Raw genomic sequence first — 72,089 nt, forward strand, 5'->3', positions numbered from 1 at the left:
CAGGAGGCTCCTGGAGTCCATCGATGATCACATTCTAGTTCAGGTACTGGACAGACTGACCAAGAGGCTAGTGTTGCTGGACTTGATGCCCACTAGTGCAGAAATCATTAAAGCCATTAAGATTGGAAGCAGCCTGGGCTGCAGCAACCACGCTCTGGTTGAGTTCATGACCTTGAGGAATGTGGGTCTGGCAAAGTGTGGAGTCAGGACACTGAACTTCAGGAGAGCAAAGTTCAGCTGTTTAAAGAATTGTTGGACAAGATCTCCTGGGAATTTGTCCTTAGAGACAAAGCTGGCTATTCTTTAAGGATGCTTTTATGAGAGCACAAGAGTTTTCCACCCCTCAGAATAAGAAGGATGAGAAAGCAGGCAGAGGCAGGAAACTGGCATGGCTTGACAAGAACCTGCTGGTCAAACTGATGGGAAAGAAAGGCATGTATTGACAGTGGAAACAAGGATGTGTAACCTGGGAAGAATACAGGGATGCTGTCTGGACATGGAGAGATAGGATTAGGAAACCCAAGGCACAAATGAAACTGAACTTGTCTAGGGATGTTATAAGCAACAAGAAGAGGTTCTATAGGTACATTCATGAGAAGAGACAGGCCAAAGAGAGCATACCTCCTCTCATAAATGAGAATGGAAAACTGACTACAACGGATATGGAGAAATCTGAGGTACTCAGTGAGTTTAACATGAGCCAGCAGTGTGTGCTTGCAGCCCAGAAAGCCAACATTCTGATGGGCTACACTCAAGCCAGAAGCAGTATCATGGATTGCAAGTGAGCCCTTCAGTTTTATCTGCTCTCGGGATATTTTTTCTTCATGCATCAGCCTGTCCAAACTGCTCCCCAGTCTCTCCCATCTGTGCATTCTGCAGGTGCTGCATGACAGCTGGACAGTCATCACAAGCACTTTTCACAGCAGTGATCCAGCACTGCTCCTGAATCTTTCCAGAGGAGATTGCTGATAATTACAAATCATGATCTAAAAAATGACCAAGAACTACAATAGTCCCCTTTGCATCCTCCAGTCTCAAGTAAAATGAGGTCTGCAGTCTTACAACTCTGCACACAAACAAAGGGAAGTGTGAGTGCGTAGCTGGCTCTTGCCTGCTTTAGGTCCTCTGTGGTATTCTGCACCCCAAGAATCTGCCACAGATCACTCAGCATTTCCATTCCTTGTAAATTCTGACATTTCAATAGCGTTGACTCCTCCTGCGTAAAAAACTTACTGCTTTGGTATACCATGCTCAAGGGAAGACCCTGATTTGTTTTTTTTTCCGCTTATGTCAGCAGCAGGATGGACCGTGGAAAACCTTGGTGGCTTGGTGACACCAGTGGCAGGACAGAGATCAAGTACCAGCCTCTTGTTAGCTGAGGCAAAGGCCATGTGTCCCATTTCCCAAACATAGCACTAAGCATCCTAGATCTCCATGGGTCAGTCAAATGGAAACAAAACAAAACAGATAAAAACCTTTTAAGTGACTAACTGAAAAGTATTCTCTTAACAAAAATATGGTATGTACTTGGTAGGTAGGAGGAGTCTTTCCAGACCAATGCTATGCATTCATCTCATTGTCAAATTGTCTTTTTCTTCTTTTTTAAACAATCTAGACAGTTTAAAAGAGGTTCTCCCATTGCAGGGCAGCATCTCAGAGAGGAGCTTCATCCTCAGCCTATCACTGATCTCAGCTGCATATCCTTGCAATTCTGTCATCAGTCATGGTGATGGTGACTACCTCACCAGCACCAGCACACTTGGCTCAACCCTCCTTCTGGCTCACAACGTGCTCTGCACTAACGTTTTCCTCTTGTTAATTCAAGGATCTTATTCATTATGCCAGGAAAGGTGTATTATTACAAGCTGAGTGTACCTCCCCTGCAGTGCCTACAGATCCAGCGGGGCTGTTTTAGAGAATGCCAACTGCTTTCAAGAGCACATGAATGCTTTCACTCAACAGTGTAAAAGCCAAGGTTACGCTTACTGGGGAGTAAATGTTTCTAGGCAGGGAGGAGGGGCCAGAAAGCAGCTTTTCTTGCACAAGTCAAGAAGCCACATTTTTCCTGGTGCAGATAGGCTGCAGGGCAGCAGGAAGCAGCGTGCTCCAAGTGGAGACCTCATTACCACACCCAAGACAGCTCTACAGGTGCCTTGCACAAAGGCATTCTGATGTACTCTTTGCTTCTGTTTTTAAAATCATGTTCACCTCTCACATTTTAACGTGGATGCCACTGAAGTCAGCATCACCACACTCGTGCCATACACAGCAAGGGACCCCTGCTACTTCTCTGCTATGTATAAATCTAAGTGATTTAGAAAGTACAGAAGACAAAACCTTGCAGGTGTACTGGTTCACCTTATTCTTGGCAAAGGAGCAAACAGGCTGCAGGAAAACATTACCACAGCAGTTTGATCCTTTAATTTAAATGCCCCAAATCTAAATCTAGGCATAAAGTGAAGTGAAAAGAACATATTATTCTAAAATGAGACAAGTTCTCTAGTTAAATCACAACAACATCCTAAAAAAAACCAGACAAACAAATAAATAAAAGCCCTGCTGCACTTCTGTGCTCAGGGTATGAGTATACCCATGGAATGCAACCCAGATATTACCCTCTTTTCAATGTAAGCCTTTCTGAAACACCAAAACTGGTGAAACGTGTAGATTATTTTCAGCCACCAATCTGTTAATTACAAATGAGTTTGTCTGGCTGAGTTGGGAAAGGAGACAGAGCAGTCACTTGTGCCAGTGAATGAAACAGATCCAACTAGTAGTTGTATTTGTCAATATTAATCTTCCATGCTTGATTTTAATAGAACCATAATTCTCCATCATCCCATCCAAGGAAGACTTACTCTGAAGTTAATTTGAGGAAGGTAACTTCTGCAAGCTTCTGACCAACGAGGCGCACACCAAAACCACAATTTACATCAGTTATTGGAGACAACCTGTTGCCAAAGAACTGCTGAGAAGGTGGTTAATCTGAAATCCAAATTCCAACACATTTTCCAGGTCTCACTTGTCTCCAGGCTCACAGATGTGGGCAAGCCAAGGAAAAGAAAGAGCCAGTGAAAATAATTACTGTCATTATTTCTCGGCAACAGCTTTAACATGTATACCACTTAATATATTTTTGTATTTTACATGTCTGTATATTAGAGGTATTACTGGTGTTTGGACATGTGGAAGCAAACCAGATGCTTTGGCTTGGCACTGCCTTAGGTTTTTTTTGCCAATTTGCCCACTTCCAGTAAAAGCTGTAACCAAATGGATGTTTGTGATTGTACTATCGCAAGAGAAGTAGACTACACTCTGAAGTGCAGAAATTCCCTTAGTATGATGTTCTCCACTGATCAAAACTGTATGGTGCTTTCCCTCAGCACTGCTTTTGACCCATTTCTCTGGTAGGATCAAACCCTTGGCAAAGGGACAGGAATACCTCCAAGCATGGACTCTTCCCCTATTCCTTCAGGGTGATGCAGTCAAGCTGAGGACTGCAAGTCCAGAGCCTTGCTTTTCAGTGCAAAATTGATCTTCAAGCTACTGAGCAACAGAGACACACACATTACTTCCCTATTTCCCCAGTTTTCCTTCCAAGCTTCCATCTGAGCCCTCTATTCCTCCAAAAAGCTTTTGACAGATTACAGTTCCTGCCAGAGGCTCTATTTTCTTTGGGAACACAAAGACCTATTAGTAACCCACAGAACAGATCAGGACTTTTTACTTCCAGGCCTTTGTTCCTGGACTTTGGGAAAGGAACATCCTTTTAGGCTGGTATTGCATAGCAAGATAACTTTTTGCCTCAAAGCACCACATCCTAATACATGCAATTACTACACAGTGAGGTGGGTTTTCAGTTTATTCTTGTTTGTTTATCGCCAAAGTCGAAAACCACACCACTTATGTGGTTTTGTTTCTCTCTCTCCTTTTTTTTTTCCCTCTTTTCTTTTTCGTAACAGTCACAGTAATAAGAACACAGCTTGGAAAACACTGAATTGGCATTTCTAAAGTCTCTTGGCTGCATCATTTTGCTCTAGAAGAACTATCTTTTTGGCACTGCCCTACAAAAACATAGTATGCGTTGCATCACATGCTAATAGCCAGAAGAGCAACATTTATACTTCTAAGTATGAATGAGACACAAAGAAAAATAAAATGTCTTATGGATAACTCAACAAGCTATTAATTTAACTGGGACTTAATTTATTTGATCTACAATAACAAAATATTTCCTCCTTTAATTTCATTCTTTAAATTTGACAGATGACAGCAGAATACTGTAAGCAGAAATTCTGCACTAGAAACCACATTCCAGTGGTATTGAGAAATCACTTTCTTGTGGTGCAACTAGAATCCTGCTCTTGGAGATGCAAGGATTTCTTTTTCTCTGCAATAGTTTTCAACGTGGTTGAGATGTAGCATACATTGCAGAACAGATCTTATTTTGGATTCCGATGAACTTCATGGGCAGTAAATCTTTTTTCTTAAGCAATTAAATTTCTGGCTTTAATCTTTCATTCCCTTGATAGAAGTGGTTTCTTGGATCAGGCTGAAAGCCAGAAAATAATCTGCAAAACAAAGATTCCCCCAGTTCCAAACTACATTCAATATTTCTCTTTCACTGCAATCTTCCCTGCTGTTTTCTTTTTAAATCTCTTTCTTTCTCCACTATATTGTAAGAGACTAACTCTCACAGCTGGGAAAAATGAGCAAGTTTTGGGGCACAGCATCTTCAAAGACGCAAAGCAGTTAGACTCCAAATCTTGCCCCTCCTATTATTATTCCTTAGGGAAAGTGCTGAACCTGGAAGGGATATTCACAGCTCTCATGACTTACTCTTGTCTTCAGAATCTTAATCACAACACCACCAAGCTAGAAGAAACAAATCCATCATTGTCTCTCCCTTCACACACAGATGGAGAAATCTCACTCAGTTCTGGCACAGTATCTGATCTCTGCTATCAGTAAATGAAAGAATACTAAAAATAAAAGCCCGAAAGGGTAGCAGTAACCTTTATGAAACGGAGAGTCCCAAGATATTTTACATAAGCAGTTAAATGAACTAGAAAACATTCATTAAGACACTTATCACTTTGCATTAACCCTATGCTTTCTGCTCTGTGCCCACACCAAAGAAAATCACATCGGCAGACACTGAGACTTATTGTACCAATGGTCTCACCTCTCCCAGAGAGGTCTCTTTCTGTCAGGAGCTTTCTGACCACAGGCCATCACCATCACCACAGGCCATATGTCACAGTAATCAGACTGACTTGAAACAACCCTAAGAAACACAAACCTGAAACCTCCTGCCAGACAGTTTGTGTGTTGGGTGGTATATCCAGCATCTGCACAGTTTTCTCTGTGCATCCTTTTTATTACCAGCGCTACCTGAGATAAAACAATTCTCAGACTACATTGCAGTTCTCAGTCTTCTAGATTTTTCTGTGTGGCTTCTAGTCCTTCATGTAATTTTTTTTATTCCAGATGTGATCCACTGAGCTGCTGAGTTTGTTTTCTTGTCTTTCTGCTTCAGTAGTACAGTAAGTTCAACTTAATTTCTGGATATCTAGCACTTCAGCAGTGTGTGGTGGTAGTACAAGGGGAAATGGCCACAAACTGGAGCATAGGAAGTTCCACACAAATGTGCATGGGAACTTCTTCACAGTGCAGTGACGGAGCAGAGGCACAGCTGCACAGAGAGGTGGTGGAGTCTCCTTCTCTGGAGACATTCCAGACCCACCTGGACGCCTACCTGTGCAACCTGGGCTAGGGAGCTGCTTTGGCAGGGGGTTGGACTCCATGATCTCTGGAGGTCCCTTCCAACCCCTACAATTCAGTGATTCTGTGTTTCTGTGATCCTACACACCTTTAAGTTCTTGTATGAATCTTTAACCTTTGTGATGTTAAAGCAAGATGCCTGGGATTTTTTTAGCCCATTTAAAATATCTGCATTTGCTCTTTATGGGCCCTTGCTCAATTGTACAAAATATGACACCATATTCCAAGCAGTATCATACAACAACTTCAAAGATAGATGGTCCCACATACTATGCAAGCTAACAAAAACCCTACAGAGTATTTCATACCAGTTAGAGACTTAAGCCCATGTGTTCAATGCCCTTTCCAGATTCTCCAGCATCAGTTGCTGTTATAGTGATTTTCTCTTCCAAGCATCAACCCCTGCAAAACATTTTCATGAAAGAAAACAACTAAGAAGATGCTGAAGTCATTTCCTAAATCGGAGCCAGGTAACATCCCTTCACACTTCGTCAGTAAAGTTACCTGCACAGCTGTTGAGTGGATTTGCTATTGAATGAGGTGACAAAATTGAGCCAGCAGCTTTTGTTTATCAAGAGGAATAGCTTACTGACTTCAAGAAGCTTGGCCACTGACAGTAGGATAATTACCTTATTTGCTTACTGACTTCAGGAAAATAGCTGTCTTCAGCTCTCTAGGATGTGAGAAACTGAGCAAGCACTGGCAGCCATCAGTTAGAGGAACTCTTCTCTAGCAAACACCATGCCTTGCACATTGCCAGCCTCCTAAAGGCAGGAGCCAGAAGCACAATGCAATACTTGAGTTTATCTATCAATTTGCTCAGCACAGAAGATGCTGAGAGGACAGTCAGAACTGCAGACCGTGTGCATTTTTAAGGGAAGCATGACTCTAAAGAGGTCAAAAAAGTAATTGAGTGGTAATAGAATTGTGTGAAATTCTATTAAAGCCTACAGTTATTCAGCTTATTACATTTTGCTGTAAGTCACTGAACCGATGATCTATCTAGGTTGAAGTTTATTTGGTTAAGTTTAGAAATGCGCAGAAAATGAACATTGCAGTGCCACCATTGGCTTCTCTTACTTAAGGCATTTGTCAGGATACTCTAGGGCAGATTTCAAAGCTATCTAGTCTGCAGGATGCACTAGGTACTTAGGTGCCCCAAAAGCCAAAGGAAGGGCTACTCCAGTTAAGCACTGGCTTCAATATAGACTCTTTCTACACATCCCTAAGATGACTGTTGTGTTTTTACAAAAGCACCCACTGTCTCAGGTTGCTGCTATGTTATGCTGCAGCAAGACTTCAGCCTACACTGCGTTTTCCTAGGGAGAAAATTAATTCCTACGGAAGCTCCACAAAAATCATCATCCAGCCCAAATCTAGATTGCTGCTGTCAAATTAGATATTTCAGCCTAAACGGCACAAGCAACCTGCTCTATTACTATTGTACAGCCTTTCCCTGAAGATGTAACTAGAGATTTATTTAGTATTTGGTGTTCATGCCGCTTAGTTATACCAAATATTCAACTTATTTCTGGGAGACCCAGCAAAAAGCAAATGCAAATTTTAACTCAATTTCACTGATCTCTCTGAAAGCTTACCATGAGATTAACCCAAATTTCCATTTTTGAACTAGCATCTACCAGTAATTTATTTACAGTTGCACATCAAAACCATATGTTCAGAAGGAAGCGTAAGATGAAGTATGAATTGTTTCAACTGAGCATGCTTTTGAGCCTTGCATTCACTGAAGATTAACAAAGTTAAATCGGTTGTTGACTATGAAGTTTACCTGGTAAGGACTGGAACACAAAGGAAAAGAGGATATAGTCATAACTGACTTTCTATGGGTTGGACACAGTTATTTCTTCTTAGACAGGAGTCTCACCTCAGAAAGTCTCTGCCCACATGATGAAAAGAACATTAGCTAGTCACCACCTGGAATGGCTTGTGCTATACGTGCCTGCCTTCAGCCCAGCACCCAGCTACGTGGAGCCATTTTACCCGACATAATGAGTTTAGCAAAATGCAGCAGGATAAGGTCTTCTAACTTTACAAGTCTCTCATCTCCAGCTATTCAGAAAAAGCTGGAAGACAGAGTTCTAGCCAGGAGTAGACCATCCTTATACTGTGCCACAGTTCCCTTTTCACAGTGAGGACCGAGTGAGCAGTGCAGAAGATACAGCAGCTCCCAGGCATCTCACTAGTCTGTCTTGCTGTAACAACAAGGGACTGTGAACTGCTCCACAAATACCCACTGCTTGGAGCAACCAACGCGTGTAATTAAAATATTTTCTCTCTTTTTCCAACCATACTATTTCATTTAGTCACACGGAGCCATGCATTAGCAAGTGTCCTGCTCATCTGCAGATGCTACTTCTCTTATTGCAGTGCTTCTCCTGGAAGATGAGTAATCAGAAATTGTTGCTACTTCAGATGAAGGGTATGAAGATGCACAAATCATTGCTGTGTATCTGGCAGAGTTACAATATTGTTTAGGAAATAAAGGCTGAAGAACATGCTCAGCACATTCACAGGCACACGTAATCAGCAGATACACATACAAAGAAGTAAACCAAACATCTCCGTGATGTCCTCTCTCATCAGTCAGGAGGGAGATGTGAAAACTTCACTCTTGATCTTTGCGACAACGATGACAAGAGCATTCACCTTTTGTCCTTAACCGGCAGTGATTTACAAGCCCAGAGCAGCAGCCATGTTACCGCACAGGGAGACAGGCTCAGCACTTCAGCTTGTGCCAGACCGAGCTCCAGCACTCCAGAGAGCTATCAGTTCCCTGCACAACGGGAGGTCAGAAACCAAACCAAGGCTGTTTCTGGCAAGATACCACAAAGCCATGCTGGGGAAACAGGTTAAAAATTTGATCTATGATTTTAAACATTCAATATTTTAAGTATGTTGTTCTTTCAACCTCAAGGTCAACCTGAAACAGGAGTACAAGCTGAGCAATGCTCTGCAAATAGCTTTGGGCTTCACAATGCAAGCTACCCAACCCCTGTCACCAAACCATCAACATTTAAGTTCTGGGAATAAGAGGCAGGCGAGAATCATGCAACTCAAGCCCTGCCTCACTTGTCTGCTGGCTTGAAGACAACGAGAAGCAAATGCAATTAACCCTCCTCAACTCCAACATTGCTACATAGAAGTGCACTATTAGTGAAGCTTTTACGCACGTGCTGCATACACACCACTACTGAAAAATAACAGCCTGTCTCTGGAAAGAGCTGTTGCTAAGGTAAGATCTCTTCTCTGAGGCCAGTCCCTCATTCGCCTCTCCCCAGAGAGCCAACTGTTTGGTGTGAAAACAAATTCTCCCAGCGTGGCCACAAACTGAGCTAACACAAGAAACATTTCCTCTTGCCCAGCTTCTGCAGATGATGGGACTTGGTCCCAGGCCTTTGTATTTAGTTTCAGTCTAGAGCTGCAGATCAGCCTGAGGCTGGGAATCCCACCCTCACCCTGGTATGAAGGAAACAGTGTTGAAAGGAAAGCATTTGGCTCCAAGAGCAGGGATTATTTTTAAGGACTAAACTTTTAGCTGTTTAGGGTATAAACTGTGTAGAGGAATTCAGCCAGAAGTAGCTATTAAACTAGAGGAATAGCACATAAATTCACTGAGTATATTTTAATTGCTTCTGTTAACAGAAGTTAAAGAAAAGTAGTAATTTAAGTGGTATTTCAAAATAATAATAATAATAATAGCAGCCCCATATTTTAACAGAGAAATGCGGATTTGATGAAGTGTATATGCATTTATTTACTTTCACGTGGGTACAAAACTCAAATCCATCTAAGCAGCTATCCTTCCAGATAGTTCTGCTGTGTAACACATAACATACACAGGCTCATGCTGAATTTACAAAATAGGCACCAGCCAGATATAAGCCATATTCAAGGAGGTTTAGTTTAACGGCCTTACTTCAAAACCAGACAGTGCCCAGGTAAAGACTGCCCATGTTGCAACGTGTGTTATCTGTGGCACTGCAATGCAGAGGCACATTCATACTTGATTTTTTTTTTTAACTCCCAATACACTACATGATGTTATGATGTGGAATATCAATAATACAACAAAAATCATAAAACCATAACAACATATTAAAGAAGAGTCCAAAATAAGGCCACAAGACCATTAAGGGCCTGGAGCACCTCTGCTACGGGAAGAGGCTGAGAGAGCTGAGCCTGTTCAACCTGGAGCAGAGAAGGCTCAGGGCCTTTTCATCAATGAATATTAATACCTGATGAGCAGCTGCACAAAGAACAGAACCAGGCCCTTTCCAGTGAGATGACAATAGGCAGTAGGCAGAAACAAGCACTGGAGGTTCCCTCTGAACACCAGAAAGAACTGTGCTGTGTAGGTACTGGAGCACCTTGAAGATCTCCAAGAGTGCCTGGACACGGTCCCTGGCATTCTGCAGTGAGTAGCCCTGCTTGAGCAGGGGTTGATCCAGATGGACCCAGAAGGGCCTCCCCACCTCAGCCATTCTGAGATTTATGGCCTTTTCATTTTAGAAGCAGGGCATACACTGAGTTTGAAGACTTATAGCCTTGGAAGACTTCGGGGGGACTTCAAAGCAACACAGCTGTAACACAGAAAGCTCCCAGATGACTTAAATACAGAATTTGTAGAGTATTAGGTGCCTAATGAGATATTCAGTGATGTCTGATTGTGTCATGCCTGTACTGCAGTCACTACTATAATTGCAACTCAGTACGAAGGTACTCTAATACAAAATTCGGATCAGTAACAAGATTTCAGCACATTTCTTCACTTAGATCAGACCTAATTTCTGGGTTGGCAGACTACAGTCCAAGTACAGCTACAGAGTACCTGAAATACAGCAGCAGTTATGTGAACATTACAAATAGCTCTCAAACCTCTTTCCATGAAGTTTTGAGGCCCATCTTAGAGATTCAACTAAGAGATGAGCTGGCTCAAATAGAAACGATTACTTCTCTGTGCTGAGTATTTAGCTGCTATGAAAGTGAACTATACAGGAATCCTGACAGCTGTACATGCTAAACTAGGAGAATAATGTTAGGATGTACCATACAACTTCAGAACCTATCTGTTTAGTAAAGCATTAGAAGGACTATAAGCAATATACACTAGGGAGGTCTACATTAAAAGTTTCTGAGAACCAGTCACCAAGCTGCATAATTCTTAGTTTTCCCTTGTGTTAAGAGCCAAGCAAACAAAGTACAGGCTGAAGGAATTACAACAGAACTTGTAATTTTGTTAAATCTGCACACACATACTTCTCTTCTTCCTCAGATAGTGAAGATTTCTGCTCCCAGTGTTCCGGGATGTGTGATGGGAGAAGCAGAACAAGTCGTTTCATATAATATATGAAATGCTGCCACCATACTCAGCACCCATACACACAGACTCACCGGACCAAAGCGAGAGGCCCTGCTCGTGCTGGGATCTGCAGGCAAAATCCTTCATCACTCATTCTCCTGGCACCAGCCAGGAGCCTACAGCTTCCAAAAGTTTATTATTCTTGCTCCCCAGTACACAGTGTCTCACGGATGTATTTAAACAGCCTCCAGCTCACAAAGAAAGCAGGCACATGCTTATCACTGCCAGGGCGTGATGTCAAACTAACACCAGTCAGCCCAGGCGGAAAGTCCACGCCTGCAAGAGCTGAGGGGAAGGAGCAAGAGAGCATCATGCAGCTCTCAGGGGAGGGAGCAGCCCAAACAGAGCTTGCTAAAGGCACATTTTATCTGCCGTTTCTGCTGAACCAATTATAACAACCTAAAGCATGGCTTTATCTGCTCTCCCTTTCCACATTGGTTCTGTTCAGTCTGAATGCTTACAGCATTTTCTAGCTGCACAAGGCACCATGGTGTGATGGCAGCTAGATGTCCAGGTGCCTGAGGAAGGCTTTCACAAGGCAAGTTCAAGCTTAGGATTGCTCCCTCAGTTCCTGCACTGAGCACTTCCCTGCCCAGCCTCAAAATTTGCTAGCTACACGTTGCTTTTTCCCTCCTTCCATTTCAGGAAAGCATTTACCCCCTCTCTCAGCATCCTCCGTCAGAGCCAATTGGTTTCCTGCTCATCTCACAGCCCCACCTGATGCCCACAGCCACACTGAGCCAAAGGACAGCACCCACCACAAAATGATGCCCAGCAGTCCTCCCCTCCCACTGCAATCCTCACACACCTGGCTGCCCCAGGCTCCCCACCTTCCTGCACAGTGCTACTGCTAGTTTTCTTGCAGGTTGAATTGATCAACTTACTCCCCAAGGATGGACAAGGGGACTCCTATCTGCTCATAGCTCTACCTCAGGCCATGCTGGCCCAACCGCTTCACCAACCCCAACTGCCACAACCCACGGTGAATCCAGCAATGCTAAATCCCTTGCTGCCAGCTGTCCAAAATGCACAGCTCCTGGCCTTCCTGCAGGCTCCTGCCAGGTCTGCTGATTTGTACCAGCTGTAGCTGGAACCCAGCTTTCACCCAGCTGGTGCTTTTTCCAAGTCATCTCATCCTGAGATAAGGGAGCTTAGTAGATACTATTTGTACTTTCAACTAGGACATTTCTTCCTATGAGGCAAAACATATGGTGTCAGCTTTCTTGAAGATTTTCCCTTGTTTACTGGCAGCTACTTGGCACTGCAGGATTTTTAGACTTTAGTTAGGGTTCCTTGAGTTAAAGGAACCAGAGCAATTCCTGTCCCAGGAATACACAGTGTCCCTCCTTACATGGAACAGAAAGGAAAGGCTCTTCCCAAAAGAACAGGTTTGACTTGTTAAACAAACGTGCAGAAACCAGAACGCAGGAAGATCCATACGAACACAAGCAAAACCTCTTCAGTCAGAACACTGAAGAGCAGGCTGCTCAGAGTGCTAGCACAGTCTCCTTCTCTGGAGATATTCAAGACCTGTTTGTATGCCTGCCTCTGCAATCTGCTGAAGGGAGCCTGCTTTAGCAGAGGATTTGGACTCAATGGTCTCCAGAGGTCCCTACAAACCCTACAAAATCCATCCCACATGAGAAAAACTGCTAAGCCTACACCAAAGGAGATGTCCATTCTCACTGAAGTCTACAGGATTGAAGTGTGCAAGTTTCTCTCAAGTGAACTGTTGAGTTCATAAACCAGTGGTAGAATTTGGATCTGTAAAGGAACAAATACACTTGGGTCAAAATTGGGTTAGAGCAAAAGGAAATCCCCAGAAGGGTTTCTCAGTAAGGGTCTGGATGAGTGAGATTTAATAATGGATGATTAGAAAAACAACAGCTAGATTAGTGCCACTGCATTCCCAGGAAGAGTCAATCAAATCTGCATGAACCAGCATTAAAAGAAAACCGTTTTCCTTAGTTAGGAATCATTCAAGTTACTTTCATGTACAGGATTAAGTTTTACATTTGCTATGGCAGACCGTGAATGATAAAAGAGCTGTTTTGTGCTAGGATCACAGTACTGAGAATTTAGTTTTCACCTATGTTTTTTTAATTATTGTGTTTATCCAAGAAAAAAGTATGGTTAGTCAAACACATTACTTAGTTGCAAAAATAATAAGGATTTTTGAAAATGACGATAAATGGATGTACTAAATTGACTCAAATTTATTTGACTTGAATTTTTTCCTCATATGGGAAAACAAATCAATATTTACATATTGTAAATTCAAGTGTCTAGCCACCAAAATAATGTCATCAAGAAGTCATCAGGAGAAAAAGGTTTAATTATTTGGATAGATTTTTTTTCCCTTCAACTCGAAACCTAAATAAACAGTAAGACTGCAGGCACATTCCACCTATTAGAGGTCTTGGGAGACTGTAAGCCCCAAAGTTCTCCTAGGTGAGAGGTATGAGAAGGAACACAGAGAATCAAGGGAGAGACTTCTCAACCCCAAACAATTACCTATTCAGTCTGATTAAGATGAGACACTGTGGGAAGACATATTTCCAGTCACCTCTGGCTGCAGCTGGAGAAGAATAAGCAGTCTTGTGTTCATGACCAAAAGGAATAGACACTCCACCTCTTGCCCTTATTCAAGGCATGCCATAAAAAATACATGGCTGGGCTGCAACTACAGCACGATGCTCATGATACCACCCAGGAGAAGCCCCTGACTAGCTATACCTTTGGCAAATCAGATACAACTGCATTTTTTTTCCTTCTGATTCAGGATTCAACCAGGTGATACCCACCATGACAGCAAAACCTTGCAGTGGCCCAGAGCAGTTTCCAGGTGAGAAGGAGCACGGCAACTTGGAGCTGCCATTGATTTTTATGTAAGACAAGGCTTGGGGATTGTAGGAAAAATGGCAATTGCTTTATTGAAATGTCTTCTTAATTAAAAAATTTCAATAGGAATTTTCCCTCCCAGTGTCAGCTAGATATAAACATTGTGAAACAAACCCTTCCAAACATCAAAGCAAGGGCAATCATTTCTCAGTTTCAGGCCAAGCTTGAAACAGGATCCAGACCAGTACTTAGACACATTTTCTTTCATTTTTAGGAGCTGTTACCCAATGTAATTCTCAAGGCCTCAAGTCTAGGTTCATATGAGCTTCATCTCCCATTTTCCTCCTGGTGGCCGGTCCATTGTTTGTGAACAACTCCAGCAAACTGTTGTAAATAATCTACATAGCCCTCAGCCACAGCAGAGATGGTACCACCATGTCCATGTGAATAGCCATCTTGAGTTAGATGGGTTACTCTGCACGTGATACAAAATGAAAAATAAAGCCATGAGCATTCCAGTCATACCAAGTACTCTCCCAGCAGTGCTTTAAAACAAATCTCCACTGTTCGGGGGACAGAGCAGAACTGGAGTCTGTCTGCTTCAATTTAAGTCTGCCCCTGAATGATGTCCATGAGTTAACAGGGAGAATTACAAGGGAAGGAACAAATAAACATTACAAAAAGAGAACCAGACTTTTAAACACTCAGAGGCCTGGACAGTTCCCAGGCTAGAATCCATGTATTAAATATATATATATATAAATATATAACTCAACATTACTCATGTGTTAGCTGTTCAGTCTGTGAATCAGATAGATTTACTGGGGGGCCAGAGAAGGCTAATCCTTGCCATGTTGCTATCAGCTGTGCCTTTCAGGGTACACAGTTTTCAGGTGACAGGAGACCGTTCCCTGTGGGCCCACAACCCCTCCTGTTAAGACTTCCATCTGTCAAGATGGGCAGTACCCATAGGTGTTTGGTCAAATGCAAAGAGCTTGAGCTACTGTATGTAAAGGAGAGGTCTATCCACTGCTGGTGTCTAGGAACATTTCTGTCCCTCCTTCACACAGCAGCAAGGCAAAGACAGCTAACTTTGTTCTTTATGTACCTCAGCTAAAGGCTTTTTGGTTTCAGGGGAACAGGCCCACAGTTCTCAGGCTGTGCCTATACTTATGCTACTGCAGGCCAAACAAACAAACAAACAAACAAAATATATATATATATATATATAGTTCCATATTCCTCTGTAAGAGACATTAGGATTCTAGGATTATAAACTCAGACAAGGAGCCACCAATCACTGGTTGACGTTAACATGCAACGCTGAAATACTGCAACTCTTCACGTAAGAGGTCATTTGAATGGTGTTTAGCTGCTTCCACAAAAAGCTATCTAGATTTTAATTTGGCCTAGATTTTGTATTTATGTGTTCAAATATATGCCCTACATTTACTTGCAGAAATTTTAGGTCTCTTTTTTTCCGTCTATACATCTAATAACTCTCTCAAAAATACTAGACAAAGCCAATAAAATGGAAAGCTTTCCTCTGTCTCTCTCCTAAACCTCCTCTTCAGCTTAACAAAATTTTCCAAGTCACTTAGAGGCCTTTAAACAAAATGAAATCCTAATGATGTTGCTGCCATGAATAATTAATTGTACTACTACAATCTCTCAAACAAAATCCATTTTCATTAGATTAGAGGTTTTCTCAAGACACACGAGTTCATTATAGCATTTTTACATCCTTCTTGTCTTTTACATTTCTTTGTCTTTCCTTATCTGTGTCTTTTCTTATTTGCATCTGAGATGTAGGACTCCATCACATCGCTAGCCTCCAAGCCAATATGCCAATGGCTGCAGAAGAGGTCTCCTGTACAACTGCAGGCACACAGTGGCAGGACTATGACAGCAATTGTCTGTAGCTTAAGAACAGCCTAACTGTGTAGGCAGTTCACTGGACATTCCTGTATCCAAAGTTTAAAAAATCTCGTTTTAAGAGGTTTACCCTCTGCTAAGAGCTCTAACTCTGAATAGGTTAGGGACCGTATTTCAAGCTTTGGGCAGAAATATTGTTAAAAGGATTTTCAGTGTTTCAAGTGATAGTGAGCTAAAGAGTATTGCCATACTGATATCAATAACCACATATCAGGTATTTTTAGACAACTTTGTATTTAGATTAAAAAGTATAGCAGGGGAGTTAAAGATGGAGTCAAATCTCCTGTGCGCAGGAACTGATTTGTCTACTGCCATTTTAGTAGGCAAAACTTCCAAGACACTCAGAGCTGTGTTTATCTAGAAATAAAATAAACTGCTTAAAAATGTAATACCAGTCATTCACGGTACTCTTAATAATAGGGCCCATCAGACACACACACACAAAAATCCATCCAGACACAATCCAACTTGAACTGCTGGGATCTAGTACTTTTTCCTATCCAGTGCCCATCCAAAATCTTCTTCTGACTGTAACAGTAGCATAATAAATGAGAGATCCCAGAAGACCCCAAAGCAACTGTTATTAACCTTTTTGGAAGGCGTGTAAAAATAAAATCCAGCTCACTGAGTATCTTCAAGATTCTCATTTGACTTTCCACATAAGCAAGTATTACTTCTGGTACTGAGGACAGATTCCAAGTCCGATAATCAAACTTCAGCTCTGTCTTGTGGGCCTAAAAACAAAACAGCGGCAACAAGCTGAAGGACAAAACTAATTTACTAAATATGATAGTGGAATGCAAGATAATGCAATATAATACAATACAATTGGAATTGTGGCTAATAAAACAAATAAAATGAGAGAGTCCAAAAATTGAAGGCCTTACTCTATTGCTGACGGTAAGATATTTAGGAACACACACCGCAAAAACAATCAGAAAAAGAAGGAGCAGTCTTGTGACTCCCAAGCAGTTTTTACCTTTCCCTCTGAACAGAAAACAGAAATGGAACAGTGAAGCCTTCTGGGACCTGTAGTTCTCTTCTGAGACAGCTATACCCAGAACTATCAACAATCCACGGAACTGGAGCAATAACTCATTAACTCCCAGTGCAATACATGATACAGAATACCGATAACAGAAATCATAAAACCATGACAGTTCTTTATACTAAAGAGCCATTTTCTCTGCCAGAGTTTTTCCCTTGACGTATTCACAGGCAACAAGTATGTCATTTCTCAACCTCCATCTTATTAGATGTCTCATTAGATGGGATTAGATTTCTCAACCTCCATCTTATTAGAAGCTTCGGAAGTCTCCCATGGATACTTCTCAAAATTCTCCTAGTCATTCAAGTGTCCTTTCCTCTGTACTCACTCCAGTTTTAAGATCACCTATGGTGAAAATGGATAAGTGAAACTGTACACATTGTTCTACATTAACAGCCTGAACAGTGGTGTTAATAAATTCTTCCCTTCTGCCAGTACCTCATCTGCAGTGTCTTATGATACTGAGATCACAGATTCTTTTTTCATAGTTACTTCACACCTGTGACTCCTTGTGAACCTCTGACCATCTAATAAATTCAGCATACTTTGCTGTTTCTAAGAAAAAAAAAAAAGATATGTTTTTGGCTTGTAAGAGTAATTCCCGAAATTAACCACGGATTTTTTTCATTCAACTCTGCATGGCTGTGTTTCATCCCATTTTAATTAGCTCAGTCCTCACTGAAGAGTAACACCAATTTTTTGATGTTGCTGATGATAACATCATCTTAGAAACAAATGTCTTTGTCATTCCAGAGTATGGCCATGGACATGTTCTGGTGAGAACAACCATAACTGCAATATATAACCTAGGGCAAAGGGAAATGGGTGTTATCCCCATCATTCTCTGACTACTCATGCTTATCTGTCCTTAAAGAAGCTGATTTTAATGCAAAATCATGACCTGAACTATTCAATACTATTCTTTTCCCTCAAGGCTATGTTTCAAAACATGTCTCCAGCCCTGAAATCACCCTGTCAACAAAACTTCCTGCTACCCCTTCTTTATCTAGCTTGTGGATCCCCCCGTCTTATCCATCTAAACTAATAAATTCTTTCAAAGTACGACAAAGTCTCCTCTTCTAGACATGACATTTCGCGTTCCTGTTGTCTCTGCAGCACTTTCCTATAAAGCTTTTGTCTTCAAAGTTGAGAGAGGTTCTGCACTTCTGCTGTCAACAGTTTCAAAACTCCCCTGCAGCCCAGCCCTTGGGCCCAGTAGTCCCCCTTACTCCACTCATTACTACCCATCATCTTGCAAAGTTTTTGTTTTTCTTTATCTGTTGTTTGATTTAAAGGGATTCCGTCAGTCCAAAGGAGTTTGGTCCAATTTGATGATCAGTTCTTTGGCAACATCCTTGCTGCTGAACATGAAAAGTTTTTTATACCACTGACTCCTAATAGGCCAATGCCTCCTTGTGGAAGAAATCTGGCCATTAAAGGACACAGGAATACCAATCCTAGCTACTGTATCTAGACTTTTCAGCTCAAATTTGATTAAAGAAATCTACCCATTTTTAAATCCAAGTCTGGGGATCTATCATATTCCCAACACTACACCAGTAGGTTTTTACTTTAATCATTCTTGGCATAATGTAATGCAAAGCTGGTCTCCTTAACCAGTATTACACTTCTTTGGCCACAATCACTAGCTTAGTTCTGCTGCTCACTAGTACCTCCTCCTGCTGTCCCTAACAGCAGCACCACAGATGCAGATCTGCAGTGGTGGCCATTACTCACAGAGTCTACGAAAGCTTTCCCACAGACAAGTACTCCCACACACACACATATCACTGGGCCACCAGCAACAACACCAGCTTGCTTTGCTTACCCATTCCTCTAGAGTCACACACACATGCTGCAGACCACCAGTGCTATAATTTATTGCCATTTTATCTATCTGTCACTCACCTTGGTCCATTTCACCGAGGAATGGACATTAAAAGGTATCTGCAAATGTTGAGTGCTCACTACCTCATCCAACCCATGCGTGAACTACACCGTTACGCCCAGCTACACTTACAGGCCACCAGTTGTCTACCAACTCAAACAACACTTGACATACAAACAACTTTTTAAAAAGGGCAACACCCTCACACCAACTTCATGGTTCTAGTTGCCGGGCTCCCCTGATTTGTAATGATTTGGGTTGTTTGCTGAGGTCGGCTCCATATCTTCATTGAAAACCAGCAACTGATGGTTCGTTTACTGCAACTGAGGCAGAAAATCCCCCATCTGCTTCTATACAAAACAACAACAAAACAGCCCAACGGAAACATGTCACAGCAGATTCTGCTAATGTATGTGGGTAGATGATACTGAAGTAAGCAGTAGCTCCTTAAGATACACATGTAATTGAATGTGAGTGAGTGCATGTGTGTCTATGTGACTATACAGAGTGAGTCAGTCTGTTATCCCTACAAGGAAGGTCACCGTAGCTATTAAATTACAACAGGGAGAAACATTAATGTAGCCATTAAAATCAAAACCAAATTGATTTTAGAGATGATCGTTACCCACATTTGCAATTACAATTTTTCCTCTTAAAAATGGAAAAATTCTCCACAGGAAGATGTAGTGAAATAAACAGGACCTTCTCTGTTGAACTTAAAAAAAAAAAAAAGTAATAAAAAATTCAAGATAATTCACCCTTAATGTTCCTTGACCTAATTTCTTTGTTTTTTTCACATCACAAAAGCCAGATAATGTTAAGTAGTATCATCAGTGATGTGGGTACCAAGGAAACAGGCTCTCAGATTAAGGACAAAGTAAAATTCCCTGTACTTCTAGAGAGTCAACACAGCTCTCCAGAACTTGTTTCAACAACACTACTTCTTGCTCTCAAATACCAGATTTAAAAACCTACTTCTATCTGTGATCTTGTTGTTCTTGGGACTGTTGGGACACTACAGACCTTCAGTGATGGATAATTACACCACGGAAAATAAAATATCCCCCCCAAGAACCACAGACATGGAGTTTGACCTGATATCTTATGGAAAGTGCTTTCTCAATCTCCATCACAGTCAGTGGCATTTCATATTGCCAAACTCTTCACAATAGCCACGACACAATTTAAAGTCATTTGTAAGCTCAGATCTTCAGCTGACACAGAATTGCCAGGAGAGGAGAGAAGGGCAGAAGGAGAAGCACAGACTTTCCCAAGAGATCGTTCAGTGCCCTCATACATCACAAGAGCCAACTCCCAACTTTTCAGCAGCAGCTTCGAATGCACAAATGCCAGGATCTGTCTACATTAAAAGAGGACTTAACAGCAGCATAAAGAACCGCACTACCCAAAGAGAAATTGCCCTAGATATGTGCAATGGAATAGACAAACAAGGAAAAAAGACTGCTAATTTCTTATTTACCATGAAAAAATTCACTGCTCTCATTGCCTGGGGCCACCTGATCCAGTGGGTGGCAATCCTGCCCACACGTTGGGGTTGGAACTGGATGGGCTTTAAGGTTCCTTCCAACTCAAGCCATTCTCTGGTTCTGTGATGATTTTCTTATAACAGTTTACCATGTAAGTTTTTCAGTTTGGTTCACACACACACAAAACAAACAAAAAAACCCAATCTGATGTTATTTTGCTTCAACAGATATTACAGTCCTACTTCTTAAATAGGGATTAGACATCTAAGAACACTTGAAAACACATAGCAAAGCAATCCTGTCAAGAAAGGGTTCTTCCTCACAACATATTCTTGCAGCTCAGATATCTTGAAACTTTTTCACGGCTGCCCAGTTTCATGCTGTACCAGTCTAATTAAGACAGAAATCCAAGAACAAGGAAAACAAACCTTAACCATATAGTCGTTACTATGCCTTGCATTTCACATGTGGAAACGTCCCTGAACTGCAGTCAGAAGAGGGAGATCAAGCCAATGCAGAGGGAGACAGAAAGAAATTGAGACCTATTCCTCATCAGAATTCTTTCAAGTGGTTATAGTCACCTGTAGGAGGACACGAAAACAGTCCAAGGTAGAAAGAAACTGAAGGATATACAGTATTATATATTTCACGTACATCTTAAGGTATTTCTGCTGCTGAGTGGTGTTCATGCCATGCTACCCCCTCCATTAGAATAGAAGATCTGCTGTGTCCATGCTGGGAATTGGATCAGGTGACTGACTCAACTTCTTAAGCACCATAAAAATGGCAGCATCTACAGAACTCAGCCCCTGCTGGTGCCACGCTGTAGGACAGCATACATCACCAGTATTCATACTACAGAACTGCATCACCTACAAGGAGCTGTTACCTCACTTCACGATGGACCTCAAATGCTCTGACTGAATTCCATCCCTCAGCAAAGAAATGCAATTGCCAAAACATCAAAAAGGTGTCAGTTGTCCTCCACCAGCTGCAGTTTATTTAGAGGGAAAGCTATTTGAATTACTTGAGAGGAATGTTCACTTCAGCAATTAAATATTAGTTGCTCTGAAGTGTCATATATCATCATAGCTGTTCTCTAAAAAGACACATGCCATCTTTTGCATTATAATTAAGATGTAGGAAGTGTAACTGAAGACAAATCAAGACCAAGTCTTGCATAATCATCCTAATTAATGACATTCATGCTACAACTTATGTTCTACCTATCCCTGTAGCAAGAAGAAAAAAAATCAACAGTATTATGAAAAGCATACAAACCAGTAAGCCAAGGATCCCACATTCCCCAGAGCCAGCTCTGTGTCACAATCTGGAAGCTGTTTTTCTTTCTCAGCCAGATGAAGACAGCAGGGTGCCCAACTTGTTGCAGCAATACTTGACCAAGCGGGAGCATTACCACATGCATCTGAATGGGAAAGCCTAAGTGCTACAAGTAGGACTGTTCAGACACCTCTTGACTATGAAGCCCTGAAGCCAGAAAGGAGATAAAACAATGGGAACAATTTCACAGCTCCCTCACAATGCTTCATGCACTAATCTCAAGTAGGACTTGAGACCAAGAAGGGTTTGGTTGGTGGGTCTTTTGTCAAGGGAAAGCTCCCCAGCCTTGCCTCCAAGCACCAGCTACCTCAGGAAGATACTTACAGGATACTTACTATAACGAGGGACTCCCTGATGAGTGCAAACACTCCTTAATAACTTAAGATTGAGTTTTAACTGTGTAGAATGAATAGCTGCTTCTCAGGTTTTACTCTTGAGATCTGACTTGCGCATATTGGACGCTCACAGAAAGGAACTGCTGCGGGTGCCTGTAGAACTTGCACACAAATCAAGCAGCGGTTAGTTCTCAAAGCTGTCACTGCCGATCTTTAAATGGAATAAATCACTTAACAGGCTTTCCACCCAAGTCCAAGCTCAGGTTGCCATGCCGTGCCTTCCTGCTGCCAAGAGCGCCACTTGCACAGGCTGAGGTCTTTTTCCTTAAGAGAAAATTAAAGAATACTGGAAAAAAAAAGCCTTCTACGGACCAGGCTGGTCTGGTAGCAGGCAGCTGCAGTAGCCGGGGCTGTGCTGTGCCACCATCTAGTGGGGAATTTCAGAAGCACTGCTGTCTTCCATCAGCGCACCCTCATCTCAACCACATTTCTTCTGTAAGGTTTTGTTGCATGAAACCAAAAAAGAATGGGTTGACCTTAAAACTCCCTCAGAAGAGGCTCATGAGAATTACTCCATCGCACGTAACGTGTTTTCTTAGTTTGCCTATTACTCATTTCCCTAATTACCATGGGTTAATTAGAACCTCAAGCTTGCACTGCCTAGACAAATTGTTCACGTATTTTTACGGCGACATATTTCACATTAATGTGGTTATTTTATCACTACAATTTAACCCTGCACCCAGTTACTAAGCAAAGCATTTCAGGAAGGCTCTCTGCTCCACAAATGACTGCTGCTTCTGCATTTTTTCTCCAAGGACAGCTAAAATTAAGTGAGGGTAAGAACAGTTAACATCGTTAATTCATGAAAAACCATCAAAAACAACACCTGGGATTATAATCCCTCCTTCCACAGACATGAAAACAATTCATTCCAGGTTCACAGGCCAGAAGACTAAACAAAAGTTCAAACAAAGGTCAGCAGAATGACCTTAGCTTTCTCAGCCCAGGTCCTAACAATAATTCTATAGTGAAATTACATCAGTATCACAAATATGGTTTCTTTACATTAAAGAAACAAATAAAAGAACACTGCACATTCTGCCACAGGACCTTGCTTGCCTCTTTAATTTTTAAGGGGAATAACATGTTAATCAGCTCGAGCTACTTTTATTTGTCCCTATGGATAGCTCTTCCAGGTCCAGTTTGTGAGTCCCCTTTCTCCAACAAGCACTACTGAGCAAACTGTCTTTCAAGTACACGTGAACTGCTAACACTCAGATTAGTCCCCCTCTCTAAACCAAAGCCTTCTGTAATCAGCAACCAGTGAATAAAAGCAGCTGACAACGCAAAGCTGCCTCCCACATCACAGGCACAGGCTGAATCTTGAGGAGTTTTCTGTAGCTCAAAAACCATTCTCTTTAAGCTGTTTTGTTTAAAAATCATGGTTCACACTTATTCCCCACCCCCAAATAGAATTCTACAAGGCCTAGAAAATCTTACAAATGTTTAAAGAATATTAAACCAAACAAGACGCAAGTCCAAATCTTCACTGCACAACTTCAGTAGTTTGTCACGAGCAAGGAGAAAACAAAGCCTCAGTTGTTCAGACCTATTTAAGAGCCTTGCTCCATAACTGTACATTAGAAATCCGGTTTAATTTTGGTCACAACTTAACAGGATCTCAGCAGCCATTCTGAAGTTAGGTAAGACACGACAGCTTCAGAATTAAGGACAAAAATAAGGAAAGCTTCTCAACGGACAAAAATCTGAAGAAAACTGACAGCAGCTACAGTCCCCCATGTAAAACTGTCATTTTTTTTCAGTTTTATTTTAGAAAGAACGCAGAGAGAATGCAGACATGGTGACACTGAGCTCCTGTCTGTAGTAGTACAGCACTGCTACAAACATCATTGTAGACAGTATCAGGAATGCCACTGTGATTAGCTTTATTCCACTCTCAATCATATCCTCCTCAACAATGCACTGTTTAGTTGTCTGCATCCAAATACGTATATAAACATCCAAAAGAGTTGCCATAATAGTTTTTATTAAAAAAAACCTAATTTACATGTTTTCCCCCAGTACAGCTACGTTTTTTTAAAAAGGACTGTATGTATCAAACATTTAAGGTTCGTCCCATCACTTTTGATTCTCTTTGAAGAGCTGTCAGCCATGTCTAAATTTAAAGAACTTCACTGCAGTCTCAATAAAAAGCTGTCAGCTTTCTAAAGACATGAAAAGAGGATTTACTAGCAAGTAAACTTTGTGTTCACAGCATTCTTCTGGGTCCAAATCCCAATTCATACCTGCACGGAACTAACTCAAAGATATTCAGACAGCATTTAGGAAGGTCAGTCAACATTCATGATTTTTAACAGCTCTTTAAAGAGGTAACGGTGGAGATTAAGTACAAGCTTTTTGCCTCAGTGTAATACACATCTGAAATTAAAATAAAACATGGAAGACCAATATCTTTACATTTCATTCTTCAGAAAAAGAAGAATCTTAGAGAAAGCGTTTAGTAGTCCACTTGTGCTTAAAATACATAATGCATGAGAAAGCCAAAAGAAAAAAATTACACATTTTTTTGTACACCATGTTCAAAAAGATAACATAATAAATTTCGTGAAATTGCACTGTGTTTAAAACACTCTAGAATCTGCTCCACTTCTATGTATGGCTACAGAGACTGTCTGATGCAGTTCCTCTTTCATTTTAATTGCCAAATTGTGGAGGCCCTTCAGGGATGAGCGATGTGAAGAAGGTTGTGATAAAGGACCAAGCAGAAGCCATGAATCCAGGCTGCTGCTCTATATTGGCATCTTCACCTCCATCTTCTCCACTGTCTTCATCAATCCCATCATCCATAAGTCGTTCCTTTCAGAATGGAAATTAAAGCAATTCAGCTACTTCTGTGCAGAGCTTCGACAAAAGCTAACAGCAATATTGTACTGCATTAAGTAAGCGAAGGCATGCGACTTGACTAGAGACAGTCAGTCTGGAAGGATACATTTAAGCATCTCCGACAGTACTTTCATCTTACTCATCCCAAATTCAAGATAGTTTTTTCATATTATTAACAGGTAGTTGCATATACTTTAAAATGTAACACCTGGAAGCCTTCTAAGACACAAATGCTCCTACTCACCATCTCCTCAAGGTCAGGATTATTTGCATTCTGCCGATCACGGTTCCCTTCCACATTATTGGCTGCTTGTTGCTGGCCACCCTCTTGCCTAAAAGGGAACCATCCAGCCTGGTGTCTACGTAAGAAAATGGAACAGCTGAGAATCTCTTTGAAAAAGAAGGAAAGTTTTCTCGTAACCACTGCATTAATTTGTACAAAAAGTGCTTTCAAATGAAAGTGGCATGCACTTGTCCACAGGTCTTACTTCCAGGTGGAACAGCTATTCCTTGATGTCTGGGTTAAGAAAGGTCTTGCTAGGTTCGCAGCCACCTGAGCCAGAAGACGTGCTTTCCTCCAGCAAGGGTACTGACAACAGTACTGATACATCTTAAAGTGGGCAAGATACTGGTCTCTATGATACACTGTACAAGAAAATGCTTCCCTGCAATTCCACCAGATAGTTTCCACTTCCATAACAAGCCCTTATCTCTGACTACATAAATTTCACACATTTTTGATCTATAAATGAGCTTAGCTTCGCAGTTCTCTTTTCACATACAAGCAGTAAAGTTTTTAAATTTACACAAGAATACATCTGTTATTACACGAGCTTCCCTCCCCAACACCTGCTTCCTTAATTTTCATCCCCAAATTCTACATTTCTACAGTCCCACTCAGTCAGTATCATTGGTCCTTAAAAGCAGTGTGCTTCAAGTATTAAGAGGCATCCAATCTACAGTAAAAACATTTCGTGAATGCCTTCCAATTGGCTCCTCTCCCTGATCTGAAATTTGAATGTGAACACGCCTTACAATGAAGAAGCAGTATCTAAACCTCTGTATTCGAATCGTTACTCACAGTTTAAAGACTGTACACTAGCACTATATTCCCTATATCTGATCTGTGGTTGAACTTCAGTCTTATACTTACAAGTAAACCAGCAGCATGGCTCCCATCACCATGACAAACCGACTGAAGGAAGAATAGAAGTATACAATGCTCAGAAGAATAGCTGCTCTGGAGAACATGTACATCCAGTCCAGCCAATCACGGTTGAAGTCCTCCTCGTTCACCACGGGGCCTCCCTGGGCATTCATCTGAACGTTAGGGTTCACAGGCCTGTTGTCCTGGATGGCTACGTTTGGCACTGCTGCAGGCTCGTTTGCAGGAGCACGTTGTGAATTTACAGCCTGGGCAACCGTAGACCTCACTGGTTCAGTGCTGGAAGTCACTTGGGCCGAAACAGCAGCTTGGCTAACGATTCAAATACAAAACTTCTGTCAAAGAGCATGAAACAGCTTCTAAGCCTACTTTTGTCTTCTTCCCTGCACTACTGAAACCAAAATTTCAGATGCAACATAGGTCAAAACATTCTTCCCTTAAATCCTCACTTATTAACCATTTAATTCCAACCCTGGACTTTCTAATTTTGTGGACAAAGCTTGTCCTTGTAAAAACAGCACATCCAGATAAAGCAAGCACAAACATTTTGATCCCACAAATAGTATTTAAGATCCTCATTCCAATAGTGTTACACAGCACTACCTAGTACAACGCAAACTTACTATTGCATGTAGTACTGACGTGCATACATTTGTTGCCACCATATCATCTGTAAGGGACTGAATGCAGGATACACAGGAAATCCAGCAGGAATAGCCTGCCCTGGAAACTGGTTGCCTATATTGCTGTGGAAGGATTAAAAGGAAAATATTCAGTTTTGTATTTCCTCATTTATAAAATGCCCCAGTTCCAAAAAACAGTTAAAGAAACACTTCTCGTTTCATTTGTCCTTCAATGCACTGAAATAACACTGAAATATGGCAAGATCATTCAGACTATTCTAAAAGAGCTCCTCATTTTCATACAGTAAAGTAGTGAGTTAAGAAAGAAAGAAGATTGGCTTTTCTGTACTTATATTTCTGCCACTAACCTCATCTCTGGGACAAAAAAAAAGAAGCAACAAGTTGTCAATTTGTTAAAATTTTGAGCATAACTGCAGAAATTGATCCACTGAATTTCTTTCAAGTTCTGATGCCTTAGAGGCATTGTGGGAAACATAAGACTTACAAGCTTCTGTAGCTTTCCTTTAGAAGTAATAGTGCTATGATCACCGACAAAGGACTGAACATAAGCAAAGAGAGCAAAACCAATTTCAAAGCAAATTTCAGAGCAAAATTCCATAGTAAAGCTTTCAGATACAGAGTCCATACACCACAACTGTTTCCCCTCAATACCTAGCAGGGTAAAGGATTCTCCTCCCTACAGGCTTTTAACTCTGATTCACATGCAAGAGATAAAAAAGAAAGATCACTCAGATTGCAGGCAAAGCTGAGACTGCTACAATGGCTCCATGAACTATACCAGTTCCCTAATTAAGGCACCTTTGCAAAGATATCAGCAAGAGACTGCCGTAGTGTACCAGGCATCCAGCTATACAAAACACACCCAGAAAGGAAGGTGGGAGGAAGGTATCTAAACCTTTTTCCATCTTATGCATGAAAAAAATTTTCACAGTCTGAGATTTAGCAGAGTTGTGTGGCTGTTTGCTGCTTTTGGATTTAGTCATTTCTTACTTTTGATAGAAGTCTTTATCACTTCACATCACTGCCAATAACTGCATTTGCTTAAGAACCTTGACCCACACAGGCATCTCATTTGCTCTTAATTTCATATGAAACTGGGATATCAAGTGCTATTTCAATATCCTCCACTGTTTACTTGCTACTTTAAGACAAATGCTACTGATGAAGCAAAGCTGGTATCTGCATGCTGGAACATTCTGTTTGCTGTCTGTATGTCATTCTGCTGCCTGCTTTCAAACATTAAGCACGTATACAATGCAGATACATTTCTTTAGGTGGGCTGCCCACACTTGACAAATAATCCCACCACCTTCATGTTTCTCATCACTTCCAAATACTCTCCAATCTGAAATGCAAGCCGTTTCAGGACTGAATCCATCTGTTCCACTTGTACCCACACAGTACAGCAGGGCCCTGAACAAAGCCCATAGCAGCAGACAATGCTGTTCTTGCTCTCCACAACAGAAGACTGACTTGGTAGACAAGCATGCTACGTGTCCAGTCCTATCTCAACTCTAGATTTTTGGTCAATGTAATTTATAAAAACTTTAAAGCAAGAGGAAAGTGTTGAAATATTATAGAGAACAGAATTAAAAAATCTGACAGCTGTTTTCTCAAACAGGATTTGCTTTATATGCTGAAGTTTTGTGCCAGGAATTGGAAAAAAAAACAGCAAAACCAGCACTTAATTGCCAAATATTAGTATTAGTTAGTTGTACTAATTTTTTTTACTAATGAAAACGTTGCAAAATGCCCAAGGAAATGGACTCCCATGACTGCAGACTCATCATAGAGTCTATAATTCATCACGCAGTTAGAACAGAGCTCTGTTTGGTCATGAAATGACACTAAAAGTCCACAAAGCAACCTAAGTTTTGGCTACAAATCTCCACCTATTGTAACAAGTCCCTGCCTATATAAGAATTACATCCATGCTAGATTTTATTGCCCCAGATGACGTTTAAGAGAATATCTAAAACTACAGAAGGTATCTCTTCTTGCTGGAACACAGGTAGCAGATGCATCTGTTTTTGATTCAGCACACTAATTGAGAAGACTGCTGACAGAACTAAAAGGTGTTTCAAGAACACATGACTACAAATGACACTGGCACAGACCAGTATTACAGTAGAGCAAAGCCAGTGCCTAGCAGCCCAAAGAAAGAAAGCTCTATTTTTCATACCATTCCATTAATTCAGTCTTACAAAAATACCTACAACTTTTTAAGATAATTTATTCTGGTATTTTTGCTCAGATCAGGACTGTACTCTCTAAGCAAATCACCTCAGTTATTTCTTCTTACTATTTTTTTAACTGCGTCAAGGAATGCTACTGAATCACCACACAGATTTCTTCCGAGTTTCACTGAATTGAAAGATATGCTTCAGTTGCACTGCTAATGCACTTGGGCAACAAATATGCACCCATGCTTGCTCGTCATATTAGATGTAATCCAAATAAGACAGAAAGCCCTGAAATATATGCAGTGTTAATGCGAAGTTCTCACTACCTCTTCCAGTCTACAAATCCACTCCCCTCAATCCACGTTATTTGCAAACTACAGATTCAGACTTAGAATAACTTAAATAAAAGGCCCCTTTAGAACAGATCTAAAATTTTTAAGTTCTTTGACATCCGTTTTCCCAGTGACAGAAGTAATCATCACTGGCAAATTCATAGGTTGTTTTGCAGGCCTTTCACATATGAAAATAAGATACTGCAGGTTCAGAAGCACATAATCACCTCATTTCTAAAACTGAATCCAGTATGAACATGTGAAGAGTTGAATCTCATGCGTCAAAAATCAAGAATCATCATATTCTGGTAAAAATTTGGTCTTTTTGATCACAATAAAGGGGTAGAAAGAGCAACCAGACAACAATTTGGTCAATTGCATCCACTAACTACAACCATCAGATAAATTCTACACTTGTTCCTATCAACAGGTCAAGAGCAGAAAGCACAAAGCAAAGAACAGCCTGAAGGGGAGCACCAAAAACACTTAACTCTTCAAATGACTCATGGCTTAAAAACAGTAATGCTCATACAAAAAAAAATGCTTCCATATGTGACATAGGCTTTAAGACGAAACACCGAAATCACTTTGAAGACTGCTAAAAAAACATAATTGTAACAGAGTATTTAAGAGTGTTTTTTAAAGAGTATAAAGTAATCCTTAGCCCTTCCAATCTCACTTACCCCTGCATTAAATAAGGAAACTGGTGGCTTGGTGTGGGATCGCTTTGTGCTTGTGGGAGATTACGATGTCTCACTCCATCTGCACTAGTGTTCAAAGATGTAGATGAAGCTTCTTGGTTATTGGGTGAGGCAGCAGTTGATCCAGAACTGTCCAAACTCTTCAAAAGAAATAAAACTGAGGTTGGAGATAATTTTACCACCATAAAAAAGGTTACAACTATGTCCTACAAAAATTACTTGCTTTAATGTTTTGGTTTATAACTGTTTTATTGTGTCTATAGGCACCAAGCAAGACTACTGGGGTTTTATCTATTCTGGCAAGGTTTTGTATTAAAAACAAATAAACAAAAAAAAAAAAAACAAACAAAAAAAAAACCCCACAAAATCAAAAGTGCACTCAGTTGCACATAAAAGTGAAGTTTTCAGAAGCACACATTTGACAGCTCCAAGGGAAATCCATAAATCACTGGGAAACAAGTTTTCGAAAAGCTGAAACACAGAAGTTAAATTAAAAAAAAACAACTTAGCAGCAACAAATTCTAGAGGCTACTGTTAACACATCGTTAACAGATGCAATTATAAACTCAGGTTATGGCTCTACATTCAGAGATGAGAGGTGTTGCTATACAATAAAATACCCTTCTCCTCTGTCCCTGTCTTCAGCTTCCCATTCTACTCTTCTGACCATCACACTCTCCAACCTGACAGTCACCCAACCCAAATCACCACACCAACTGCTAGGAGCTGAGGAAGAGAATAACAAGAAGGTACCTAGGAACTATGCAGGCTGACAGGAATACACCTACACAGGGTCTCAGGCCTTCAATTAATTCCAGGACAAATACTTAACCCTGGAAGCAGGACAACAGCTGGCTCTCCTAGACCATTTGTCGCCACAACAAGACTGTAACTTGGTCACCAAGATGCATTATTTTACTTTTATTGTGTCTCCAGTTCCCCTTGCTAAGTACTACTGTGATGTTTACTCAAAAGCTGCAATTATTTAAGACATCTTTATCATATTTGCCCTACAAAGGAAAATGAGAAAAATTTACCACTACACAGCAGGGAAAACAAATGGAAGAACGAAGGCCATTCAAGCCTTGGAACTGGTTTCCTTCCTTCCAAATATCATAAATTCAACACCACAGACACTGACTGCTTTAAGTAGTCATTAATATACTTATTAACAATACTTGTAACTAATCTATGTAGTAATAAAACAAAAGACCCCTTTGTACTTACATTGCTATTTACAAAGAAAACAGTCTTTGGAAAGACATTGCAATGACTATTCACTCTTCCACCATGGAAACTGTCACTTTTTATGTCACATCGCAGTCAGAAACAGTACACCATCAATAAAAGAACCAAGACAGAAAGCTTATTACAGAAAGGGTATTTCACGTGTTGATAATCAACACACCACAGATGAAGAGTAACAGTTTTGTATACTCCCCTTTCTGACTAACCTTCGTGGATCACTTCATGATACCACCAGCTCTGGAAAAGCCAAGAAAATGACAGTAACAACAGGAACATCATCAATAGAAACGTTACTTTCCCTTCTGTTAAAACTGAGTACAACTAAAGAACAACATCACTTCCAGTGTAGGAGCTGGGAAAGGTGAAGGACAGAACTCAAAATGCACCAAACAGGAAAAAAAATATTCTGTGAACAACTTACTAATGCAACATTATAAATGCTTTTTATTCTTTATCTTCTTGCAGTCTAACACCACCACTGATTGCTTTGGAACTGCCTAAGTATAGGCCAGTTCTCATCAGGCAGAATGAATACTGGCCACGTTCCACCATACTCTAAAGGAAGGCTCTAATTTAACCTCACACAAAAGGTATTCACAAAACTAATCTGAGCTGCAAAGATACAAGAAGATGGAAAGAAAGGAACACACACTGTTCCATAAGGAAAAAGTGGATAAGAGATAATAGGTTAGAGAAAGTAGTGCTCGATCATCTAATAAACATGATAAGTTACAGTTTAATTTAAGTGACACCTTTAAATAATCAAATATAAATCTATGCATTCATAAGATACCTCTGCTTTTACAGTGAAATTTTAGAAATGAGAAGATAACTTGCTGGAAAACTTCCTCAGTGTAGAAGAAATTTATGTTCACTATATTGGGAAAAAAAACCAAACAAACTCACTGAGCTACTGCTGGAGGCTGAAGCTCCATGACCACCTCTACTGGTGCTCGGTTTTGGAGAACTTGGGGGTGTCCGGGAAGTGCACACCAGATGGACCATATGATACTCATCTTGCTAAAAATTAAAGAGATGGAAGAGCTGAAGCAACAACATTTGCAAAATTTACAAAAAAAAAAAAGGCAGACTGTTTAAAAATGCATTCAAAATTTCCTTTTTAATCAGTAAAAACATCCTACAAAATAGAGATCACGAAACTAAAAATCGAGCCTAGAACAAGAGATTGTTGTGTCAAACTAGCATTTTCTTCATAGCTGTCCTCAATCACATACTAAGCATTCACTTACCCACAGTTTCCCCTAAAGCTGCAGTCTTGCAGAACCAAATATCACACAAGGGTAATATAAGGAAGCACAGGTTAGGCTTTCACTTTTATTTTGGAAAAAAAAAATCTTACTCTTTACAATGTTCTATTTCCCAAACGTCCACGTTTGTGTTAAGATTTAACGAACAGAGTTATTCAGTAACAGGGAAAACAAAGAATGGAGCTAGAATTCCATGAGCAGGACAAGATAAGAAAAATACACTAGGCACTGCAGTTTAACTCAAGCCTACCCTGTAGACACCACACACTCTGAAAACGCTATTCAAAGCACCAAACCAGATTTGAGCATTCCTAAATACTTCTAAGTGAGGAAGTGAACCAATAGGATCACTCAAAGCCGTGTCAGCAATAAAAGTAATCAGCTTACACCAGTTCTTTGCGAATACGCTCCCCTACAAAACATGGACGTCATAACAAACTTCAATCTGAATCTGTTTTACCATTCCAAATGGAAACATTTGGCCACAGCAACAAAAATAGCTCTTCATATTTAAATTGCACACTACAGCTTCCTTCTAATCAAATTTTATATACAAATATTACTAGAAAAAGAGCTATCACCTAGTTAGACTAGACTAACACCTATGGGCTGTGGTTTATATGACTACAGACTGCACCTACCAATGCAGTGCAGTCGGGCTACAGTAAATAATGTGATGACATTTAGAAATACAAGAATTAAAAATATTTACTTATTTTTCAGCTTTGACCTTTAGGAATACCACTGTGCATTCTGGCTAGCACAGTCTCCCTCTATGCACACTCACTGCAACTCCTCTGCATACAACAGTTTCCAGTCTGCATTTCAGTTTCCAGCACAGCCTCACTGCCACTTCCTACTAGCTGGTGACAATGAGCAATAATGAGACAGCTCTGAACACAAATGATCAGCATTCTGGCCAAGTCAAAAGCCATGACCCTAACTACTTACTTTCTTTCTACAAAATAACTTAAGTGACTTAGAGAGGCAAAGGCAGGCAGAAAGGGACTGTTTATATATGAATAATATGTTGTAATAACTCATTGAAAAATCACTATGCTCCCAGCCATTCAGCCTCCAGGTATTTCTTATCAGCAAAATGACACTGCTCAGTATCAAAAAAGCAAGTATCACAGAGCTAATCTGAAAGACTCAGGAAATCCTCTCAGAATAACAGGAATTTATAGTTAAATGAATAAGAAGAATACCGAATGAAACTGAAATAAAGAGCTAACACATCTTTCTTTCAAAAGCTCAAGCCCGAAGTACACAACTTTCTTCTCTTCCTCACCCTTTAAAGCCTGTGTACTTACATCTGATGGATATTTTTCTAAGTTCAGTCAGTTTTTATAACTGAACCTAAGGCCTATACCAATTAAAACACTCTTAAGAATATCCCTCTTATACTGAGGGAAGACAGCTTCTCTATCAGATTAACAAGGCGTGACACAGTTTGTATTTACTGCCAAGGACTTTGCTGCAGGCAGACCAAGTAAATTTAAGGGATACAGACTTGATTTTGCCCATCACAATATTTGTTTTGAGCAAAATCTCATTCATACTTCTACAAACCTTTAAGATGTACAGCATACCAGCTGGCAATAGTTCAGTTCTGTAATAAACTTAACACACAGTAAATATAACCACATTTTTTGTAAGCAGGTAAATCCAACTTTGTAAGGTTTCTTTCAGAATCAAGAGTGTAAAGAACAACAGCATCAGCCTACTTCAGCAATACTCAAAATACTTAATCAGTTTCTCCTTATTTGACATGGAAGCCGTTACTCACTTTTACTAAAAAAATATTCTCCTTTGGAGGAGACTTCACTCTGTATAAAACAGAAAAGCATAACTCAACTCTGCAGTTTTCATACTGATTATAACTTCAGCACTTCACTAAAAGGCACCATTACAAATGCTCATGAGCTCTATTACAGATCTTACATATTTAATGAATACAAGATGTAACAACTGTTTAGTGACTTGAAACATTTCCTAAATACAGCTATTGGTGCAGCCAGGTCTGTTTAATGGAAGTTTAAAGAACAGTCAACAGTGCTCTAGATTATCTGTTAGCACCAGAACCAAAACAGAGAAAGCTCTTGATACTCTGCCCTAAAAACATATTTCTTTTTCTATACATTAGGAACATTACTAACATGATGAAGTCTCAATTATTCAGCAGCATTCACTTAAGCTATGCAATTCAATCTGAGAACCAAGCGCACACATTTCAAGATTTTCTACATCAGATGCCATGGGTATTCAGGATTTGGATTTAGACTTCATGCTGCCTAAGGAGCACAAAGTCAGACAAGCCAGCAAAATAAATTTGTTGGTTCTTGCATTGCTTTAAAACATCAGGAATAGCTGATACCTGAAGAATAAAGCCAGGACAACAGACACCTCTCCCAGCAAAACCATCTGTGAATTTAAAAGTCTTTACTTGCACATAAAACGTTAGCCTTAACTTGCTCACAAGTCCCTTTTGGATTTTGTTGTTGGATTTAAGTCCAGGAAATGAAACTATGACCCAAACTTTAACAGAGTTCTGTTAAATAATCCTGCTTGAGTCAAAGCAGGAAGTGTCGTATCACTGGTTTGGGCTTTAGGCAAGCTAAATCTCATCCATCAGAAACACCCCTCAATCCACAAGCATTACAGTCACACAAACGAGGGACAATTGAAAATACATTTTCCAGAATACATCAACGTTAGATAGTTGGTCACATGCTGTAGCTTATTATTAAAACTTGAAGTTAAAACAGTGCAAATCTAAATTCCTATTTCCTAAAACGTGTTTTTGCTCAGAAATCATAGGGTGTTGATATAAAGCTTACTTTTCTGAGAACATCTTTCAGCTGCAGGTGATCAGGAAGCAGTCTGCCAGAATACACCAGTCTCTGATCCTTTGTGGACTAGGAGATGGGACAAAGAAAGGAATTTAGCTTTTTCCAGCTGTAGGGACATACAGCTGGTGATAACATATGCAGATGAGAAAAAACCTCTTAGCATTTCAACAAATAGACAGTCTTTAAAACATTTCAGAGGCCTTCCAAGTCCAGCTGACTATTTAGTTCTGAAAAACTGTTCTGCTATTAAGCACTCACCAAGAGCACCCTAACATTTAACATCGCTTAACTGATAAGTGCTGCTCAAGACAACCATTAAGCACATTCGGAAAATCCCTTCATTTCAAGGAGTTTCACTCTTCACCCTGCTCCCATTCCCCACATGCTTGCTGGCAAAGCAGATGGAGAAGTGGCTGGAGCAAGGGAAAAAAAATAGTATAATGATGGAATGGTCATTAAAATATACAGGAAAATGGCAAGCTTCAATTTTTTTCTGTAAGGAATTCCTGTTATTAGTCTATCTATCCGCTACCATCCCTATCTCCCACCACCCATCATCCCTCCAAAGAAAATATGAAACACACAAGAAGAAACAAGAAGAGGGAGGTATTAAAAGCACATTCAGAAGCAAAAGGTCTTTCTTTTTTATAAGGAGCCTTCAAACTCAAATAAGCTTATTTGTCTGTTCTTACTACTTCCACACTTTAGAGCTGTTTAATAATAAAGATTTCTTTAAAAATACACGGTGCTCAATTTATAAGGCAGTAACTTTTAAATACTCCCAGCTGAGGAGATCATGATGACTGTATTTGTGGTACCTAACAACAGTAAGATGTCTAGTACAGTAAATCATAACACTAAGCTGCCATAACTTAGTGAACAAACAGCTCCTTTCATGAGAAAAGCTTCTAAACGTTCACCCATACAGAAACAAGTGTTTTGTTTTTTAAGAGAACCCAACTGCTACCTACTTCAATTTAGATATCCGCTTGTACCATAAGTTAATCCAACAGCTCTTATCACTGGGAAGAATGCTAACCTAACCAAATGCTAGATGAGGAAATGTAGCCTAACACCAGTGGAACTGACACGCATTATCAGCACGATATATTTGAAGAATCTTCCCACCATGCAAACAGCCAGCCTTACACCACTTCAATCCCTCTTTCTCCCCTCCCCCAACCCCCTCAAGTTGCTTTCGCTGCAAGCACAGTAACACTAAGACCCAAACAGCTGAAATTCACACAAACAAGGTAAAGCTTTCTCAGAAGCCCTGACAATCTCTTCCCTGGTAATGACCTTTTTGTGATGTCCAGCAACTTGGGAGAAAACAGAAGAGTTAACTGAAGAACTTAATTCTTCCCCTAAATAATCTATAGTCATAGAATTTAAAATTCTTGGCTTAAAGTATCCATAAGTATGCATCATATCTGAGAAGTTTCTGCTTTAAAAAAAATATATATATAATAATCTAAAGTCATGCTAGTTGTACATGATTAAGTACACGGGTTTGAACTACAAGTGGCTAACCTGCCATATGTAATACAGAACTGCTTCTATTGTGTAACACTGGAAGAAATATTTTCTATATTATTTTCATCCTATATTTTAAATTGGTGACACAGCAAATCACAGAACTAGAGGACAACGGGAAATGGCCACAAACTGAAGCATAGAAAGCTTGTGGGAACTTCTCTGCAGCGAGAGTAATGCAGCACCGGCACAGCTGCACAGAGAGGTTGTGGAGACTCCTTCTCTGGAGACATTCAGGACCCGCCTGGACGCCTACCTGTGCAACCTGGGCTAGGGAGCTGCTTTGGCAGGGGGTTGGACTCAGTGATCTCTGGAGGTCCTTTCCGACCTCTACAATTCTGTGATGCTGTGATTAACTTCCAGCTCCAATGACGAAATAGTGCAATGAACTGAAAGTCATTACTGCACTATTTCTACTGATTATTTTCTTTTAAAGAGCAACAACAAGAAGTCAGTCTCTCAAATCCAACTAAATTATTTCGAATCACGCTATTTTGTTGTCAGCTTGTTTCAGTCAGCAATAGGCTGCTAACAGGATACAAGTTTTCTTGCATTGTATACCAGGGAAAGGCCTTCTCAGAGCAACTGCAAATCACAGCACAGCAACAAGACTGCAGAAAACTTTCAAATCATTAGCAGAACCAGGGAAAAGTCTCAGAAACCATGCTTCAGGGTCCTGAGACAAACTCAGTTAAAAAAAACAAAGAGAAGCCCTAAGCTAAGAATTTTGTACCACCATCGAACAGCAGCACATGGATGTGGTATTTTGCCAGTAACACTATTTCCTACATGGTTCAATTCAGCCTGTTTCCTTCAGTATCATAATTGCATACTTTCCCAGTCCCTCATATAATGACAAGTTATTTAATAAATAAAAACTTTACTGATAAGAAACAGATTAAACCTCTCTGATCTGACTGCTATAGCAGTAATGCATTCCAACTCAGTGGAAAATAAAAAAAATAAAATTAAAAAAAACCCACCACAAAATAAATTCTTATAGCTTAACTTAACAAAAACTGAATACTGTTAAACATATTAGGCCAGGGACATTAATGCAGGAATCACAGAATTGTAGGGGATGGAAGGGACCTCTAGAGATCATCTAGTCCAACCCCCCTGCCAAAGCAGCCAGAATTCTTGAATTTCATACTCCTCCCTACATAGCTGCAATATCTAACTGTGCACTACAGAAATTATCCCTCGTAATTCTCAGGGTTAAACCCATCCTACAATCCTGAAACCTGAGAGGTTTTCTTTTTAAATAAATAAATGGGGATGGAAGAAAGCAATAAACATGAAAACAAAGTTAATTCACATATATGCCAAAGCAAATTGAACTGGCATTCAACTCACCCTGTGTCACAGAGGACTGAACACCACAGCTCCTGCCTCAAAGAACATGCTCGCTGCTGGACCAAACATCCAGCTGCAATGGAAAGACTCCAAAAATCCTAACTAGTAGCCCCAATTTGAGAAGTAAATTCACAACTCAAGATAAAACAACTCAAGGACTCAAAAGCTAAAGCTCAAACTTGGGATGGAAAAGACAGTTTTCTGATCGTAATCCAGAAGCTATGAATTTTAAATTAGCAGTTAATCAGCTTTTTTCCCTTCCATTTTTCAAGCAAGACTCCTACAGTGCTCGGTTCAAGTTAAATATGCCAAGAACATTTCCAAAACCACTAAAGCGAACATGATAAAGTAACATCTTCTAGGAACATCCATCCTCTGACCTATCCTCAGCTTCAGTTGCAAGACATCTGGTTTTCAAGTCATTCAGCCTCTCTGCCACTCATCTGTAGGAAATAAAACCCCAAAGAACTACATCTGGTTAGAACTGTGGGAAGAAATACATGCTAGGTGACAGGTAGTACAGGAAATGAGAAACAGGAGTTTTAAATTAACAATTATGGGTGTAACTGATAACAGCAATTAACACACAGAACGCAAGATCCACCAAGGTTTGAGATGTACAGGTTGCTTCTTTAAGTTCTCTTTTCTTCAATAAGCATTCATTTTAGGGAAGTTATAACTGGAGTACTGTAAAAACAATGAGGCCAGTTGGAAAAAAACTGACATACTGAACCTTAGTATGGACCCACAAACTAATTTAATGCTGATTTAAACCACTAGCTTATTCAGTGACTTATTAAAGTACGAATTCCAGCTTTAACAGCAGCTAACTCAATTTATATCTACGCTGTACTTGGAATTTATACATACTTACATAAGTAATCCACACAAATTTATCTAGGAAAGTCACAATGACACTGCCTCAAAGCCCAGCCTGTCACCTGCCTATTTCAACAATCACATTTTCTGAAGACATGCCCTCAATGGACAGTTACTGTAAGGGCTGTTATTGAATTAAACAGAAAAAAAAACAGATATATACAGGAGAATAAGGCACAAGTCACATGTGGAAACTTGCAAGATTCTTCTGCAGTGATAGCAGCTGATTCTTACTTTGCATCCTTCAATTTGAGAACATTGCAATACTTGCACGAAGTATCTGTGTTCTGATGTACCCTTGCACTTTTAAAATAGCATGGAGAAGTTAGATCCAGGACATATCAATCCATGGAATGCAGACATTTTACTGACACATTTTTGATGCTTCTCTGTTTAAAAAATAAAAAATAAAGAGAAAGAGGGCCTTAAAAGCACAAATGTGTAAATAAAGCTTAAATTAAAAACAAACAAAACAAAGCAGCAAGACTACATCAAAAGCAGCCAAAAGATAAACTTCTCCATCTGATCACACAGAGGAGATCCTTCTCTTACATTCCCATGTTATTACTATATAGAACCTTTCAAATTAATAATACTGAGTTTAATTACAAATAAGTTAGTACATACATTAAAGCCAAATTAAATTGAAATACTGAGGTAATTTTCACTAAAGAAACTGCCATCACCTAACCCAGAACAGTTTCGAGGATTCTGAACTGCTCGTTTTAATACTGTGCAGTTAATTCTGAATTACATTTTAATAAGGCAAGGTACACTGAGGCATCAATTTTTAACAGGAGACAGACGCTTCAGGCAACTGCTACATAACATTATAATACTGGTTAACACAACACAACATAAAAACCTCTGGCTCATTAAGGATTCTTCCTAGAAGCCCATTCCAGCTAGCTCATAGGGTGAATGAGAAAATAAATGCTTGAATACAAATACCCCACAAGAGGATATTCTAGCAATCAGCTGAAGCGGTGTTATTTGTCCTTTTTGCAGTGGGTAGCCTCTCAGAAGGGACCTAATGACAGCAATAACTAAATCCACAAGTTCTCAAATACAATGCATCAGTAACTCAACTTCTGACTGCTCTTCCCCTGCTTTCTCCTGCAGGAGAAATCCCTTTCAGACACAATGCTACTATTTCAGTCATGTTCCCCCCTCCAAAAAAAAAAAAAAGTTTCAATAATTATATTATTGAGTTAGGTGAATACTAATCATCCACAATATAAAGGCAACCTTAGCTGGACATTTTGCACAGCGAAGCCCAGGCCCTACATGCCACTGCAGCATAGAGACAAAGCCAATCACTGTGTCTGTACAGTTTTCTGGAACAGGTTTTCAGAAGAATCAAATATGCTGTTCTACTTGACGGCCATTCTAAGCAGGTGTTACACTTCCATTAGTGGGATGTTTTTTTCATAACCTCTGTCATTTGTCAAATTCAGAGCTGAGGAAAGATCTACATATCCTTTATTGAACAGAAATCCGTACAGTTTCACATTAACAGCTGCAAAATACAGCTGCTGCCATCACACAAGCCTGCAAAGCAGCTGATGGTAGTTCCCAGCCCCACCTCAAAACATGGCAACCCAAAAGACAAGAGGAATGAACTCCCAAGGGGTCGCTCAATCCCACGTTTCAGAGGGCACTATGAGTACTCACCTGCCTGTTCCACCTCTGAGCCCACCAGACAGCGGAAGTTTGTCTCTATGAGTACCCCGACCGCCGCAGACAGAACGCTTAGGTTTACAGAAATAAGCCTGACATGTGATGAATAGATATCAACACGGCGCTGGGAAAGTTAAGTGGAGCATGCTGAGCTGCCATCTCACTGAAGCACACAGAAGAGCAGCTGTTTATGCTTGGACCCCGCCGGAAGCAGAGAGCCAATCCCTACACGTACAGCCCCGGGGAAAGCAGGGCTCTTCCTTGTTTATTTCGCGCAGCACCCAGCGCAGGGCCTCCCCACGTCAGAAGCCACAGAGGCCAGCGACACGAAACACGGGGGCTGCCCGACAACTCACCGGCTTGCTGGGGTAGACGTCGGACAGGTGCGACTTCAGCCTGCCCACGGTCCAGTCCAAAAAGCAGCTGATGGTCTGGTCGGTGTACTTCTGGTTGGGCGCCTTGATGATGAGGGTCACCGGGTGTCCTGCCGCGCCCTGCTCCATGCTGCCGGGCTCTGCCCCTCCTCCCCCCCCCGCCCGGCACACGGAGCCGCTCGGAGCCGCGCGCGCTCAGAACGCGCTCAACGCTCGGGGCGGAACTTCCGCAGGCAGCGGGGGGCGCCCATCCCTGCGGGGGGCGGTTCTGCACGGCACACGCGGCCACCTTCGGAAGGCCGGCCACGCCCACGAGAGAGCACAAGCTAAGCCGCACCGCCTCAACCTGCGGTCCGCTGCTGTTTGTGTAAAATGGAGGCCGGAAGCGCGGCCTCCCTCGTCCACCTCCTCCTCCGCAACCCGATCTATGCGCTAGGGGGCGCACGCAGGCTTCGCGGGAGGCTGGCATCGCGCATGCGCGCTGCGACTCTCCTCCGGGTGTGTGTGACATATTGTGACGTAACGAGAGGGTGTGTGAAGGCGCGGAGCCAGCGCGCCGGACCAATTTACTCCGTCATGCCTGGGCTGTGGGGACGCCGTGGTGTAACTCTCCCCGAGACGTCACACTGCCGTTTTACGAGCAGAATGGCGCGGGGAGAGATCTGCCTGGTGTCCCACGAGGGACGTGTGAAATGATAAAACAAGTCTCAGGGGTCCCGCCATTAGCCTGTTCAGGCTATGGTTGACAGAGTTTTCAGTTTCTGAGGAGAAAGCGCCGTTAAGGGTTGCTTTCTGATACACAAAATAAGGGTGAGGAAAGAAAAAGATCACTTGGTGTTATTCCTAATGAACATCCCTACAGTAAAGCTCATTCCCACTTCAAAAAAACCTATTGCAGGGAAAGAAAAAAAAAAAAAGGAAAAAACAGTGCTTTCCTTGTACTTCTTTCAATTACAACTTGCTGTCGTTAGCAGGGAGTGCAACTTCAATTCCCAGTTATTTCCAAGAATAGAATTTCCAAGCAGTGGTGAAATTTCGCACATATGGTGATGCACCAAAATGGGTCAGCTAGAGAAGCAATTGCGAGGATTGATGGGCAAAAATCAAGGTAAACTGTAAGTTGACAACTTTGCAGCTAGGATGGGCTGCAATTTCATTGCCTGGCAATTCACATAGCGATCCTGTAACGCACAAAGGCTACTATAAAACATTCCAGACTTGGGGTGACCAAGAAATATCCTAAGTCATGACCTAAGATCTCTTATATGGTGTCATTTTAGAAACCTCGTGGTATGCCAGCTCAGAGAGCATATCTTTGTACTGTGCACAGGGCCTTGGGATCAGAAATATTCTTGTTGTGATCTCATTACAGGAATAAAACTTTAAACTAAGTTAAGGAAAAAAAGAAAAAAAAAAAGTCTGACATTAGTTTACATTCCAGAAAGCATTTTATGAATATACATTGCATGGTATTATCAGTGAATGTTTTTAATAAAGGAATTCATATGTTGAAATGATATGAGAGGCTGAGGGACTGTAAGTCCTAACAGCGGCATGTGATTTGAGAGTTTAGGCTTCTCATACAGCCATTAGACTACACAAAAGGCAACTCAGAGCATCTAAGATCCTGTATCTCTAGGCATTTAAATTAAGTTAGGCATAGAAGTTAGACTGCATGTATAATCCATGTTGATATCCATTTGTCAAGTTGGAATACATCAAAACCCCAGGTTGTTGCCAGCAAAGTATAGTCCCAATTCCTTTATATATATGAATTATATATTATTATTATTATTTTCTGATAGGATTGAGAGTATGCAATCTGAAAACTCTGGACTGACTTTTTTTCCTTCATTACCTTACACAAACCAGCAGGGTTCAGTCTAGGAGCTGTAACATCATAGCAGCTACAAGCTGCTATGTAGCTAACAAATTCAGCCTCTTCTGCTATTTATACTAATAGCTGGGGTCATGTGAAATGACTGACCTGCAGGCGGGATCACAACCAGAACAAACTTGAGAATCTGAATGCTCAGAAACACTAGTTTCTGCCAAGACACTTTTTAAACCTCTGCTTTGCCATGAAAAATTCCCCACATTTCTCTCTTTTGCACAAGCAGATTTGAGAAAATCATTATTTCTGACCCTTCCAGGGCTTTCTGTTGTAAATCAGATTTCACATTTGTTTAATTGTCTGGAAAACCCAAGGTACAAGGAGGAAAGAGTGGGTTTGCCCTGTTTTTGTTCCTTTCACTTGTATACATGAAGCCAGAGAGGTTTTTTCCTGAAGAAAACTAAGGGAAAGGTCACGTTCACATGGGTTTTGTCACTCTGGAAGTGTATAGCAGCTCCTCTGAATGAGAAATTTTGCTAATTCCCAACAACACTGTAGGAATTTCCATAATGGATTTCCACGAGCAAAAACGTCTCTGGAAATCCTGTAGCCATATTAGCAGCACTGATGGACAGGTTTGACTACATGCCTGAGTCTTTCAGTAAGGGGCATGTGATTTGTCAGTCCTGACATTTCTGAAAGTAAACAAGCTGAAATGTATGTGTATTTAAATATAATAATGGGTTCTCGGTTGTTTGTCAGGACTTACAGAATGATCCTCTCTATGTGCACTACTCAGTCCTCCCACTAACTTTTGAGCCTGGTGACTGTCTTCATTAAATTTCACAAGGGTTAGCAGCTGAAGCCAGTACCGTACAGAAGGTCTTGAGGACTTAGCGGCTAGTAAGAGAATAAGAGACCTTACGAACTCTCTGACGATGAGAAAGTTAATGAGCTTTCTCTTTTCTAGCGACCGAAGAATTCAAGTGGAGCAAGCTGAGAGGGAAATAGGGAGCTTCCCTCTTTCACATGCAAATCACCTGTAGAGAACAGGACACGTTAAGGCCCCACTAACCTGCAAGCGGTTGCTTGTGGATGGAATACAACACGGATGTGGACTTCAATGAATCCAGCCTAGCTGTAGTTTAAACAACAAGCTTAGGGAGGAAAGTGTTGCAAGACCAATTACCTGGTTTCCAGCAGAGGTATGAAGTGATTGTCACTGACTAATCCTGAAAACACATATTACTGGGTGCAGTGGTCCTAGCACAGGTGGTTCACTTGGCAACAAATGAATAAGGAATAACTTCTTGAAATGGTGAAATGAAAACGTGATTCATTGGTGGATATTTCTGCTCTGGTAACAGCTTCAAGATTTGAAGAAGAGTAGCAGTTATCTATAGTTTTTCCCTCACTCTTGCTCATGAGGAGCTTCAGAAGGCACATACAGGTGAGAAAATATCTTGGCATTTTATTGTTTCAAGGAAAATCAAACAGAAAAATTCTGGCTAAACATAAGGGTTAGAAAAGGTTTGAGTGAGCAGTAGCTTCCTGGTACAGAGCTTGAATGGACCCTTCTTTATATTCTAGTGCTGCCGAATGAAGGAGCTAGACCACCATGGTATATCTTCTCAGACCAGGTCTATAATTGCATCTCAGACACACACTGTGGTGTAGAATGGCTTTTTGCTTACAGATCTGTTAGGGAGTTTTATTTGTGTTGGGTGTTTTTGTCTGGTTTTTTTTTTTTCCTATTATTTCTTCCTACTGCGTGTGTTCAAATTACACCTGTTTTTCAATCACTTCTCATCCATTCTAAACATGAGAACCATTGAAGTGATGTAGTACACAAATTGTTTCATTGTAGGATGCTGAAGAAACACTATTTCAAACATTTTAATTGAAAACAAATTGTTACAATAGCTATGGAGCAAAATGAGGCACTTCCACGAATTGTTTCAAAAGAGCATTTGTCTTTGCAAGAAAAAAAAATACCATTTATGTTTACAAATTATTTGTCTTTTTAAATTCCAATTACTCAGAGCCACTCCCGAGAAAAACTGGAGACAAAACAGCATGGGTACAAAGGATGAGTTCTTCTGCAGGGCAGTGAATTAAAAATAAAAATAAATAAAATAAAATAAAACAGTCTAGTTATATACTTAATTTTTAACTTTAAAAAAGCCTTTGACCTTATTGCCCAAAAGAGGCTTCTCGGGAGATTATCACTCTGATCCAACATCTTCTTTCATCTTCCTCAGCTTTCTTTATTCATGTGATTCCCCATTAACTTTAAGGGACCCAGCAGGCTGCCCACATGAAAGCAATTGCAGTCAGTTGCTATGCAGATACTGATAGGGTAATATACGATAAAGTGATACTGAAACCTGGAATACTACTCCCAGCTCTGATTGATTCCTTGTTCTCTGATATTTGCTGGACTTTCCTGTGAGGTTATAATCCCTCTGGGGCAGAGACTTCTCTGCACAGTGCCTAGGTGTAGGCTAGGTGCCTAACTCATTGTGCTCTACAGGCAGGGATGAAATGAGGTGGATGTACAACAGTCTGCAGATGGGGATTTACTTGTGAAACTTGTTAGCTCAAGATACTGCCAAGCACCAGTGCTGGGGCAATGTAAGAAAGAAATCAGTTAGGGAAGGGCACAGCTTATGGGGGAATGACATGAAACAAATTCTCCCCCGTTTAAGAACAGCCCTGTGGAAAAGACGCCAGTTTCAAGGAAGGAAAATAAGTGATTTGATGGCAGCCAGAACTTTTCATGCTCCAAGGAAAAACTCTGCAACTTGTATATCGAGTCACTGATGTACATTACAAGCTCTCTGTCATGTGTTCTAAAAGCTTTTTATCTTATCTTGCATAAAGTTTGTGCTAGTGTGTCTGATTTTGGCCGCGGACAACAGGGAAAAACACAAATACAGGCATCTGCTGGCACAAACTCAGATAACTAGCATCTGTGCAGGAAGTGTGACATGCTACAGATACCTCAGATTTACATTCATTTTAAGTACAGCTGATCAGTGTATGAGCACTGGCTACTTATCAAGACAGGCACTATTTGATCTGCACTACTGCAGATCCAGTCAGCCTGTTAGCTGCACAAAAATCCCAGACATGGGTCAAAATTCCTGTTTTTCAGTTTGAGCAAGATTTAGAGGGTGAGAGCAAAAAAGGACATGCATGGAAAGAATTAAGACATGTAAGTGGATACTCAGCATTTTATTACAGGAAGGTTTGCTCTTCCAAGAACTGCTGCAGCACTGTTTGTCCCCAGGAGCCTCCCCATCTCCTGAGATGTGGCATCAAGGAAACAGAGAGGGCAGAACAGAGCAGCATTGCTCCTATGCTCCACGCACAACACGGCAGTATCCCTCTCAGCTCTGCTCTTTGCATTTCTTTCTCCTGTGCTACTTGATGCCATGTGTCAGTGCTCTACAGGTTGAAAACAGTCCCTTAAAAAAATCACAAATTGCTGAGAAAACATGCAAAGTTGAGAAGGTGGCTCAGTGAGGGGAAGAGGAACAACTTTTAAGAACTTCCAGCCCAATGATTGCAAAATGCCTTCTCTTTTCTCAACCTCTGCTTAATAGCTTTATGTACGTGGCTCATCACTTACATACAAGGCACATTATTTACAGCAGAAATGGCAAGTGCATGCTAAGTGCTATGTGGACCATAGGAAAGGAACCATTACTCTTCAGAGGAATTCCTCATTTTTGGAGTTCCCATCTTACAAGTTTGCAGATGTCAGTGCACAGGACTGGAGTCTTGCAGACTCAAACAAGTAATGTTATGCACGACAATCCCAGGAAACTCAGTACATCCACTCATGCATTAAGTATCTACAAAGTCAAGACCCAGTTGTTTTGGAAACTCATATATTTTGTACATTTAGAATGTGTTCTGTCTGAGCCATTGTCTCATATGTGATGTGATAACATTCTCAATTATTTTTGAGTGGAAACAAGCTGTTTTAGGTTTTGCTTCCAAATGCTTCCAAATACTTAGTTTCCAAATGCTTCTCTTTGCTCGTCTGTCTTTTTAGGCATCATCCTGACATCAATCCTCTGGAAAGTACAACTTTCTCTGTCTGAAATGCTAATCTTGTAGCTAGAAGATTTTATAATAGCATGATATTTATCTCTGTCTATTAAGCACCACCCCCTTATTTAAAGAAAGTTCTCTCAAGTTCTTCAGAATCATAGGGAAAGTCTCATGTTTCAGTTTAAAATCTCAAATACTTGCTATTTGTATGCACGGAGCTTTGCACTGTGCTCTGAGAGTCTGTAGTAATATATCATCTGCAATTGCAAGACACAATAAATAACCTAAAAGTGATTTTTTGGCTGTTGTTCTTGCTGCCTTAGCTTCTGGTTGGTCTAGAAATTGCAAAAGGGGATTTCAGCTTATATGTTGTGTAAGCAACAGGAATTAAACATGGTTAAATTTTCCATATAGTGACACTTCAAAGAGAAGTGTTAGTCGCATAAATCTGGATGCTCCAGTTCTAGCAAGGGCAGGAGCCACACGTGCTATGTAGGTCAGCTAGCTCCAACAGCTGCAATCAGCCTTCTGCCTACAGAGTGCTGAGAGCTTGCACAGCAGCACTGCAGCTCCTAAGTGTAAGGATCACTATGGGGCTTCATTCACCATTTGGAAGAAGCGTGAAACATGTTCTATAAACTGCTGTGAGTTTCGTTCTGCAGGCTTGGGGCAGTCTTGATCCCAGCAGTCATTTCATTGCAATGTAGGACTGTTGTTAAATTTACACATAGTATGTTGTCTCACCATGTTTTCCTGAGTGGCTTTTGGACTGCTCAATCAGCTACTCATGCACCAAGTATGCCAGGTATTTTTTTCCAGTTTGCTGACACAGACACTGTTCCTGCTGAGCCTTACACAACTGTATACCAAAACTTCATTTTCCTTTAAAGATTGGAAAAATCTTCTGGGGAAGGAGAACTTCCTGACATCCATCCAGGATCTAGATATAATACAAACCGTCACTGAAAGTAGAATTTCATCCACTTACATTGTTTTCATTTTTGTGTCTTTCATTACTTCTGTGTGAACTCAAAATGCTCTGCAATAGTTGTTTGTTTTAATGAGAATCTGTGGCAACACATGGACTTCCTGCAAGTTTTCAATGTCTTAGCACATTAGAAGCCCCATGACAAGTAGCATAAAGGCTCAAACACCTGCACCATCAGGCAGCGTACGACCAGCTATCAGAGAAACACTGTTAAATATCATGCATAATTCCTGACTCGAACGCTCCCACCACCTTACCAGGTGCTCCATCAACAAGAAGTCAACCCTTCTCAGTCACCAGCATCCAGAGAATTTATTTGATGTATGCAGAGGGATCAGTGTTCAGCAAAATCATCCTGTGGTGTCAAAAGGGGAACTGGGTAGACCCAGACATCAGGGAGTCATGTCTCATCCTTCCCTGGAAGGTTCTGGTTTTCTCTTAGCACTACAGAGCAGTGGAGATAGTGGCAAGAACGTCGTTGCATGTCAGCTGCATGATAATGCCATCTTAGGCTTAACAGAGGTGCCTATGCACGCAGCTACCTAACCAGATGTCAAAGCAATGAGTAATAAGGAGGGCCAGCAAGTTACTAATTAGCTTTTAACTGTGTGCTTCAGTAATTAGCTTCTACTGAAAACCAGTTTTCCACAGGCCACAATTTTGAGATGAAAATAAGAGGCCGAGTTAAAAGACGAGCACATAAACATGCTGTGGTTAACCGTGTCAGTCAGTAGATGGCTGTATTGCTTCTAGCCATCTTCAGGGAAGAAATTCCACTTCCATGGCCAGGAAAGAGGGCCTTTTCCCAGAGATTTAAGGAGCTTGCAGATTTCTGCACTTTGTTGCTGGAAAATGGTTTAACTTGCACAGGATATTGTTCCCCTGTTTTTATCTAATTACCTGTTAGTTGCACAAAGTCTTTTGAATGTTCTGATGGAGCAGTCTGTGTGTTGCTGCTCTACATGCCCTAGCTGAAGTAATTATGATCTGCTCTCGACATTCCACAGCAGCAGGTTGTGAAATCATAAATTGGCCCTTATGGAGGAACTGGGTATTTCAACTGTTTGAAAACGGGCTGCAAGGTTCTTCAGCTATGTTGTGCGTTCAGGTCTGGCCCGTGTTCATAGGCACTGTTCTGGATCCTTCTACTTTTCACCTGCTGGCTTACTGATACAACATTCAAGTGGTTTCCTTGCAGTTTAAATGCACAGCCGGTGCTCAGAGCACCCAAAGCACAATTGTTTCATTGATTAGCCTCAGCAATGAGAGAGAATAGCACAGAGTTCTAGCTATTTTTTCCTTCCAAAAAAGCAGCCGCACCAAATTGGAATTGCAGGAGACTGCCAAGGCAGCAGGAGGAAGCTTGCAGTGTTAGGCTGTCTCTATTCTGCAGATAAAAACAGCATTTCAGTTACCAAGAAAGTCTATTCATGAGTTTTCTCATGCATTAAATGACCACACAAAAAAGTTTCCTCTCTGCCCAAAAAAATGTAAGCCAGCATGATGCCAGAAGAGCTCAGTGGCAGAGGAATTCGCAACAAGCACAAAGAGATTGGATTTGCCACAATTGAAAGAAAGGAAAAAAAGAGACACATTTATTCTTCGGCAATTGTGAGTATCAGCAGATGTGAAAAGATGAAGAAAGGAAAAAAAACAATTGCAGATGCAGGTGGATTTACATTCAGAAGATGGTGGCATTACTGGAGTTGTTGGGGTGCTGCCATGGCAAAACAGAAGGCATCACACGAGATGGACCCACGGTCATCTGGAGGCACTGGGAGCATTGTTATGGGTCTCAATAGCCCTTACAGCAACGGAGCTGCCAAATGTCACACATTTTACTGTGGCTAGTGGGGACCTTCTCAGCTGGCCTGGCTCTCAGCTGAGTTCTCAGGCACTCAGGCGGTGGGAAAACGCATCAGGCTTTTGGCTTGCAGTGGTGTCCTGGGGCTGCGAGGGGCCCTGTGGCTCTGTTCTTCAGGCAGGGAATCCAGTCCTGCCTGTAATGCATTATGCCCGGAAGCAGTGGACCTGATCCAGGCCAAAGGAACCGGGATAAAGGTTCCCAAGCCGATGTCTGTAGGCAGTTACATCAGGATCCCCTCCAACATTTTGCTTCATGGGCCAAGCAGTTTTTACCTGTAGGAAGTGCACAATTCAGAGCATCCGCTACTGTCTTGATGCAGTGACCGAAATGACATGCATACCTGGGGCCAGCAACTCTCTGCTTCCATGCCAACAATTCTGGCAGCCTCAGCACCCACATCCCCCCATGTCCTCTTGTTAGAGCCTGGCAGCACCCAGCCAGGAGACCCTTCAGCACAGCTCTGTCCTACTCTACTTCTCTGCCATGGCTCACCTTAATGAGTCCTGCTGCTAATCTGAAAATTGTTTGTAGGCATGCGTGTGAGTGCAGAAGTTATTTGCATAAAGGAGCATACAGGTAGGGGAGCTTGTTTTGGAAGTGCTTTTTCAGTCCCAGGCTAGGCCAACGTGGAAAAGAATAATATTAACAAAATCAAAGGAAATGTAGTATATGAGGCACATCACACATTTCAGCTCATGGAAAATGCCTTCAGTCGAGAAGTGACTGCACAGCATTTGGAAGTAAGTGGCAGAGGTTTGGAGCAAGATAGATTCATTTGACCACACCGGGTAGCAAAAATCTGCTAATAGATTGAAATAGCAATTTTACCTACAAAATACCACTGTGAACAGCTATGAGAAAAGGACAAGTTAAAAATTCGCAGAGTTCAAGTTAAAAATGAGAGATCAAAAAAGATTAACTTTCCTCAGACCATACACATGAAAAACTTGTGTTAGACAGTTACCAGCCTTACAGTGATCTGACTCGCTTTTCTGTTTAAAACATTCTGAAATTTCTATGGAGACTTATCCAATGCCACCTATATATAATGACCTAGATTTTAAAAACAGTTGGGAAGCAGACGTCTGGAAGTCTGCTGTGAAATTTAACATTTTCCATATAAAGATCAAGTGTTAACCTGCAGTTTATTTCCCCCCTAGGAAGGACTGAAATGCTCTTAGGTCTTCTCAGCTACTTAATGACAATCACCTTGTTTGGAGCATGACCACGGAGCAACAGCAGGGTCATGCTTTCTCTGTCAGATTCCTGTCTCAAAGGAGATCCAGGTAAGCACAACTCTAAAATCATTACTACCTGATAACTGTATAGCTGTCTGTATGGCATTCTTCTCTGTTTATTTGCATATGGGTGTCAGTGTCACCAAATCCACTGGCACCATTAGTGCCTGCTGGCTGACTTATCACGGCGACCAACAAATTAAGTGGCAAAGAGAATGAATTACTTTGCCAAGAGGAAGCACACAGAACAAAGCAGACACGACGATTAGGATCAAGCGCTTTGGAGGTTGGCTTCCACTCTCCTGGGATTAAAAGGCTTCAGTCAGCAGGTACGTCTTCCCAGCTCTATTCTCTGCAACTCATTCAACCATCCAAAGCGTGGACTATATGAAGTGGCATTTCTAGAGTTCAGCAGGCAGGCTGCCAAAAGAATCTCTCCTACTCCCACTTCAACATAAATTTCTGTGAGCTGGGGAAACCAAATTAAGCAATCATATCAAAGGGAATTGCTGCCAGAAAATAGTTGGGGGGGAGGGAGAAAAAAAAAAGGAAATTCAACTGTCTCCTTTTTAATTCTAAATAGGAAAAATATCCCAGAGCCTCATAGGTCAGTAGAACAATAAGGAGTAAATCTTAAAAAAATAAATAATCCAGTAGGGGAAAAAAAGGAAATTTGTAAAAATAAGCAAAGCAAGCTAACGGGTAATTAGTGAGAAAAATAATACAGAATTAAAAAAAAAATTTCAGATGACAGCAAAGGGACACAGATATGTTTTTAGTGGAAGCAAACCAAAGATAACTAAAACTTGGTCCATGGGAGCATAATTGGCTTGATTGTCACAGCTATTTAAAGGAGGGCTTTGAGATTATGAAAACAGTTGTGTGACACTGTGACAAACACTCATTAAAATAAAACAGGCATTTCTGCAGGCTGCTAACAAGAGTTTCCTAGGAAAAAGCTTGATTCGAGTTTGTTCTTGAAAACCTGTCTGCAGAGCTTTTGGAAAGCAGCGCATACGTGCATCAGAGGGAAGTGGAATTTACTGTGTGCACTCTTCTCCCACTGTTATCATTGAAGCCTTAGTGAATCCCAACCTCCTTGTGAAATCGGTGCTTGTTCTGATTCCTGCAGGGCTCTCAAGTGCAACCCCTGTTACACAAACAAGCACGACTTCAGACACAACAATTATGTCTTGAGAAATATCAGACTAGATCATCTTTCACCGGGACGAATGAAGACCAGAAAAGGTAAAATACCACAAATAAAATGTGTAATCCATATTAGTGGATGTCAAGGAACAATCTATGATAGCAGGAATATTGAACATAGGACAGACAAATCTTGAAGTGATTACTGTTGTGTGGAAGTATGTGCTAGCAGGCTCATGCTATGAATCAGAACATACCAGATGCTTGTTCAGATGCATCTTTGCAAAAATGAAGCCTAGCACTGTGAATTTTACAGCTTCAGCTTCTCAGAAGAACATGCTTTGAACCGCTGCCCATAAATATTTGGTGGTTACTCTTGCAACACTTTGTATTTCCTGGCAGCAGTCTTCTTAGTATGGGCTGGTGTTCTTCCAGTCTGTTCAAGTTCAGCATCAGAGGGAACTTCCATTTGATTTACTGTGGCCCCATGGGAGAACACACATTCTTTGGATGAGGTACACATCAAGGGCATTGAGTGGTCAATGAAAGGAACAGGTGGAAAAAGGAAGAGCTGCAGCAGAGCAGAGGACACACAGAGCCTGAGCAGAAGGCAAACAGAAGCTGGGGACAGACAGAAAACCAGTGGTGCCAGACATGATGCTTTAACGTCACCTGAGTAACACCCAGTAATTTTCACGTAGCAGTATTGTCTTATAGCTGCAGCAAATAAAAGTTTTCCCAAAGCTTCTCATCTGTTAATGCACTTTTGCAGAGGGGAATTTGCACCAATTCACACAAAAAAAAGCCAAGATGGTATTGATGGCAGCAGAATATTTGATATCTGATTTATTTTTTCAACTGTAAAAGGAAAAAAACTTTTTTAGTGTATGTTGTAGTTTCCAAAAATGATAGTTATTGCCTATCATTCATAAACAATGATGGAATATATAAGTCAAATGATAAAAAAAAAACCCTAACCACATCACCTTCCAGAATAGTAAAGACTCAACCATCCTGTAGTTTACAAAGTCATTTTCCCAACAGTTTATAGTTCATTCAGTCCACAAACGTGACAAGAGTCAATCTCCACAAGCTAAATGGACAACATCCTCTCTGAGCATATCAGCCCCCAGCCATCTGCAGCAGGCCTGAGAAAACAGGCAGTGCTATAACCCACAAGGTCAATGAACTGATGCTTTCCGACCTGCACTGGTTTGGAGTTGAGGGAGAAGCAAGAACCCCCAGGCCATGAGCTTTCTGGTCCGTATCTCTAGCTGCACACCCAGTAACTGTCTAAATGTGATTCAGGGCTACACTACATCTTCAGTTTTTCACACACATTTGATATTTCCTAATTACAATTCCACACAGTGACAGGCAGATTGAAATTCCTATGATCCCTGTTGTAGTTGCTTTGCAGGCTTCCTTTATCTGCACAAACATTTCCTGTTCTGCTTTCTCATCCTCCCCCAGTGCCCTATAATGTCTTCCTATTACACTTTTTACCATTTCTTTCACTGAGGTCCAAACTGTTCTTCACTGGTGACAGCTCTGCCTGAGATATTTCATTCTTTAGAAAGATACCGTGGAATCTCACCAAGTGGAGAGGTTTTCTGTTTCAAGAAAAAAAAAAAAGTGTGTTTTGATGCTTAAAATTCTTGACTGCATCTGAATTTGACTAGACCTCGAAGTACATCTGGGTCATTTTATTCTTGTGGTGGTACCACTCAAGTCTGCATGCACATAAGAGGTCAGACCTTCTTGCACAGAAGGTCCTCACAAAATTAAAATTACCTTTCTTTTATCACTACTTTTTCCCTACACAACTGCTATGCTAGTATTTCAACTCTGTTGCAAGAGTGGTTCTGTGTGTACAGGTTGTAAGCCCCACACTTTTGTAATGCACACATTCAACTGCTTCTACAGCTGGGAAAGTTATTATACATACAACACCCTTGGTATGCTTTTGATACCATGTAGGTACAGGCATAGTCTGGGCTTTGTACTTCACCGCTATTGTGGTTTGCACTATACAGAAGGCCAGGCATAGGAATTCAGCTGGAGCAGCAAGCACACTGTGGAGCATACAGCCTGGCTAAGAAAGTTACAGACCACACAGCAAGAATCATATAGTGCCAGCCTGCAAGTTAGGTTGTTACAGTCAGAGTCAAGCTAAAAAAAGAGGAATGTTAGATGGGAAAGTCTTTGTTGTAAGGAATAGGAGAGGTAGTGCAATCCTGAAGGTCTGAGGAACAAGCCTGAGTGATGTCTGTCTGCCCACGTGCTTATTGCTATACTTTAAACCAAAAGTGTGTCTTCAGTGGCTGCTGCATTCAATCAACCCTGCTTCCTCTCCCTATTGGCCTTCATTCGTATTAGTCACTTTTACAGCCTTTGCTTTGCATTACCTTGCTCTGCAGCCATAAAATTTATGGGTATTCCCCAGCTTCCATCACTGGCCCTGTCCTCCTTGCCAGCTCTTCTGTGCCTTCCGTCTCACATCATAATCACGTGCAGTTAATCTGCAGCACATTTGGCTACCAGTCACATAAACTTTGCTTACACTAGAGCAAAATGGATTCTCCCAGTAACACTAACAGGTGTATTGGGTTCTCTTCTTTGCTTTTCACTACAGAAATGTTGAAGCCCGGTCCTTTTTAGCCTCCCAGAAGGCCCTTGGTGAATGATAAGTTTGCAGCATGTAACTGCAACCCTCTCCATGAGGATCAGGGACTCCATGCTACACAGATGACAACACCTCTGCTGGCAGCTCTCAGTTCTTAAGTAAGAGAGTTCTCCAGTAAGCCCATCACTAATCCCTATGCCTTCCCATCATAACTGCCATTGCTGCATATGTCTGACAAATAGAGGGCAATGTTTTCTCCATCCTTTTGCTGAAACAAGGGCCAGTTACATCCCAGATGAGAGAGCAGAGGGAACATGGTCCCCCTACTGCTTCTTTGTAGCATACTATCTGTCACTGAGAGCAGTCTGCCTTAAAGGTGGCTTTGTCCAGAAATACAGTTCTCAGAGCTGGAAGGCATCTACAGCTTCTCTCTTTGGAGGAGTTACTGGATATAATACAGTTGAAGTAGTGGATGCGGGTGGTAATTCTGCAGACAATACATCACTGCTTCCGCTGAAGGAAGGCTCAAGTAAACAATATGCATTTTGCAATGTTTTTTTTTTTCCTTCTCCAAAGCAAGCAGTGATCTGCTTTTTTTTTTCCTACTTATTTGCCAGATGAATTTCTGTAGCAAATGCATGTTCTTCACACACATTCTCTCAACTCATCTGAGTTTCATTTCTGTTGTGACCATTATATCACTGTTTCTCATCAAGTATCCCTGGAGCACTCGGGGAGGATGTTCAGCCACTAATGGGGCTGAACCCTGTCCCATGAAAAGCAGCAAAGAGAAAGATCACTGTTCTAGGTGAGAGCAGCTACTGCATGTGGAGTCACTAGGCTGCATGGAAATGTATTCTGACATGCTCCCATTTGCCTTCACAGTTCAAGAGATACTCAACTGCACGGTGGACTGGGTATTGCATCTGAGCAGCCTTCTGGTCAGTCAGAAGCATAGAGCACGCCTCTCTTCCCCCTTAGAAATAAAGAACTGCAGAGTTGAACACCACCATCCAAGAAGCAGGCTGGGTAAGATGGAAGTTGTGACTGATGGCTTCAAGGGTGCCCAACACCGGTCAGCATTAAGTACCACCTGACTGCTGATATCCTTGTATGTAATCTCTATTTAGCAATTTATAGAAGGAGGGGAATGCTGTGATTTCCCAAAAGAACTGTATCATCTGTCAGTGCTACTCAGCTTTTTTTCCCCAAACAAAGTTATTTTTTCCTTCTTTCACCACTCCCAGGCAGGGAGCTATGGTCAGGTGAGTGTGCTGTTCAGTAACAGTTGTGAGATACATGGAACTGTCTATTTTAAAATCTGGGATGTCTCAGAAAATAAATACCACCAACACAAATACCAACAAGCAGCTTTCCATGATGCAAAGCAAGGCAGATAAGCATTATGGTCACTTAAGGTATTTCTGCAGGGAGTGCAGAGTTCTCATTTTCAGAATGACCCCACTGATCCCAGAGAGCTTCTGTGGAAAAGCAGCAATATCTTAAGTTCATTTGTGTCAAAAGCTGCTGATAAACCTCACAGACTTTTACCAGAGATAAGAGGATCATATTGCACAATAGCCTTAAAGCCATGCTAAGAACTGGATTCCTGTGAAAGGGGGCATCCAACACTGGGGTTTTATTTCCTCCAAAAATGAACCGACCATACAATGGAATGAGTATGATTCTTTTGTATTTAAATGAGATTCTTTAACTCCTGGATTAAGAATGTGGGAACAAATAGGGCTTTTTACCCTATGCCTGTTTTATTAATTTTTCTTACACACATAGCTTTTTTCATTTTTCTTGTTCTTTTCCTTTTGCTGTCAATAGGGCTTTGTTTTAGGATTTTAATATTTGGACTTCCCCTGTGCAATCTCACTTTTCAACAAAGCACTAATGTTCAAAATGAAAAATGGCAACAAAGGCACGTCCTCATATAATCAACATGCTAAACTCACCCCAACAAAGCAGAGCAGGGCACAGAATCAGGACTGCAATAAAATAGGGAGCAAAGTCCTGATGGAAAAAAAATAAATTAGTATGGCAAACAGCAAGAAACTAAAACACTTTCAAACACAGCACATAAATGAAGCAAACACACTAAGTATGATGAGAAAGGAAAAGACTCCACTCATGGGAACACATGAAGAGAGTCAGCAACTGCAAGCTGCATGCTTCCCTTCAGAAAGAAAGCATTGATTTTCAGAAGCACTTTTGAGAACAGATTTTTCTGCTTCCCACTAGGAGAGATATCACTTTCTAAAGCTCAGCCTCCCCAGAAAGTCAGGGTGAATACTAGAATGTGGTTTAACACTGTACCTTCTGAGGAAATTTTTATCCTCACTGACTTGGGGTAATTAGAAAGAAAGATGGCATTACAAATTACCTGTGGAACTTACTCAAAAACTTATCTTTGGCATTGCACAGTGTGTTGGCAGCAATAAAGCAGAAGGGAATCAGTGTTGGTGGTTTGGGGGCGGGGGGGGGATGGTGGGAAGGCTGGGACAGGAAACATCAGAAACAGCTAATACAGTATGTAGCCAAAGTGTAATTCCCAATACACATATCTGGAGCAACACATGCATCTGTACACACATGCATGATTGTACACACCTCAGCCATGCAGACACTAAGGCAAGAGGCAGGAAGATCAGAGAAGGAAGGATTTAAAGTGCTGCAGCTCCATGCACGTAAACATAGACCTCTGCCCCCAGCCCACTCATGCAGAGCCCTTTTTGTCCATTTTGCTTTTCTTGAAAAATCTGATGACGCCTGCTGGCATATGGGAAAAAGCTAGTGCTTTGCTAAAGCTCTCAGAGGGGCTGGTCTGCTTTTTAAATCTATCGTTAAATGAATTTAGAGGCCAGAATAAGAAATGCTTTTTTGCATTTTGCTGATTGAATTCAAAATAAATAGCTAAAAGGAGCTCACTCACAAACTTACATTAACTATACGTTGCTATGTTATGCTAACAAGTACAGCCTGGAACCTATTACTAAGATTTTCAGACAGAATCATAGAACCTCAGGATGGCTGAGGTGGGCAGGACCCTGTGTGTCCATCTGGCCCAAGTCCTGCACAATCAGGGCCATACACAGGGGGCACCCAGGCCCACATCCTCACAGCTTTTGGAGGAAAAGAAACTCCAAAGCCTCCGGGCAGCCTGTGCAAACACTCCAGCACCTGCACATTGAAAGTGTTTGCTGATGTTCAAAGGGAACCTCCTGCATTCCAGTGTGTGTTCACTGCCTCTTGTCCTGGCACTGGGCACCCCCCTTTTCAGCTATACTTAGATGTGAATGAGATCCCCTTGAGCTGCTGCTTCTCCAGGCTGAACAGGCACAGCTCCCTCAGCCATTCCTCATAAGAGAGATGCTCCAGCCCCTTCATCATCTTACTGGCTCTCCATTGGACTCTTTTCAGTATGTCCATATCTATCTTGTACTGGGCGGCCCAGAAATGGACCCAGCACTCCAGGCATAGCCTCATCAGCACTAAGGCACTAAGACATTCTGAGCTTGAGAAAGCCTCTATTTCTCTCCTATACAGGGAACAACCACATTTTTAAAGGATTTGTCATTTTAAAAACAATGAATGGTGAGATACCTAACTCATCTCATTTTCCAGAAAAGATATTTAGAATAGGGCACTGAAAAAGCCTATCATTTCACATCACTTTCTATGATTTTCCCAGCCAGAATAGCAACAGGAAAGTGATGCAGGTCACCAATGCAGCAGAAAGCTGAATGTCAAGTGACGAGAAAAAACAAACCAGTAGCTGTAATATTACCAAGGGAATCAGAGGCTTGCTCTTGAAGAAAAGCTGTCTGCAGCCAGCTCTCACAGCAACTGAACCAGGGCAACTGCCAACATAGGCAAAGCAAAAAGTTCAAGACCTATTGCCAAGGGGTGGAAAAGTTTGAGTACAACAAACGCCCCATCTTGACAATGTAAATTCTGCAAAGACTAGAACAGAAAGGGCCAATCACTACCTTATGTTCCAGTTCTAATCTGAAATTATAGGATAGATTTCTAATGAGGGGGAACGCTGCTGGAGGCAGCTGTGGTGGATGGAAGGGTTCACTGCTGTAATTACAGATCCTCGTGCACTGGTGGCAGAAGCTCCAAAGCTTCAAGAGGAAATAGTTTGTAATATTTTTTTTCACAGAATCAAATAACACCCTCAATTTGCAGTGGAATGGAAACATTCAAGTATGTGAGCATTCAAAGCAGACTGCAGTACTACCTGGCACGTGGTAGGAGCTGGACTGAGTGGGCAGAGGTAAGCCATTGTACTGGGACCCTGCCTCACAACAGGGCTACATGAATGGTGGTTGACCAGAGCAAATACGGCAGTGAAAACTGAGGGATAAAAGAAATACAGATTAAAAAGACAGTCTTAAGCAGAATATCTGCTATAGCACAGTCAAAACAAACTCCTTTCTTCCTTTCAAGAATACTACTATCAGTGAGGGCCCTATGGATCCAGAGGACTCTCAAGGGCTTCAGAAGAGGTAACTATAGAACAAACCATTATCCTGTGCTTATCCAAGGGCCTGCATTTCCCTTGCAAAGCTTGGAGGGATCTGTAAGGGGAAAAGGCTTGAAAAAACACTGCCTGTGCACTATTACATGAAAGGAGAGGGATGGTGTTTTTCTAATTAACACTCCCATGGATGTACTATGGCTCAGCTCCTAGTGACATGCTACATATCTATGTTTTCAGAGTAACTTTGCAGCATCCAGTATTCAGACCAAGAAGTGGTCATGCAATGAGCAATGGCTGCATGATTTGTAGCCTCCTCATGGTTTAATGTGGCATCAGGCTTTATCATCTGTTCTATTTGTTCCCCAAGGTACCTTTTAATTGACAATATTACAAGGAGTACTTCATGGACATTAATAATTCTTTGTAAATCTGAGGTGAGCAGAAAAACAAAGAGAAAGATGCATTCATTATTTGTACCCAATTTGGGATATTAAAATCTGACCGTTCCAAGTACTCCACATTATGATTTCCCACGTATACTAAAAACATGCCCCACTGACTTTAGTTGTAGCTCTGAGCACTTTTTCAAGTCAGGAATCATGTTGATCACCAAGGAGATGAGGAGCATCCAGGTACTACCACACATTTTGCCTTTTGTGCAAGGAGTTGTGGAGCAGCAGGACTGAGTCTAAGGCAGCATTCACATCCCAGGAGCAATTTATCCGCACCACTGCTCCACTCTCTCCTCACCCTCAGTTGTGAGTCCAGTACTCTGTATTCAGCCAGTCCTCACCTGTGCTTCTTAAACTTCCCACACATTCCTAATCTCTCACAGCAAATCCTTGGCCCTAGAAAATCCAAGATAAGTACATTGCAGACATGGATGCAAACAGACACAGCTTGTTGCCTGGACCATCACTGTTATCCTCTCCTTGGATCAGCATCACTGCCTGTAGTCTTTCTCCCTTCCTCCTGTGCCACCTCAGAGGGGTTCAGCCCCAGGCCCTGAAGAGTTCAGGTCTAAGAATGAAGCATGCCTGGCACAGATCATAGTGACAACCATACAAAAAAAACAATCTTGCATTTGAACTAGATGCGCTCAAGGCAGGCAAGCCATCAAGGAGGTTAGCTGCCAACATTTTAAAGGTTTCTGCTGAACACGTGTGAGCTGCAAGCTTTGAAAGGCTTCTTCCTCAGCTAACTCTGGCTGAATTTGCTCAAGAACCATAAAAGATTGTGTTCCTTCAAAAAGACCACTTCCTTCCCAACACCTCCTCATACCAAACACCAAATACTCATTCCAGAAACCTTTGACCTGAGTGAAATTCATTTCATTTTTTTCCTGTATCTGAAAAGCACTGCCACCTATACATGCGTGTGTTCGTGGTGTGGTGAATGCAGCTGAGCACCTCTGAACAGACCAGTTCCAGAAGCTGAACTCAGAAAAAGCTACAACTGGCAGGGGAAAAGGCTTTATGATGAAACACAGAGACAATTTTAACAGTACTTGGAGCCACCAGCCTCACCTGCAATCACTGATCAGATTTGGAGAAATCCATGCAAAAAAAACCCAACAACACAGTGGTGAAGCCTACAGGTCTTTGTTTTATCCTCTGTATTAGCAGTGTGGCAGATACAGCCAGACAGCACTGTAATCTGAGAACAAGATATTTTGGAGAGAAATTACAGCCACACCAGCACCTAGCTTTCATCTGGAGCTCCCCCCCCCCCCTTTTTTTTTCTTTGATCTCTTTAGCTGGCTAATTACAGAGCCTGAATCAGCAGCTTGCCCAACTTCTCCATCTGTACCTGTGACCCTTGGAAAGATCTCCCAGTGTGCTCAGGTTAGAAAGAAGCAAGCCCCTCATGAGCCTCTCCAGCCTAGTTCATTTAGCTGACCGTATAAATGTGTGCTGTGTTCTACTATACTGCTCTTCCTGCATTTCCTATTTTAAGATGAATTAAGGGGGGGAAATCTATAAGCCTTGACATCACATTTTGCAAAGGAAGCAAACGCACTCCTCCCTAGACTCAAAATGAATGGCCTTTTAAGGTGACTGCTGAATTAAATTCCTGAATGATGAAATCAGTGTGCATGAAAAAGTTCTCACTTCCGAAAAAGAAAAAAGCTTCAGGAAAGAGAAAAAAGCTCACTAGTGTGATTGCAGGGTTGAGAGCTGAATAGGAGCTGTTTACAGTGACTCAATAAAGATACTTTACTCAGCTTTGGTAGTAATGCTGCTCCACAGGCTGAAGGGAAATGGGGATATACATACCCTGAGCCTGCTAAGCTTCTCTAATGTAAGACATGTGCATTTAGTTGAAGTCCTGAAATATCTCACTAAGAAGGATGATGGAAACCCCAAGCATGTCTTTCTGTTTATCACACAATACATGTTTCTGACATACTTCATGCAGTAGTATATGCAGCTGACATCAGTCTTCAGATATATAACATCCCTGTAAGGTATGCAGCTAAACTCCAATTCTGTGAAGACTTGAAATACCCTTAAGACACTAAAAACAATCTCATTAGAGGTATGGAGCATGTCTGGACATTCCTGGGACAGAGACACTGCTACAGCGCTGCCTATAGCTCTTAGAGCAGGGAGTCACAGCATATCAAGCCACCACAAAATACAGAAGTGTATTGACCTCCCCACTATCTTCAAAAAAGAACCAAAGGGAATTCCACAAAAGCTGTAAGTTCCTTACAGCTCAGGAAGTCACTGACAATTATGTTGAGTAACACTGCCTAAGTATTTTTCTATCATTTTCCACAAGAATACTGCAGATAGACAAGAGCACAACAGGCATGAAATCTAGTTCCAGTATCTTCTCCTCCTCTTGAATCTTGCTCCAGTGTGATTCCAAAACCTGGGTTTCCACCATGCTTTTCTCCATTACATTTGCTGTTATCAGAACATCCTTCATGACAAAGGTTGTCAATAACAATAAAGTGAGCTTCAAGGCAGGAAAGGTACTGTTAGGTGTTGATATTTTTTCATTGCTACATCAATCAGTTTTGCTTTAAGTAAAATTAGACCATGCAGCGATAAAATACTGATGCCCTATCTTAATCGTTCTCAGTGTAGCTACAGGCAACTTGCCATATCAGAGACAACTGAACATTGGAGAAGAGTGGCTATTTCAGACAGCTGGCATCTGCAGGAAGGAAGAGAATGTGATACTTCCATAGGACTTCAGAATCCTGTGGTTTTCCTTTTTTAAGCTCAATGCCTCCTGGCATCAGATAATTACAGGTAGTAAACGTATTACTAGGACGGTCTGAATGAGTAATGAAGAGGGAGCTGAGTGATGACTTCAACACTATTAACACCAACAGGACCACCACTTTGAGAAGGTGTCACAAAGGAAGAAAACAGAATGCTCACCTATCTCCAAGGATCTGAACTCCCTGAAGAGAACTCCAAAGGAAGAATCTCCAGCAGAGATCCTTCCTCTGAGGCAGTCAGCCCTTAAATGAGGTCTAAAAGGGGTGGAACCTGGCTCCACCCCTTCCAGTTGCACAGGTGCTCCCAGGGCTGACCAGGTCTTTTCTCCAGGTGCTCTATCAGTGGCTTAGGCCGTGACTCAGCAGCTGCCATACAAACCCTTCTGCACTTCAGTCACTCCAGTGCGCTAAAAGGATGCTGGGGCCAGGCTCCAAGACAGATGGGGGAGTGCTGTGGTCAGAGCTACTTTCCATGGTGTGGTCTGGGGCTAACTCTGAACTGGTGGCTCTGCAGGGGATGTGACAGCACCACACTTCTTTAACTTCTTCTACCTTCTTTGCTTTTTATCTACTAAAAGAGAGAATTCTGAGTTTTGGATCCCACGTACATTTTGTCCATAGCAACCACAACACTTCCCTCAGATTTGCTAAAAAGCACATCTTTAATTTAGAACAAGGAAGGAGGATCTTCCTGCAGATCCTCTATTTCTGAGCTTGACTGAAATTCAGAAGTCAGCATGTTACATAGGGACTCTGATGGCCCTCCCCATCTTAGAGCCTCCAAACTCTGGCTTAGTAACACACAACCTTTGCGAGCAATCACTGGGAAAGCACTGAGGAAAATTTGTTGAGTGATGACTCACTCTATCACAGTTTGGTTGCTTTATCATTTGCTAATGCTTCTGATGGGAAGATGCTTTCTATTGTGAGAGGCTTGTTTTCCTGCTGCACTGGAACAATGATCTGTAAGGATTTCCTGAGGAGTGACTTCTTATAGGGTGTGAGATTTGTTAGCCCTTGGAAGGCCAAGCTAATTAACCATCACCTAGTTACTTACTACCTTCCTGTTCCCTTTCGCCTTTTCAACACCCACTTGAGAGCAGAGAGTTTGTCACAGGACTTGCACGCTGGGAAATAGGGTGTGACTATTGAAAAACCATCATAAATCAGCGGTGCAGGAGGAAACGTGTAGGACTGAGCTAGAGCAACCAGGGGCCATGTGTAGATGAGAGCTCTGGGCCTTGCCCCTTACCCTAGAGCTGGGTTCAGTTTGGCACTACCGGCTTCCAGTGTGAGCTCCAGACACGGGAATGGCCCCCAGTGGTGACAACAATAACAGCAATCGACAACTTTTGCCTCCGAACAGAAATGACTCTTGGGGCTTCTTAAGAAAGCAAAGGCACAACAGGAGTCAAGGTTTGTCTGCCTGGGCAGAAGGCCCAAACCCACTGCATTCTTCTCTTATTTACAGTCTTCAGCAAAGACTTGTCTCTCCTGATGATTGCACATTTGAATATTTCCTTACAAGCACTGCTGGCTGTTTTGGGCTGCTTGGAGGCATAGCCACACCTGTTAGGTTAGATGCTTAACAAGATAAAAAGGCATGTTTTGGGGGAAAGCCATTAGATTGCTTTCTCAGTGACTGGCTGCATGGCCAAAGGATTTTGATAAGATGTGTGTAACCTCTTGTGTAACCATCCCTACTGGAGCTTTCAGAAATGGATTCTCTTGTGGAGCCACTGACTCTTGGTTGGGTGAGAAAAAGTCTTCTAAGATGGCGTTAAGCTCACAGAAATGCCTCTGGTCTGTTGCTATGGGTGAATATATGTGTGTGCCCCTTTAGGTTGGGGGACTAGAAGATATGTCAGCCACATTACATAGCTTGCTATTGTCCCTTTCCCGGCTCCCAGGAGGGAGAAGCAGCTGTACTGCAGGGATGCCAGCCCTCAGCAAAATACAGCAATTGTTTTATGAGTTTAATGCTCTTTATTTCCTAATTTATTTACCAGGGGCATGTGTGGAGCTCTGTGGAAGTCAGTTTGCTGAGGGAGGAATCAAAAAATGGAGGAGTGTTTTTCAGGCTGTGTTATTTTGGATTAAATGAAAGCGTTCTATTGTAGAAAATCAAAATTTCATTTAAAAATGAAAATAAGGATGGGAGGAAGGACCTGGATGGAAAAACAGAAAGCAGGTCGGCCCAGTCTCATCTGCATTTCCTATTTGATTGCATCAGCCATCAAACACTGCAGCAAGGGTGGGGACCTCACTGCCCTGGGATCACACAGCCTCTGCCCCAGTGGCTGCCATGCTGAAGGGCAAATGGTTCCTTCGCAGCACCGTATCCCACTGAATCTAATCTGACCTCCATGCAAAACTGCAGGCTTGGTATTTGCTAGCTCAGGTGCTGTTATCACCTCCATGTTTACAGAAAGATAATGGTAATGGCTGGGACTCTGCGGAGAGCGCTGCCAACCTCTGTACCAAGGGGAATTAATTGCAAGATTGGGGCCCGCTATAAAGTGGATAAAAGGGATCTAGAAAAGTGACGGAGCCTGGACAGCGTTAGATAAATGGTGGTGAGAAAGCCTGCATTAATGGCACTAATGTAGCTGTGTTTCCTGAAAAAAAAAAAAAAAAAAAAAAGAAAAAGAAATTCCCCAGTGTAGAAATACTTATTGTTTGCCAAAAAGCATTCTGAATTCCTCAGTAATCAGGCAGGAAGTGGTAAAAGCTGTCAGACAAATGACCAATATGTTATTTTTTCCAATATCAAATATATATTTTAGGTCATTACTACTGGAGAAAAGCATTCCGTGGCCAATCCAATTTATTTTTTCAGCCATACTAAATTCATATTTTCTTCAGTCACTTTGTGTGATTACTTTTGTTTAGTTTTCTCTGCGACAGAAGACAAAGCGCTGACTTCGTATCAAAATAGGTCTACTAGCTTTGGATGGCTGTTCTGAGGACCTCCTGTGAAGTTCTCCTGTTCTCTGCATTGGAGAGGATCTTTCTTTTCCCTGATGGCTGTAAATCAGCAGGACCCACCTGGCGTTGCTGTTGGAGTTGAGTCAGCAGTGTAACACTGACTGCTTCCAGTTTCTTCACTTGTACATACAGAAAGGAGGATGCTTAATAACCGCTCCCCACGGTGCCCCAGAGGTTGGGCATCTTGCCATACACAGATGTTATCGAAAACAGAATCATTTTATAAATAAACTGTGAATTAACAGCTGTCTGGATAAATGTATGCTTTGGTCCAAGACTGATGTATTCCATTCTTTGAGAATGTTCTCTAAATAAATTGAATGTTTTCATTTTGTACTTTGTTATGATTTATCACATTGTGGTTTATTTTAAGACTTTGAATGCTCTCTCTTCCATTTTCTGAACTTCAGATGAGGAATTAAAATACCCTTGACTGCACAGTCTCCCCTCCATGTTTTGAAGGAGAAGCCACGTAGCTATCACAATGGATTAAGACATCCTCCATTAAAAACCTGTGTCACTTTTGCAACTGTGTGCATTTATGCAACAAGACATCAGTAGCTAATGGGTCCGTCTAAGACATTAAGTTGAATGGACGCTTTTTTCATAGCCGTGGTAATTATGAATACTCTGAAAAAGGCTTCTTTGCCAATTGTATCCCAAGAAAATCAAATCGTGTTCTCTTGAACAAATAAATAAATAAAGGAGCTCGGCAGTATTCAGCCATCTTATTCCATTACATACCATTAAGAAAAACAGTGGCTTGTTTATTCACTGGAAGTTAAATATATGTACAGTAGATCTTTTGAAAGTCCCTAAATGCTGCTTTAGCCTGCTATGTGTCGCAGGCACGGTCTCAAGCAAAGTACTCTTCTAAAAGGTTACTTTTCCATATACCTGCTGTGGACAACCTGCAGCACTAATAGACAGATAATCAAAGAAATGCAATGATTTTGAATTCCTTCATGTAGAATTACCATAGCCACCTTTCCTTTCTGAATTCAGACACAGCAGAGTTGTGGGGACAAACATCCATCTACGAGGAAAAGATTTGTTTTGGTCAGCATCTCCCAAAATCGTGATAAATCTCTCCAACTGTTTCCACAACTGTTTCTGGGAAAGAGTATTAATGGTGTAGAAGTATAGTCACAATAAACACCTGCTGTTACTGAACACTTCAGCTTGCGTTTGGTCTTTAGTTGTGCCTTAAACCAATTATTTACTGCCTAGTTGTGATTCATGTAACTATATACTGCTGCCAAGTGAATTCCATTGCCATGGGGATATTTGCAGACATTTTAAATAGTTGAGATAAATAAAATAAACTAGAAATCCACCAAGAAATAAAGTGATATGAAATGGGAGATAACTATCTTGCAAACTAAATACACTGAGTTTTTGGTCCACATAGTCAACACAGCATGAACTACCTGAGCTGCATGATAAATACACTGCAAGTAGAACAATATTACAATTCTTTCCACAGCAAGAGTAGTCAAAACACTTGTTATAGAAAGGTAACGTCGGGGAATATTTGCTGCCTACACAACTGAACCCACTTTCAGTAACATTCAATTTTTCAGCTAGGTATTTCAAGGAAATGAAGAGCACGCTGCCATGAGTCTGTAAGGAAGTGTCATATCCAATAGATGATTTCTACTGCGGTGTCTTTGTTGAAAATAAGTAATATCCGAACACAAACATGGGCATCCTCAGTATTAGTATACACATAAAGCACGAAGTAATGACTAGGGATTTCAGGCATATAAAGAAGAGCAGATTTATTTAGCATATTGTAGAGCAGAGGTGTTGTCATGCACTACATAGAGCACAAAATTATCATTTAAAAAGGCTATCAGTTTATAACAGTGCGTGCTTCATATATATACAGCCAGTTTTTACAGATCACTTGGCATTATGTTAGACGGTTTGGAGAAAAAGGAAATGGAAAAATAAAAAGGAAGAAGAAAAGGAAAAAGGAAAAAGAAAGAAGAAGAAATGGTAGCAAAGAATTTAGAAACATTCAGAGTAGAAAGAGTCCATGCTGCCAGTTACTATGAGAAAGACATTTAATGACCCTGAGATCCAGAAGTGGAGGAAAACATTTGTTTCTTAAAACATATCTAAGATGTTATGCTAATAACCCCAACCCATTTTTTTTTCCTACACAAACACAGACTATGCCTTTTACTTCATAGCATACACACTGGAGATGCCAAGCCTGCAGCCCGCCTATAAAAAGCACATTATTGAAAAACTCCCTACCACTCTGATGTTGTTATTACAGCAATACAATGACCTTTCTTATCTGGAATACCAAGGCTATGTCCTAGGTTATGCTAATGGATCTACTCTGAAATAAGCTCTCGAAATCTTTTTGGCTTATATAGTGGATTCATCATCAAAACCACTGTTATCTTCCATTATGAATCCCAAACGTCCAAATTACTGATTCTGTAAGAACTATTTTCTATTTTAAGTATTACTTTGTCATCAGAGCAAAATCACTGAATACCATTCTCCTCGTGTAAAAGAGTGGTTTGGCATGATGTAATTCAGTTCACAAATATGAAAAGGTCATTTGAATTAAGTTTTAGTATTTTCCTTGATTTAAATTTCAGCTTTTGATTTTTCTGCATTAGGTGCTCACAATTTAACTGATGGAACTATAATGTTTTGAATGATGATCTACTTTACATTCATATTTTAGCTGTTGTCTGTTTTCTTGGAGAACAGTTTTGAGAGATATTTTCTGATAATGGATTTGACTATGGGATGTATATGTACTGCTCAAGTCCTGTGAACCGCACCTGAGTCCTTGAACTGGCATGCTATTACCTCCAGCCTAACTTCAAGTACAGTCACTCTAGTGTCTGCAAGGACAAATCCTGATTCAATATTCATAGAGGGAAGTAGATGTCCTTTAATCAAAAGAGTGCAGCTGGGAAATACAAGGCACAGCAGCAGCACAAAGTTCACGGTGGTGCTTCTTATCAGAACCAGCCATTTGCTTTACTCCTTTCAGAATCAATGTTCAGATTTTAGTAAAGAGAATAATGCAAAAATCTGACTAAAAAAACTCATCTGCTTTTATTCTACACTGTTCTAGAATGAAAAAGAAACCTGAATAGCAGAGGAAATTCATTCTAATCTCCAAAAATTGTTTTTATTTTCCCTTTCCTCGAATAAGAAAAAATATAATGAAATGCCACATTGCATTTATTGTCTAAGTGCTTCTTCCGTAGTATAATATGCAAAGTATGACAGCAATGCCTCACACTACAGCAGGAAGCACTTGCTAATGCAAATGGGCAGGAAGGTGATACTCCCTTAGGCCCTGCTCTTGTAGAGGTGTCAGTGTGCACAGACCCTTTATGCCCCCGAGGCTCTGCTCAGGCACAACAGTTCATCAGTATACGTCTGGCTGTAGCACTGGGTATTAATGATTACACATCTGGGCATACAGAATGTCTCCTAAGGATTTACCAAGACCTACCTGGCCTCGGTGGGGCTTACTTATTAACAAATAAACAAACAGAGAGCTGGAACTACCAGAACGCACTGCAGATGTTGCTTCTGATCCTCCAGAGCAGTTACTCCTGCGTGCTTGTGGGAAGGTGGGAGAGGGGCATTTGCTCCAGGCTCTGACTCTCCAGAGTAAGAAATACATCTCGTGATCTGTCAGCTCACTGATCTGCTTTCTCTGAACGTTGTGCAAACAGCATATTAGACGGTGCATTTTTCACATAGTTTAACATTACTGGAAATCTGTATTTCCCAAGCCACAAGTCGCTCACCAGTCAAAATGGTGTAGAGCACTAGATAAACTTCCACCAAGGTTGGATCTCAACTCACTAAACAAAGTGATCGTTATTAGTAGGAATACATGACCAAGGATTAGGCTGCTTTTCTGCTTCTACTGATCTATACTCCCAGCTACACAACCATAACTGCACAAAGCAACCATTTTCTACCTTCAACAATAAGTGCATGTGTGTGCCTCTCACAAGGATCACATCATTGGGTCGAAATCTATCAAAGCCTCTTTCTTTAGATAATTGAAGCAATGGACGTATAGCAGGACGATACAGTAAACATACTACAAACCAAGAGATGCTGCATTTTTACCATAGCAATTGCGTATTATAAACCTATGTCTATAACTTCTACAGCATTCTATGAGCATTTGCTGATGAACACAACTCTTTCTTATTGCTGCAGGGCAATTTTTCCTCAACAAACCTCAGAAGGAGACCAAAAGGGATACATTTTATGTTGCTTCACTTGCATGTTCCTAAATATTGTTGCAGGTAGCAGACAAAGAAAACAGCCAGAACGGCAGTGACAGAAATAGTAGGGATAGTTGGTTATTGTGCTGCTTGAGAGTTTGCAAGGAGTTTCTGTTTCACGAGAGCCTTCTCTGAATACAGAACAGCTACACAAATACAGGCCTGATTCTGGACAAGTGGGCCTACTGAGTGTGCATGTCTCAAAATAGGAAGAGGCTGATGGACAAGACATCAGGGCCCAATCAGATGTGACAGCAGATGCCGCATGCTATTGTTAGTGTTTGTACTGCCATTGTATTGGACTGTTTCTTGTGCTAGGAAACAAAGAATGGCAGTATTTATACAAAAATCATCTAATATAAAGGGCAACAGATGTCAAAGAGGGAACAAAATACAAGGACAAGAGACATTTCTGGTCAGTATGACAAGCAGTGATCAAAGAGCATTCAAGATTTTGAAAGGCATTACTGCAAAGCTGAGATTTAAGGATGGGCTTGAAGAAGACTGTGCTTATTATTTGAGTATCCCCAGCATCATCACGTCCTGCATAACCTAGATTGTTTATGGGAACAGAGCTTAGGACCAGTGTGTATAATGAAACTGGTCATTTTGGCAAATGACTGCTTGGTATGCAAAGATCTGTTACATTAGCACAGGAGCTCAGGAGGGTGGTGCATACTCTGTGGTGCCGACTGAGAAGAGTGAATCAGTCTGGAAAGGCACAGTGCACCCTGCAAACCCAGGAGGCACTGGAGTTTCCAGGCGGGAGAAAGTCAACAGGGTACACTCACCATAATTTCAACACATCCCATGCTGGAGCTAATTCACCTTGTGAGTCACACCTGCTCACATTAAAACAAAACAAAACAAAACAGCCTTCATATGTGTTATTGGCAGGAAGGCATGAAAACTGGCTCAGCTGGCTGGGAAGCAACCTGGCAGCAATGCTAGTTAGCACATTTTTTCAATAAGGTGAGTGGGTTTGGTACCTGTGTCTGAGGACAAGGACACAAACAGGTTCCATGCTATGGCAGACAGCACTCTATTCTGAAAAGTGTTTTGGTGATTTCACAAAAAATAGTCAACAACTGTATCTTACTTTCTTACTTATTTCTTATCATATTGATTTCTGATGAATCTAAACAGTCTGCAAGTTCGTTGATGATTTAGTGCAGGCTGTTCCTTTTGAAGAAGAATGGCAGATCACTATGGAAATGTAAAAGGTGGAATTTGTTATATTTTACACAGAATGCGGTATTATTTAAGCTTCCGTGATCCGTTTGCATTTGCTTTATTCTCAACATGCACACAATTCTGTTGAATTTTCTTAACCCTGTCAATTACCGTATGAACACAGAAACCCCCTTCTATTCACAACACAGAAAACCAGGACACTAGCCTCACATAAAACCCACTGGCTTGCATCTTGCTTCCTCATTAAGTCTGTGCCAGTTTTGGACATTTCAAAGGTGCAAGCTCACTGCCTTTTGTGGTTTTTTGTTTTGTTTTGTTTTTTGTTTTTTTCCCTCAATGATCAGTCCATGAAATAATACTTAAAATTCCTTAAAAACTACCATCCCCTTCTCAGAGATTTCCTCAACAGCTACATGCTTTGGCCATTTTCTCGATGCATCTGAAGACCAAGACAATTTTTTGGAGCAATTTGAAGCCTTTACTACAAGAAAGAAAGCAAGTATTACTCATTTGATTGTTTTCCCACAATGTATTTTTACGGGAGAGCTGTGGGGACAATATTATATATTCAATGAACAACTTCTGTGGCGTAAAGTGTCTCTTTTTGGTATTCAAATAACCACAAGAGCAATGTAGCTATATCTCATTGCCATGGACATTACCACCTAAACCAACCAGAATGAAAAAAAGGTTATTTCTTACCTCATCCATTGTGAAAGACACAGATTTATGAGATAACATTTGGCAGTCCTGTGACCAATGATAATAAAAATTTCTTTCCCTTGGGCATCCACGTACCACAGAATATTGTAACACTTCCAGTTCTTAAACAGCACTGAACCACACTGTGCTGGCCTGCATACCTTTATGAAACAAAACAAAACAAAACAAAAAACTAAAAAAAAAAATATATGGGGGAAGGGGAAAAAAAAGAGAAAAAAAACCTGTTTTCAGTGTTCTTGTAAA

The 72,089-nt window shown here is 41.2% G+C and overlaps 1 protein-coding gene across 2 annotated transcripts; it reads right to left on the bottom strand.

Annotated features, from left to right (window-relative positions):
- Positions 1 to 23,862: 23,862 nt before the first annotated feature.
- Positions 23,863 to 41,302, bottom strand: HERPUD2 (HERPUD family member 2). Of its 2 annotated transcripts, XM_065752360.1 has the most exons (8): positions 41,144 to 41,302; positions 35,328 to 35,405; positions 32,126 to 32,239; positions 29,954 to 30,111; positions 26,735 to 26,857; positions 26,100 to 26,423; positions 25,191 to 25,305; positions 23,863 to 24,919 (listed from the first exon to the last, which is right to left on the bottom strand). In XM_065752360.1, the coding sequence occupies exons 1-8, from the start codon at positions 41,288 to 41,290 to the stop codon at positions 24,758 to 24,760; spliced, it is 1,221 nt and encodes a 406-aa protein (XP_065608432.1). In that variant the 5' UTR covers positions 41,291 to 41,302; the 3' UTR covers positions 23,863 to 24,757. The 2 variants fall into 2 exon arrangements, with proteins under 2 accessions (XP_065608432.1, XP_065608433.1); XM_065752361.1 differs by lacking the exon at positions 35,328 to 35,405.
- Between the last annotated feature and the right edge of the window lie 30,787 nt (positions 41,303 to 72,089).

The sequence above is a fragment of the Cyrtonyx montezumae genome, unplaced genomic scaffold, assembly GCF_038088225.1.
Source record: "Cyrtonyx montezumae isolate F1298 unplaced genomic scaffold, pur_monq_1.0 scaffold_8, whole genome shotgun sequence".
Taxonomy (NCBI): Eukaryota; Metazoa; Chordata; class Aves; order Galliformes; family Odontophoridae; genus Cyrtonyx; species Cyrtonyx montezumae.

What these genes read in the sequence shown, in the direction of transcription:
- HERPUD2 (XM_065752360.1), bottom strand. Translation starts at nt 41,290, where the DNA reads ATGGAGCAGGGCGCGGCAGGACACCCGGTGACCCTCATCATCAAGGCG. An exon ending in CGTCAGTACTACATGCAATA is followed by an intron (nt 26,424 to 26,734) that starts GTAAGTTTGCGT and finishes TTGAATCGTTAG; the next exon opens with CCAAGCTGCTGTTTCGGCCC. An exon ending in ATCCTGACCTTGAGGAGATG is followed by an intron (nt 24,920 to 25,190) that starts GTGAGTAGGAGC and finishes CCATTCTGAAAG; the next exon opens with GAACGACTTATGGATGATGG.